Source organism: Dipodomys spectabilis, unplaced genomic scaffold (assembly GCF_019054845.1).
Source record: "Dipodomys spectabilis isolate Male_0828 unplaced genomic scaffold, ASM1905484v1 ptg000173l, whole genome shotgun sequence".
In the NCBI taxonomy this organism is placed as follows: domain Eukaryota; kingdom Metazoa; phylum Chordata; class Mammalia; order Rodentia; family Heteromyidae; genus Dipodomys; species Dipodomys spectabilis.
Genome location: NW_024870850.1, coordinates 6383696 through 6450883, shown reverse-complemented (window position 1 = coordinate 6450883; position 67188 = coordinate 6383696). Strand labels below are relative to the sequence as shown.

General features: G+C 39.0%; 2 protein-coding genes and 3 pseudogenes across 2 annotated transcripts; 2 read left to right on the top strand and 3 right to left on the bottom strand.

Moving 5' to 3' along the window:
* Nucleotides 1-23729: 23729 nt before the first annotated feature.
* On the bottom strand, nt 23730-25586 carry LOC122119972 (annotated as a pseudogene).
* Nucleotides 25587-32328: 6742 nt separating this feature from the next.
* On the bottom strand, nt 32329-33267 carry LOC122119765 (olfactory receptor 7E24-like). Its single transcript, XM_042693814.1, has one exon. The coding sequence runs from the start codon at nt 33157-33159 to the stop codon at nt 32329-32331; it is 831 nt and encodes a 276-aa protein (XP_042549748.1). The 5' UTR covers nt 33160-33267.
* An 8322-nt stretch (nt 33268-41589) lies between these two features.
* LOC122119971 (olfactory receptor 7E24-like) lies at nt 41590-43786 on the top strand. The gene is made up of 2 exons (XM_042694012.1): nt 41590-41618; nt 42826-43786. The coding sequence occupies exons 1-2, from the start codon at nt 41590-41592 to the stop codon at nt 43784-43786; spliced, it is 990 nt and encodes a 329-aa protein (XP_042549946.1).
* Nucleotides 43787-51720: 7934 nt separating this feature from the next.
* Nucleotides 51721-52629, top strand: LOC122119970 (annotated as a pseudogene).
* A 13700-nt stretch (nt 52630-66329) lies between these two features.
* LOC122119969 overlaps nt 66330-67188 on the bottom strand; it is a 922-nt pseudogene continuing 63 nt past the window's right edge.

The following is a 67188-nucleotide window of genomic DNA, read 5'->3' as shown; positions in this document are numbered from 1 at the left end:
TGATAAATTAGTTTTGCTTCTGCTGAACAGGATCATGCTCATTTACATACAAATGCTGGCCATTTACATATGCATTATAAAATACCTTATTCTCAAGCTAAACAAATTATAAAAAGGTGTCCTATCTGCAGACCAATGCATTTGAAAGTTGTAACTGCTGGAGTAAATCCTCAAGGATTACAACCTAACAAGCTCTGGCAAATGGATATAACCCATGTACAAGTCTTTGGCCGTTTTTCCTTTGTACATGTTACAATAGATACTTATTCCAAATTTGTTTGGGCTTCTGCCCTTATGGGAAAAACTGTTAACCATATAATAGAACACTTATTGGAAGCTTTTGCCATTATGAGAGTGCCTGCCAAAATAAAGACTGATAATGGACCAGCCTAAAAGTATCAAATTTAAAAGATTTTGTGAACTTTATGATGTGGTACATATTACAGGAATAGAATATAACACCCAAGGACAAGCCATTATTGAATGAGCTCATGGCACACTAAAACAACAAATTAAAAAATTAAAAAGGAGGAAAAGGTTGGATGAAGGTATGGATATTTTGTGGTTTTCCATGCAAAATCCTAAAATAATTTTACATCAAGCTCTTTTTGTTCTTAATTTTTTAAACTTACCACAAGGAGATATTTTAACTAGAGCTGAGCACTATTTTGAACAAATATCAAAAAAACCTTATTTAAATGCTCCCACATGGATTAAGATTACATTGAATGCAGAACGGCAGCTAGGAACATTATTACATAAGGGGCGAGTATAGGGTTTTGTGTCTACACAGGATGGCAAACAATACTGGCTTCCTGCCCAATGGATACAGACACGGCCCAGTGAGGACAGCCCCGTATCCTACAAGGAATCGGCCGCCAGTTGAGGAAGAAGAAATCCCCCACTGCCCACCTGGGGGCAAGTTAAAAAGTTGACTGGAGAAGAACAAAAGATGTTACAACACACTGGTAAACCTGTCACGGCTGAGAACTTGTTCCTGGCCATGTGTGCCCTGCTTAATGTAAACTCTGTCCATGCTAATGCTAATGTAAGTTATTGGGCCTTTGTTCCTAACCCTCCTTTATTGGAACCTGTTGTTTGGGGAGACATGGATATAACCATCTATACTGTTCCTGCTGTTTTATCTCCTCCTTGGAATAATTTGACATTTTACAATAAGAATGACGGTAGCTTTTTAAATTTTACTTACTATACTCATTCTACAACTACTTCATAATAACAATATTTTTTTTTAAAGGAGAAAGTGAAAGATGTAGAAGTGACCCACCTTGGTAATTCCTATTGGCAACTCTATCAGATTTTTGAACAGTCAGTTGTTGACCATGTGGCCTAGATGGAGAAAACTTGCCAACTTTCACCCTTTGTCTCAGACCTTCTGGAAAATTCCAGAACTACACAATGTCATATTCTGCCTCCATTTTCCTTTCCTCATCCAAAACCACTTGTTCTCCGACTGTACTGGTAAATTGGATCTTCAAAAAAGGATGCAGCTAAAAGACACACATTACCCTATGTTGAAGTGCTTCCCAGAGTGATCACAGTAATCCAATATAATGGACAGTCACCAATTAACTTTCATTCCTACCACACAATTCATACTCAGCACAGGAATCCAACCAACTGGAGCAAATGCAGGTTTGTAGAGAACTGAAATGTTACCAATATTCTAAAACCTAGTTACCAAGGACAGGATGCAGAAACCCAAGTTTAAGAGATTAAAACTCCAGCCACATCCACCTAAATAATGAAATATAATAAGACAGACCTTCACTGCCTCTCTAGCAAACTTATTTTATGAATGTGATCAGAGTCAGTCTGAAAATTAGGTAAACAAAAACTCAGTAGAATCATAGAATATTTATGACAGCTATGAAAAATTACCTTATGCATGACTTAGTTTATGGTATGTCTGTTTGCCTATCCTGGGGCTTGAACATAGTCCCTGGCACTCAACTTGAGGGGTTTTTTTGTTTTTACTTTCTCAAGGCTAAGAAGCTTCTACTAGAGCCACAGCTCAACTTCTGCCTTTTTTATGTTAATTGGAGATAAGTGTCTTATGTAGTTCTCTTCTTGAGTTGGCTTTGAACTGAAATCTTCAGATCTCAGCCTCCTAAGTAGCCTGGGGTGATCCACAGTGTGAGAGATTTATGTCCAGAAAATCTTAAGGTTTTCAAGCACTAGTCAACCTTGACCTGTTATTTTAATCAGTTACAAGGAGAATTCAGATTTGTACAATTGAAAACTTCTCTACAAAGTGAGGATGGGGACAGAAGACACAGCACTTCCTTCTCAAAGATGCAGTGTTATTCAGAAAATGTTGTCAAACAGCTGTTTGGTCATTTCATGGGGAGCATGATGGGCCAAGTGCAACTTGTATTTTCCAAAAACTACCTCCTAATTCCATCTGCTATGAAAGGTTCTAGAACGACACTGTACCTAGAGCACTCAAAAGATAAGTCATTACCTGTGAAGAGAGAAATGCCCTTGGTTGTTCATTCTGTTCTGGTCGCTCTTCCATGTGATGAAGAAGCATCTCGTGAAGGGCTTGGGCCACGCGTGCACTGCATTGTAGATATTATAACTCTCTTCTGACATAGCCGTGTCAAAAATGTGCCCAGCACCATTCCAGTGTGATATTATACAAACAGTGCCCCAATTTTGTACAGTCAGACTTAATCAGTATACACTGAACAGCCTGAATCCATAAGTTAGGATGGGAAATATGTTCTGAGTTCATGAATACTCAGCTGACAGAATCAAACTGGTGAACCCAGAAATGTTCCCAAGGTGGTGAGAGAAGGTGAGGGGTGCATAGAAAGTGTCTAGCAGGAAATATCTTTTACTGAGGGTCACCTCATCATAGGGAGAGTTCATAACCCAAACTTTCCCTGTAATTAAAAGTACCCTAATTTGGGCTGGAAAGGTGGCTCAGTGGTAGAGTGCCTGCCTTGCATGCATGAGGCCCTGGGTTCAATTCCTCAGCACCACATAAGCAGAAAAAGCCAGAAGTGATGCTGTGGCTCAAGGGGTAGAGCACTAGCCTTGATCTCAAGAGCTGAGGGCAGCACTCAGGCCCAGAGTACAGGCTTCATGACAAGCAAAAAACAAAACAAAACAAAAGAAAAAACAAAAGCAAAATCAAAAACAAAAACAAAAAGTCCCCTAATTTAAGAATAAAACTTAGTAGAAATTCACTGTCCCCATAAATGATAATCACATTGGTTGATGATTCTGTAATCAGGATATGTGTCAAGGCATCATTTGTGAACTTTGGTATGGAGTTGTATGTGATTGTGTTTGCAAAGGCAAGACAGACTCCATTTCTTCTCTCAATTCTGAGAAGAACTACCATAGTCACCTTCAGTGATGAACAGTGCCACCCAGGTCCAGCTGAAATGAAGCATCAAGGAGACCATGGCCAGGGCTAGAGCTGAGTCCTTGGTAGCCATCTGATAGACAGTATTGAACTGTCCATGGTCACTTAGGAGATGATCAAAACACCAAAAACTGAATTAAAAAGGGAAAAAGTAAAAGGAAGAGAATAGTCAAAGTCAGAGTTTCAGTCCTGATGTGAACGAAACAACAACTGGCAGTGTTGGGAGGGAAGTTTGCTTTTCCCATGTGTAAAGTCATTGTCTTACATTTTCTAAGATCTTTGTAGAAATGAATGGATAAGGTTCAGAACCTGTCATCCTTTTCTCTCTTAGAATCTCTCCTTTTATGTTTTCCAACAAAGATAATAGGGACACCCAAGCAATTGTGGGTGTCTTTTCCTTTGAGGTCATTCAATATGAGAGGTTCATAATATTAATGCTTCCTTTCCCCTTCTTCTGCCTGTCGAGGACAGGGACAAGGGGAACATGCCTTCCCATCTCCCCACCCCTCCTAATCTCACCTGTGGACATTTTTAGAAGTATAGCAGTGTCCCAGTTGGGGTAGATGTGCCTTGAGTTTCCTGTGAGTACTGCTACAGCTTTGCTGTCTCTCCTGTAGGTGTAATTAGGGCTATTTTTATTCTTCCCAGACAGTAAGGTGAGTGGATTCTCAAACACATCAATTCTACATAGTATGAAATATAGATCTCAAACCCCAGGGTTATGTTGGGAAGCAGATGGGTATTATTGTTGATTTACTCAACTGGGAGGGTCAGGTACAGAACCAATTGGTATTTCTTTACGTTGAGCAGGCACAGAGGTCACAGAAATTTGGGTAGGTAAGTATTACAAAGAATTCATTTCTCAAGACTTCGTTGGGTTGAATGCTTTTCTCTACACGCATTAATTGTTTAGACCCTATTTGCAAAGTGGTTGGAATTAGAATTTGTAGTCTTAGGAAGGTAATTAGAAGTAGGAGAGCTCTTGAAACAGGATTTGATCAACATACACTAGATGGCTATTCTTCTGTAGAAAGTTAGTGAGCTGGCGTTTCCTCTCTGTCATTTGTGGATATGTGAAAAACAGTGATATCTGGGTCACAGAAGCTTTCCCAGCTCACACACCAAGTCATTGAGTACCTTGAGGTAGGTCTATAGATGAAACAATTCTCAAGAAATCCTTTTAAAGTTGAACCACAGAGGGTCACAGAAGAAATTAGAAAGGAAATTCAAATGTTTATGATATGTGACAAAAATGAACACATAAAATACCAGCTCCTCTGGAACACAGCAAAGGCAGTACTCAGAGTCAAGTTTATAGCTCTTAGTTCCTACATCAACAAATTGGAGAGATCTGAAAGCAACAATTTAACAAGGCACCTGAAGCTCCTTGAAAAAGAGCAGCAAGCTAAACTCCAATCCAGTAGATGGAAGCAAGTAATTAAAATTAAATAAGAAGCAAATGCATTAGAATCCAAAAATTAAAACTATAGAAAGAATAAAAAAAGTGTTGGTTCTTCTGAAAAAATTAATAAAATTGACAGACTCTTAGCAAACCTTATTAGAAAAAGAATACCACACACCCAAATTAAAAATCTTGGAGATGAGAATGGAAACATCACCATAGAAACAACCAAGATTCAGAACATTATAAAGGAATACTTCTCAAAACTTTATGCTAATAAGTTTGAGAATCTGGAATAAATGGACAATAGTCTCAAAAATATCAACGTGCCAAAACTACCAAATTAACAGGCCCAAATCAAGCATCAAAATAAAAACAGCAATAAGAATCTTCCCACCCAAGAAAAGCCAAGTATTGGATGAATTTACAGCGGAATTCTACAAGGCCTTCAAAGCAGAACTCACACCAATACTCCTCGAAATATTCAATGAAAGTAAAAATTCAACGTTCACTCCCAAACTCTTTCTATGAATCCATCATAACTCTCATCCCAAAACCAGGCAGGGACTCATCAAAAAAGGGAACTATAGACCCTTTCTTGGATGAACATTGATGCAAAATTTCTCAACAAAATTTTGGCCAATTGACCTCAATATCTCTTCAAAAAATCATACACCACAATCAAACAGGATTCATTTCAGGGATGCAACACTGGTTCAATATGCGGGAATCAATTAATATAACACATCACATCAACAAGAGAAAGGATAGAAAAACATGATTATCTCAATCGATGCAGAAAAAGCATTTGACAAGATCCAATACTCCTTTAGGATCGAGGCTCTGGAAAAACTAGGAATCTATGCAACATTCCTCAATATATTAAATGCTGTGTATGACAAACCTACAGCCAGAAATATACTTAATGGTGAAAAGCTAAGGGAATTTCTTCTAAACTCAGGAATGAGAAAAGGATGCCCATTTTCTCTACTTCTCTTCAACTTAGTATTAGAATACCTACCTACAGCATAAAGGGGATCCAAATAGGGAAAGATGAAGTTAAACTCTCCCTCTTTGAAAATGACATAATCTTGTATTTAAAGAATCCCATGGACCCCACTCCCAAATTACTCAAGTTGATTTGAAACTTTGGTAATGTAGCAGGGTATAAAATTAACCCTCAAAAATCAAAGGTTTTTCTGTACGCCAAAAATGAGAAGAGTGCAGCTGAAATCAGGAAAGCAACTCCTTTTATAATAGCTCCACAAAAAATAAAATACCTAGGAGTTAAATAAAGAAGTGAAGGACCTGTATGATGAAAACTTTAAAAACCTGAAAAAGAAAATCAAAGCAGAACTTATGATGTGTAAAAACCTCCCATGTTCCTGGATTGGAAGGATTAACATCATGAAAATGGCAATACTACCAAAGGCTATCTACAAATTAAATGTAATACATATCACTATCCCAACCTCATTCTTTAATGGAATAGAAGAAGCAACCCAAACATTCATAAGGAACAATAAAAGACCTCAAATAGCAAAACCAATCCTTAGCAGAAACGACAGTGCTAGAGGAACATCAATACCACATTTAAAATTCTACTACAAAGCCATAGTAATCAAAGCAGCTTAGTATTGGCACAAGATCAGACCTGAGGACCAATGGAATAGAACTGAAGACCCAGGAATGAACCCAGAGACCTATAGCCACCTTGTCTTCAATAAGGGGGCTAAAAAAATATACTGGAAGAAAGACAGCCTCTTCAGTAAATGGTGGCAAAACTGGTTAATCAATGTAGAAAACTAAAGATAGATCCTTATATATCACTCTGCACCAGAATCAACTCCAAATGGATCAAAGACCTCAGAGTCAAAGCCTACACCCTGAACACAGTACAGGAAGGAATAAGAGAAACCCTACATGATCTTGGCACAGGCCGAAATTTTCTTAATAAAGACCCAGAATCACAAGAAATCAAAGAAAGTTTGGACAAATGAGATTGAATCAAACTACAGAGCTTCTACATGGCAAAAGACATAGCTAGAAAGATCAATAGAAAAAGCCCACGGATTGGGAGAAGATCTTCAATAACCATACAATAGACAAGGGTCTCATATCTAAAATATACTTAGAACTCCAAAAATTAAATCCCCCAACAACAAATCCTCAAAGAAACAACTGCCCAATTTATAAGTGTGCTAAAGACTTAAAGAGAGACTTCTCTGAAGAGGAAATAAGAATGGCCAATAGACACATGAAGAAATGCTCAATCTCTCTAGTCACAAAAGAAATGAAAATTAGAACAAATGGAGATCCCACCTCACCCCAGTTAGAATGGCTACAATCAAGAAATCTAATAACAACACATGCTGGATGGGATATAGCCGAAAGAGAACACTGCTTCATTATTGGAGGAAGTGTAAACTTGTTCAACCACTTTGGAAGGCAGTATGAAATTTCCTCAAAAAACTCCACCTAGAGCTCCCGTATGACCCAGCATTCCCATTTTTGGGCATTTATTCAAATGTTCACAAACAAGGCTACACTAAGGCTACCAGCACAACTATGTTTATTGCAGTATTGTTTACCATAGCTATGACATGTAACCAACCCAGAAACTCCCCAGTAGATGAATGGATCAAGAAAATGTGATATATACTTGTGTATGTGTGTGTGTGTGGGGGGGGGGGGGTGTTTGTGTGTGTGTGTGTGAATTCTTTTTTGTTTTTTTGGGTCCGATCGTGGGGCCTGAACTCTGGGCCTGGGCACTGTCCCTCAGCTCTTCAGCTCAAGGCTAGTGCTCTACCATTTGAGTCAGAGCACCACTTCCAACTTTTTTTCTTTTTGCTTATGGGGTGCTGGGGAATTGAACCCAGGGCCTCATGCATGCAAGGCAAGCGCTCTACCACTGAGCCACCTTCCAAGCCCTAGTGTGTGTGAATTCTATGCCTCCATCAGAAAGACTGACAGCACCCTATTTGTTAGGAAATGGAAAGGCTTGGAAAAAATTATAATAAGTGAAGTTAGCCAGGTCCAAAGAAACATAGGTCCTGAAAAACCTGATAAAGGAAATCAAAGCAGAACTTAGGAAGTGGAAAATCCTTCCATGCTTCTCGATTGGGAGGATTAACATCGTGAAAATGGCAATACTTCCAAAGGCTATCTACAAATTCAATGTGATACATATAAATATCCCAACCCCATTCTTCAATGAAATAGAAAAAGCAACCCAAAAACTTATATGGAACAATAAAAAACCCCAAACAGCAAAAATGTTCCTTAACAGAAAGAACAGTGCTGGAGGAATACCAATACCAAATTTCAAACTTTATTACAAAGCCATTGTAAAAGATCCAGCTTGGTACTGGCACAAGAAAAGATTTGAGGACCAATGGAATAGAACTGAAAACCCAGAAATGAACCCACAGACCTATAGCCACTTAGTCTTCGATAAGGGAGCTAAACAAATGTAATGGAAGAAAAACAACCTCTTCAATAAATGGTGCTGGCAAAATTGGTTTATCACATTAGAAAACTAAAGATAGATCCTTATATATCACCCTGTACCAGAATCAACTCCAAATAGATCAAAGACCTTGGAGTCAAAGCAGACACCCTGAACATACTACAGGAAGAAATAGGAGAAACCCGACTTCTCCTTGGCACAGGCCGAAATTTTCTTAATAGAGACACAGAAACACAACAAATCAAAGAAAGTTTGGGAAAATGGGAAGGGATGGGAAGGGGAAACAAAAGAAGAGGCAACAATGCATGATAAGAAATGTACTCATTACATTGCCCATGCAATTGTAACCCCTCTGTACGGTATTTTCACAACAACAACAACAACAACAAAAAAATAAAACCACCGTGTGTAGGACTTATTCAAGAGAGGAATCCATTACTCCATGAAAGCCTTGTTAGGGATATTGGGGACTGAAATGTGAAAGTGGATGAGAAAGATTGGAATCATGTGTAAGCAGAGCATTCGAAATATGTCCCACCGGGAGATGGGAGAAATATCTTCTGCTCTGTCCATTCTCCATTTGAGTTCTGTGTGTGTGTGTTGTGTGTGTGTGTGTGTGTGTGTGTGTGTGTGTGTGTGTGTGTGTGTTTGCTTGTACTCTGGCTTGAATTAAGTTTCTGAGCACTGTCCCTTAGAGTTTTTGGTCTCTTGGGACTGGCTCTGTCCATATCTCTCTATTGGTCGTCTTTAACAGTTCCTCAGAATAGAACCAAAACTAGGTCACAACTTAAAAAAAAACAAAACCAAAACCAAACTAGAGTCACACAGATCATGACCCTGCTCCTCGCACAGAGCACCGTGGTGGTTTGTGATCTTGCTCTATACATTTAAAATGAGAAAGGGCTTGGCAAAGCCGGGCACAGACAGCAAAGTAAGGATGCAAATGCTCCATGGTGTTGGCAGCTAGGAGGAGCTGTCATCAGGGTCCAGTGCTGGGATCAACCCTAATTTGGGTTCTGAGGTAGAAGTCTTTGTTGCATCAGCTGGCAAGAAAGTGAGGCCCAGACTGGGTTCAGATGGGGATACCTGGCAGAGGAGAACATGGCCACTGACACAATGATAGGGGTGATGAAGGCCTTTCTCCTTAAATGCTGTTCATGTCCTGGGCATCAAATATGTGGCTATGGTGAGAGCAACATTTCTGCAGGCAAGGGAGGAGTGGGGTTGGGGAGGATGTGGGCATGGTTACTACTGGGCTACTCTGACACTTGGAGGGGAAAGAAAAGTGTTGTCCCCAGAGCTCAACACCCAGGAACACAAAAGCAATACTGTTGGGGATAAATCACAGCCCATCTTTTCCCCAGGACTCTATTAAGAAGAATGAGACCTTGTGCAACTCCCAATGGACACAAGGGTTGTGGTCTGTTTTGTTTTAAATCCTTCCACGTGGGCTGGGAAGGTGGCTCAGTGGTAGAGTGTTTGACTTGCATGCCTGAGGCCCTGGATTCTATTCTCCAGCACCACATAAGCAAAAAAGAAAAAAAGCCGGAAGTGGTGCTATGGCTCAAATGGTAGAGCGCTAGCCTTGAGCTGAAGAGCTGAGGGACAGCACCCAGGCCCAGAGTTCAGGCCCCACGACTGGACCCAAAAAAAAAAATCCTTCCACGTGATTGGGTTTTTCTCTTCTTCCTACGTTCTCATCTGATATTCTACTTAATGTTTTTTTAATGAAAACAACCTTATTCTTCTTGTCATGTTCTTTGTCTTAACAAGAGAGCCCACAGATAAGTGGGAAGCTGGTACTTGAGCCGTTGTGTTTATATCAGAGAAAGTTGTGCAGACATCAAATTAAGAAGCAGGCCTAGGTCTAGAGTATTTGGAAAACCTCTTTTAGAACTGTGTTGAACAGTGAAGTAATTTTAATTCTGTCACATAGTTTCCTTTAAGTTGGTAGGAACGGACACAAATCAGCCACACAAAAGGATGGAAGGGAAGTAGTATCCTCCAACTCTGTAGTTGTTATAGACAGAAAAACATATTTTCAGAGGTTGCAGATACCCATGATGTAAATGAACAATTCTACATGGAAAGAATATGCAACTAGTGTGCAAACAAGACCTTAGGATACTCAACATCATAAACTTAATTGAAGGTTACATACACTGTATGACATAAGGCATCAGTTTACTAGAATAATTATAATTTGAAACACATAAAATAGTTTAGAAAATGGAATAACATGCTTTCTGACAGTCGACATCTTGGTCGACATATCAGTGTCAAATCAGACAGATTTTTGTGTCATCTGGTGCTGCCATCCTTTGTTACCAAATCAACTCAAGACAATCAATCATTTGATATTGATTCAAAGGATTAGTAAACTAAATCTCTGGAGAGACTGTTAACTTGTGAAAGCCACAAATGATTCTTTATTGATATACATGTAAAAGTACATTCCTCCTAATACCTGGGAATAATAGTGTAGACATAGTTTATAGAACAGGCAGATGCTGCTGCAATAAACATAGTCATGCTGGTAGCTTTAGTGTGGTCTAGTTTGTGAACATTTGGGTAAATGCCCAAAAGTGGGATTTCTGGGTCATAGGGGAGCTATAGCTAAGATAACCAACCCAGATGCCCCTCAGTAGATGAATGGATCAAGAAAATGTGGTATATATACACAATGGAATCCTATGCCTCCATCAGAAAGAATGACATTGCCCCATTTGTTAGGAAATGGAAAAGCTTGGAAAAAATTATATTAAGTGAAGTAAGCCAGGCCCAAAGAAACATAGGTCCCATGGTTTCCCTTATTTGCAGTATCTAGTATATGTCTGAGTCAAGCAGAAAAGATCCGATAAGGTGATGTTAGGGAAAGAACCCTAAGATATGTATTCAAATGTTTCTTTTTCTTTCATGCGATTGTTTCTAACACATTTATAAGATTATTTCTTTGTTTCTTTCTATGTCCCTCCCCCACAGTATAACCCCTGCTTTCACTGTATTTGATGTTGGTATAATTTGTGGAGGGGAAGGGGAAAAACAAATCGTTTAAATAGGGATACAAGTGGACCCATTGCAACAATGAGATTTACAAGTCGTTATGTTGAAAACGAACTTTACAACTTTGGTGCTACGAGGGGGGGAGGATTGAGTGGGGGGGGCGGGGAGAGGATGGGAAGGGATGGGAAAGGGAAACAAATGAGGAGGCTACAATGCTTGATAAGAAATGTACTCATTATCTTGCCCATGTAATTGTAACCCCTCTGTACAGTATTTTCACAATAAAAAAATAAAAAAAATTGAGTTATATTATTTACATTTATATAATGATTTACATTTTCCAAGAAGTCCATCTTTCAGGTACACCCAAAAAGATTTTCTTACCTTTTTTTAAAAAAAAGAACAGGCAGATGATTGTGTAAGAATGCTTGGCTTACCATGACTATTATCTTATTCAAAGACAAAGGTGCATTTGCATATCAGAGGCTAGAATTTTAAAGCTCATGCTGATGAAATATTTGGAAAAATCTTAAGGTCCAATTGCATTCATGAAAACAGGTATATATGTATATGTGTGTGTGTGTATATATATATATATATATATATATATATATATATATATATACACATTCTAAATTGAGTATATTAATTGGTCTAAGCATAAGCTTTCTCCTTTCCAATTATATACATTACAAAAAAAACATACATTACAAACTATAGAAACAAGCCAGGCATCCTGGATAACTACCTACTGAAGTGAAATTTACAGATATAGAAGAAAATACAGACTATTCCTCTACAGTGCAGTTATTTCTTTAGATACAATGTATCAGCTTGTGATTGTGGTCCCCAACCCTCTTGTCTTCAGCAGAGAGAATAAGAGCCAGATCTGTTGGATTATAGCTCCGCTCCATCTGACAAATCCATTATGTCCTTCTTGTATGTTGAACTATTATTAATATGCAGATCTTCTTTTCACAGAGATTTTTCAGGAAAGTATCCAGTTCATTGTCATCTATGTACTAATTGCCATCCTTAACATAGAACTCAAAAGCCTTTTGTGAACTCTTCCCACACATTTTAGCTTCCTGAAATTTAAAAAGAAAATGATCTTGCACTGGTAGTAACCTGGCCTTGTCAGTCAGCTCCAACTACCCCTCATCACTTGAAACAAACAGTTTTAGCAGGTAGTCTGATGAATCCTGTCTGAAAACATTGTTTGTCTGCTTTTATTTGTACAATTCTGACAAAGTAGCCCTTGAGAGAGTTGTTGACCAGTTCAGCAGGCATTTATGAAAGAGGAATTAATTTTTTAAAAATATATACTGCTTTAGTTTGTAAAAATAATGAGTATCTGGAGATGGTCACCCCACAAACTGAATTTTACAGTGCTTGGAACGTGAAGTTTGTTTTATCTCTATTTTACCTCAATAAAAATGGACAGTCAAAGACCTTTTTTTAGATTTGGTAGTACTGGGTTTTGAGCTCAGTGCTTTCTGATTGCTAGGCAAATGGTGGGCCACCAGTCCTTTTATTTGTAGTTATTTTATAGATGGGATCTTTGACCTTTTTATCTTCAGGTTTGGCCAGATCTTTAGAGCTCAGCCTCCTGAGCATCTAGGATTACAAGTGTGAGCCTCTAGCTATTGGCTAATAAAAGTGAGGCAGGTACTTTTGGTTGTTGTTTGCCTGCTAGTTTGGGATTTCAACTCAGGGTCTGGACACTATTCCTGAGCTCTTTGCTAAAGTGACTGCTCTACAACTTGAACTACAGCTTTACTTCTAGGGGTGTGTGTGTGTATTTAGAGATAAAAATCTGATGGGCTTTCTTTCCTGCCTTGGCTGGCTTTGAATCCCAGATACTCAAATTTCAAATTCCAGAGTAGCTAGTATTACATGTGAATTTGATAGGAAAATGAGTACTTTTACTATCTAACATGCCACAAAACTTACTGATACGCAGAATGTGGTTGAAACAAATAAGACTGCATAAGATTCATAATATATAAAAGGTGTGTTTTATCATTTAAATTATTGCGAGGTTAAGGTGTACTGATGTCACTTCTGTGATTGGCTATAGGATACAACCATATGCATTTAACTGACACATTTTTTATAAAAGTTTGCCTTTCACTGATAAGAGTTAAACTGTACATAAATTGTTTTGGTTCTCATTCAAGCTTTACTGTAGAAAAATTTATCAATGCACCTGTATTGTTCACATACTTGTCCAATAATAGCAGTCATTACATAAGCACCTATATAGAACAGTGAGCACTCTCTTCTTTGATTCATTGTAACTGAGAATAATCCTGTGGCTTCCAGCCATTTCTGTCTTGGTGCAGATGGTTTCCTGTCTTCCAGCAATGGCCCAGCAGAATTAGAGACAGTGTTGTGTCTCTGTCATGCATATGTGGGTGAGCTCATTCCACTCAGCCACAGCTAAAGTATTTACTGATGTGAAGATCTCTGGACTCAGACATGTGCTTGGGCTCAGCTAGCAATTTCTTCCTAAATAAAATTAGGCTGCTTCTTATTTTTTTGTTATGGTTCTGGGGCTTGAACTCAATGCCTGGGTGCTATCCCTGAGATTTTTTGCTGAAGGCCAGGGTTCTGCCACTTTGAACCATGGACTCTACTTCTAGTTTGGGAAGAATTGCAGATAATCTTTTAGACTTTCCTGCCCTTCATTGCCTTTGAGCCTTGATCTTTGAATCTCAGCATTTTGAATAGCTAGGATTATAGGTGTGACAACTGTACCAGAGAACTCAACAAGCTCTTGAACTGGTTTTTTTTGGGGGGGAGGGGAGGATCCGGTCGTGGGGCTTGAGCTCTGGGCCTGGGCACTGTTGCTCAGCTCTTCAGCTCAAGGCTAGCACTCTACCACTTGAGCCACATCGCCACTTCCTGCTTTTTTTCCTGCTTATGTGGTGTTGAGGAATCAAACCCATGGCCTCATGCATGCAAGGCAAGGGCTCTACCACTGAGCCACCTTCCTAGCCCATCTTGAACTGTTTTTAATCCTCTCCTCCCCCCACCCTCCTCCCCCATCCCTTCCCCACCCCTCCCCACCCCTCACTCCCCCCTGTGGAGACATGGGAATACTGAATTGCAACCAAACACAAGCTAGATTTTTCTTACCCTTAAGAATGTTTAAACTTATAATCTTGATTGCCTTGCATGCTCAGTGCTGGCACTCTATCCCTTAAGCCATGCCAGTTCTCACCCTCCTAAGTGGCTATGATTACAGGTATTAGACAAAGGCTGTTTTGTTTTTATTTATTTATTTATTTATTTATTCCTCTGCTGGTCCTTTGGCTTCAACTCAGGCTCTTGATATTGTCCCTGAGATTCTTTTACCCAAGGCTAGACCTCTAACAATTGAGCTACAGACCCATTTCTGGCCTTTTTTGAGTAATTTATTGGAGATAAGAGTCATGTGGGGCTGGGAAGGTGGTTCAGTGGTAGAGTGCTTGCCTTGCATTCATGAGGCCCTGGGTTCGATTCCTCAGCACCACAAAAGAAAAAAGAATAAAAGCCGGAATTGGCTCTCTGGCTCAAGTGGTAGAGCACTAGCCTTGAGCTGAAGAGCTGAGGGACAGCACCCAGGCCCAGAGTTCAGGCCCTACAACCGTACCTCCCCCCTCCCCCCAAAAAAAGAGTCATGTGGAATTTCCTGCCTTGTGTTGACTTTGAATCTTGATCTTCAGATCTCAGATCCTGTGTAGCTAGGATTGCAGGCATGAGCCACTGGCATCTGGCTTAAAATAACTTGTTTATAAAATGAACATAGTAAGGAGCTTCATCAGGAGGTGGCCATTTCCATAGAACCATTCAGGAAAACAGGTTCCCAGAATACATCGGCTTCCTTGCATCTAAACTGGAAAGACAGGAAAAGACAGGAACTTTTCCTCTCCTTTATCCTTGGGGAATGGCATGGTGTTTGTGTCCCCTTTAAGGCGTACCAATGTCCTAACAGGGACATTGATGTTCATGTCCAAGAGACCTCAAGAAAACAGCATAAACTAGTGAAATGCACAAACCTCAGAGTATCTAAAATCCCCTGAAAAAGGATATTCTTCTGTGACTTCCCAGTTGCCACTGGGTGCTAGGCTGTAGAATTGGCACTTACTACAACAAATACAGTAATGGGTACAGATCTGGACCTTATGGGCTGGCTGTATGTTCTTCAGGATCTTCACCAAGCTCACACAGACCTGGGTAAATCTCTCCTCATTGACTTCACGCTCGTACAAACATTGGTTGGAATAGCTCTCTAGAGGGGCTGGATACACCGCTTGCTGTAACTGGCTCAGCAGGTTCTGCAAAGTGGCTATGGAGATGCAGTTCCCATAGAAACTGAACAAACTGAGCTGGGAGCACTGGCTCAGGGTGGGCAGGATGGCAGAAAGCTGGCCATCAGTGGTCACACAGTGCTCTAAGGCCAGGATCTCCAGGGTGCTAGCCACTTTCTCCAGTAGAGTCCGGAGGGACTCAGGATGGAAGTTACCCAGGAACACATACTGGAGATGCAGGTACTTGAGCTGTTTGGTGCAGGGACCCAAAGACAGATTCCTCCAGTCTGTTTCCTTCAGTGGACATGAATTCAAAAACAGAGTTTTCAAGGGCTTCATGGTGCTGAAGAGAGAGCAGAGAGACTGAGGTAAATGGTGGTGGTGAGCAGAGTTGACGTGGGGTAGGAGATGGTCATTAAAGTTTGTTCTGATGTACTGATGGAGACCAACTACAGAATGCAGCTGACTGAGATCTCTCAGTGCCACCTGTGCCTGGCTTAGGCTGCCCTCTCTCCAGCTCCATCTCCTCACTGACTGGCCACACAAGTGGGATTCCTGCTCACAGGCCCACTCACCCCTGCATCTCACCAGCCCTGCAAAGCATCCTTTCCTGTTCCCTTTGCTTCAGAGCCTTCTTGTCCTTCCATTTTCCATCGTATCAGCTCAAACTCACTTCCTACAGAGGAACTCACAACTGCTCACTCCCACATAAGACCCAACAGTGGGCTTCTTCCCCTGAGCACATTCTCAGCAGGAGCCCTGCTTTCTGATGTGCTTGAGACAACCCGGTAGGAACTAAGCAGTACACTTGTCGGTGAGCTTCTTCCTGTGTCTCATTGCACACAGCTGAGACCTGTTCATATCTACCAAACCCAAGGCCAGCTCTGCTCTGTATGCTTACCCGAAGACCTTATGCAGCTTTCCATAGAGGAAGAAGACTTCATGCATATAAAGGTGTTGGAAATTTTTCTGCTGCAGTAGTTGCATGAAGTATATACAAGAATTCTTGAATCTGGAAGTCCAGCACGCTGTCTTCCTCTCAGAGAAGGAAAGGATGCAAAGGTTCTTCATTTGGTTCAGATAAGGAACCATATTTTCCATTGTTTCTTGATTCCAGAAATCATCCACAACCACTTAAGTCACACCCCACTTTAGGCCTTTTGATGGTTAATTGGAGACAAAAGTCTTAAGGACTTTTTTGCCTGAGCTGGCTTTCAACCTGGATAATCAGATCTCAGCCTCCTAAGTAGCCAGAATTACAGGCCTGAGCAGGTATTTACTGGGCACTCAGTTGATAGGTTTTTGTTTGTGTGTTTGTTTAACATGGAGCTTTTAACAGGAGTTAAACATGAGCTTTTATGCTCCTCTGATAAAATTATCCTAGGTGTATACTAATTAATACGAATGAGGGAAACTATGAGACCTATATGTATTTGGGTCTGGCTTACTTCACTTGATAGAATTTTTTCCAAGTCTTTCCGTTTCCGAACAAATGGGGCTGTGTCATTCTTTCTAATGAAAGCATAGGATTCCATTGAATATATATATATATATATATGTGTATATATATATATATATTCTATTGAATATATATATATATTCTATTGAATATATATATATATATATATATATACATATATATATATCACATTTTCTTGATCCATTCATCTACTAGGGGCATCTGGGTTGGTTCTAGATTAATAGAGGAATTGTGCGAGCCCTTGTTTTGATTACAAATAGTTATGTCGAAAAACAAACTTTACAACTTTGGTGGGGGGGATGGGGGCGGGGGGGGGGGAGGGGAGAGATGGGAAGGGATGGAAAGGGGAAACAAAGGAGGAGGCAACAATGTTTGATAAGAAATGTACTCTTTATCTTGCCCATGTAATTGTAACCCCTCTGTACGGTATTTTCACATGCAAAAAAAAAAGAAACCAACAAACAAAAAAAAATAAAAACAAAACTCTAAGCCAGGTGCTGGTGGTTCATACCTGCAATCCTACACTCTTTTCTGCAGTTAACTACAAAATGTTGGAAGTGGACAAGTGGTAGAATGCCAGCCTTGAGCAAAAAAAATCCAAACAAACAACTAAGGGATAGCACCTAGGCCCTGAGTTCAAGCCCCAGCACTGGGATACATGAATATTTTGTTCAGGCCACCAATATAATTATATACTTCTGTTCTGATCCTTATGCATGGTAGGCAGTTTCTCTGACACCAGTTTACACTTTTACCATTGACATTCTGTATTTCTTTTTCTTTTTGGTGCTTGTCCCAGAGCTTGAATTAAGAGTTTGGGGCTGTCCATGAGCTTTTGTGGTCAATGCTAATACTCTATCACCAGAGCTACCACTTCACTTCAGTTTTTTAAAAATACATATTTTTTATTGTAAAGATACTGTACAGAGGGGTTACAGTTACATAACCAGGCTAATGAGTCCATTTCCTATCTAGCATTGTTATACCCTCCTTTGTATTTCTCCCTACCATCCCGTTCATTCCTCCCTCAACTTGCCCCACCCCCGCAAAGTTGTAAAGTTCGTTTTCAACAGTGCCTGTACATCTCATTGTTACAGTGGGTCAACCTGTATCCTTATTTCAGCATTTTGTTATTTCCCTTCCCCTCCTCAAATTATATATATATATATATATATATATATGTATATACACATACATACAAGATGCAGGACACTGGAATCAAATACAGTGACAAGAGGGGTTATACCATGGGGGAAGAACATACAAAAGAAACAAAAACAATCACATAGTACATTATAAGTACATTAAAAATAACAACAAGAAAAATAAAATCTCTTGTGTCCCTATCTTGGGGTTCATTTCATCAGGTTATATGTTCATATGTACATAGCTTTTGACCTATTCTGCTTGTCCTAGACTTGTACAAGTTATTGCAGATAAGGGAAAACATGGGATCTATGTTTCTTTGGGCCTGGATAACTTCACTTAACATAATGTTTTCCAAGTCTTTCCATTTCTTAAATGGGGCAGTGTCATTCTTTCTGATGGAGGCATAGAATTCCACTATGTATGTATGTATATATATATATATATATATATATATATGTGTGTGTGTGTGTGTGTGTATGTACATATACATGTATATATGTATATATATGCACATATATGTATATATGTACATATATCATATGATATGTATATCATATCTGTAAATATCATATATATGATATGCATATCATATATATCATGTACATATATATATATGTACATATATATAATATATGTTATTATAATGTGCCAAGGAGATCTAGGGTTTCTCCTATTCCTTCCTATAATGTTTTCAGGGTGCCTGCTTTGAGAATGGCTACAATCAAGAAATAATGTTATATATATATGATATATGTATATATAATATATGTACATATATACATATATATATATATATATATATATATATATAACAATTTCTTGATCCATTCATCTACTGAGGGGCATCTGGGTTGGTTCCATATCTTAGCTATGGTGAATAATGCAGTGATAAACATAATTGTGCTGGTAGCTTTAGTATGGCCTTGTGTGTGATCATTTGGGTAAATGCCTAAAAGTAGGATTGCTGGGTCATAGTGGAGCTCATCTCTTGAGGAACTTCCATAGTGCTTTCCAAAGTGGTTGAACAAGTTTACATTCCCACCAACAATGCAGTTGGGTTCCCTTTTGGGACATCCCCTCCAACATCTGTTGTTATCAGATTTCTTGATTATAGCCGTTCTCAAAGCAGGCACCCTGAAAACATTATAGGAAGGAATAGGAGAAACCCTAGATCTCCTTGGCACAGGCCAAAATTTTCTTAATAAAGACCCAGAAACACAACAAATTAAAGAAAAGTTGGACAAATGTGACTGCATGAAACTGCAGAGCTTCTGCATGGCAAAGGACATAGGAAGCCAGATCAATAGAAAGTCTACGGATTGGGAGAAGATCTTCACTAGCCAAACAATGGACAAAGGTATCATATCTAAAATATTCTTAGAACTCAAAAAATTAAATCCTCCAACAACAAATCCTCAAAGTAACAACTGCCAGATAAATAAGTGGGCTAAAGACTTAAAGAGAGACTTCTCTGAAGAGGAAATAAGAATGGCCAATAGACACATGAAGAAATGTTCAACCTATCTAGCCATAAAAGAAATGCAAATCAAAACAACATTGAGATTCCACTTCACTTCAGTTTTTTGGGGGAGTTTTGTGGAGATAAATGTCTCACAGCCTTTCTTGCTCAGGTTGACTTTGAACTGTGATCCTCAGATCTCAACCTACTGAATAGCTTGGATTACAGCCCAGAGCCACCAGTGCCTGGCTAGCTGACATTCTTAATCTTAATCTGCCATTTATAATGATTGTTTGATTCAGTGTGCACAATATCTAACCTAAATCTTAACAGCCACAGAAAACTTACCATTTACATTAAATTGTTACTAATTTTGGTACAAACTTTCAAAAGTTTTCTCCTGGGAAGATAGCCAGCATTAGAGCACATGTTAAGTAAAGTGATGTCTTGAGTTCCACTCCTAATTTACATTTCAAAGAAAAAATAGTGAAAGCTCTTTAATCACAGATTCTTTTACTAAAATCCAAGAGAGCAACTATGTTTATTGCAGCATTATTTATCGTAACTAAGATATGGAACCAACCCAGATGCCCCTCAGTAGATGAATGGATCAAGAAAATGTGGTATGTATACACAACGGAATTCTATGCCTCAGTCAGAAAGAATGACATTGCACCATTTGTTAGGAAATGGAAAGACTTGAAAAAAATTATATTAAGTGAAGTAAGCCAGGCCCAAAGAAACTTAGGCCCCATGGTTTCCCTTCTTTGCAATAATAGTGTATGTCTGAGACAAGCCAAAAAAGTCAGATAAGTTCATGTTTGGTGAAATGAACCCCAAGATATGTACTCAAATGTTTTTTTCTTTCATGTGATTGTTTCTAACATATATATAAGATGATTTCTTTGTTGCTTTGTATGTCCCTCCCCCACAGTATAACCCCTGCTTTCACTGTATTTGATGTTGTTATAATTTGTGGACGGGAAGGGAAAAAAACAAATTGTTTAAACAGGGATACAGGTGGACCCATTGCAACAATGAGATGTACAAGTCATTATGTCGAAAAATGAACTTTACAACTTTGGTGGGAGGGGGTGGGAGGGTGGGGTGGGGGGGATGGGAAGGGATAGAAAGGGAAAAGCAACAATGCTTGATAAGAAATGTATTCATTATCTTGCCCGTGTAATTGTAACTCCTCCGTACCGTATTTTCACAATTAAAAAAAAAATCCAAGAGAGCAACACTTTACTTCTCCTACACAGGACCTCAGCTCCCAAGGACAATGTAGGCCCTACACAGTCCTGAAAAACTTCTGGAGGAGAAAATCTCAGCCCACACATTCCCCTTGCTTTTTGTGCCTCATAAAAACTTGGTGCAAGGCATGATGGAAGGTGTGAGAAGAGTGGCAGTGTATGAGTCACTGCTAACTCTCCATAGCCCAGAAATACTTAATGCTGTTCTAGACTAAGCTCTTGTGAGCATTCTGTGAGGTAAACCAAACCTATGTCCAGGATTCAACATATGGGTTCTCTTGGTTGTATCTGTTTCTCTTTTAGTATTAATAAATTAATATTAAGCTAGGGACCAATGGCTCACCTGTATGATTCAATGGCTCACCTGTATGATTCTTCCTACTCAGGAGGCTGAGGTCTGAGGATAATGGTTGGAAGCTAGCTCTGTAAGGGAAGTCTATGAGATCTTTAATCTCTAATTAGCCAGCAAAATTCAGAAGTAGAGGCATGGTAGAGCTCCAATCTTGAGCAAGGCCCTGAGTTTAAGCCCTAGTACCTGTACCATACCAATCAATTATTAAGGTTTAACTTTGTAAGTTCCTGAAAAACAGATATTGCATTTTCTCTCTGTTTCTCTCTGCTCCTCTCTGATATAACTGGAGTTTGTCATCAGGCCCTCACAATTACAACCAATCCTTGGTTGAGTTTTTAGGTAGAGTACTGCCCTTTTTGACATGTTGATACCTGATCAGGTTGGTTCTTCTAAAAAATTAATAAAATTGACAAATGAAATAAAATCCCTAATTTGTCTGTCTGGTTGAGGTGAAGAATGATGTACCATTGTTTTCTGCTTTCCTGTGAACACAAACCAAGTTAAACCTAGTTACAGAATCACCATACATGTTTATCAATGGATGAATAGACAAATACAACATTGCTTTTAAAGGGACAGTGGTGGTGTATCCAGCCAAAATGAAGAATGAAAAGTCATTTTCAGGAAAATGAGTGGAAATGAATATTCTCACATTGAAACAAACCCAATTTTACAAGATGAATATCACATATTTTCTCTACTATATGGACTCCATGGATGCAAAAGTTTATAAAAATGGATGGAGGAGCCGAGCACTGGTGCCTCACACCTGTAATCTCAGCTACCTGAGTCTGAGATATAAAGATCAAGGTTCAAAGCCAGCCTGTACAGTAAACTCCATGAGATTCTTGTGTCTAATTAACCACCAAAAAACCAAAAGTGGAGCTGTGGTTCAAATGGTAGAGCACCAACTCTGAACAGTGAAGGGGCAATGCCCAAGTCCTATGTTCAAGCCCAAAGACTGACACCAAAAAAGAAAAAAAGATTGGAGAAGGATTTGGGCAATGCAAGGTTACTATGGAGTTGGAGTAAGAGAGACATCAGTGCTGAGTGTTGCATACCCACTTTTTTTTTTATTTTGTTCCTAATCTGTTTTCAGAGGCAGCTGCCCCTGAATTCCCTCTACCAAAAGGAAGCACTCAGTGAAAAAAGAAGAATATTGCTTTCTGGAAAGAGAATGCAATGAAACCTTTCCTGGTGTTGTCAAGTTTGCAGCACATTGTTTAGATTCCATTGAGGAGATGCACTGTGCCACAGATCAGACAGCCCACTCCACACATCTCTACACTTTTGTCTACCTAATGGTCTGTAGTTATTTCATAAGACCATTTTATTTTATTTAAATAGTAGATATTGTATTGATTTTTATCTAAGTTTAATAATTATTTATTCATGGTATGTTCTATGTAGACTGGAAGAATCAGATTGAAGGGTGGGAGGGAGTCAGATGCCTGTGACTCCAGCATGCATTCCTAGCGATTCAGAGAGCTGATTGTGGTTTGAAGCCAGCCCAGGAAGGAAAGTACGTGAGACTCTTACCTCCAATAAACTACTCAAAAAAAGCCAGAAGGGAGGTTGGAGTTCTCTAGTCTTGAGTAAAAGCTCAGGGACAGTATCCAAAGGCAGAGCTCAAGCCTCAGGGGTGACAAAAAAAATTAAAAGGAGGGGAGAAAAAAAGGTGATCATTTCTTTTCTTTTTTTGGTCGGCCGTGGGGCTTGAACTCTGGGCCTGGGCACTGTTCCTCAGCTCTTCAGTTCAAGGCGAGCGCTCTACCACTTGAGCTACAGTGCCACTTCCGGTTTTCTGGTGGTTTATTGGAGATAGGAGTCTCAAGGTCTCCCTTGCCCGGGCTGGCTTTGAACCGAGATCCTCAGATCTCAGCCTCCTGAGTAGCTAGGATTACAGGCGTGAGCCACCAGCGCTCGGCTAGTGATCGTTTCTTAATATGAGGCCATGGAGTCTAAATGCATAGACAGCCAAATTATAATTACCAAATGCATAATTATTCAAATTAGCCCATGAAAAACAAAGGAATAGCAAAAATCATCCTCATTATAATTTAAACTCTTCTATTCCAGATGAAGCTTAAGGATAAAATATATTTTGTCCGATTCCTCCTTTTCCTTCAAGTCTGATAAGCCTTTCCTTTCCATTCATTGTGGCAAAAGAAAAAAATAGACATAGAAAAATATTTATTATATCAACCATTTATTTACACAGTTTGGTGGCATTATTTATATTGATACTTCCCCCCCACCACTTTGGTCATGGTTATTTCCATTCACAAATTGTCCATCACTCTCAACCTCAAACTTTATACTTGTTTGGAAACTTCCAAATTCTCCTTCTGCCAACCTTGCCAGCCAAGATTCTTCTATATGTGACAACAAGGAAGGAGTCAAAGCTGAGAAACTCAAAAGTAAGGAGTGCAAAGAGGGCATCGTTAAAAAAATATAGGTGTCCATTCTTTCAACTTCCCCAACTGATTTCCTTTGTGAATGCTACAGGAACAAAAACTGACCCTGTCCATGTGTGGAGTCTCTTCAGAGCACTACTGATGCCTCTGTTCCTCAGGCCATAGATGAAGGGGTTCAGCAGGAGGGTGACCACTGTGTATATCACTGTGGCCACCACATTGTTTCTGGGAGACTTTGATAAAGCTGAACCAAAGTAATCCTCCAGTCTGGTTCCATAAAATAAGCAAACTACAGGCAAGGGGGAACTACAGGTGGAGAAGGCTTTGTACTTCCCACCTGAGGATGGGATTTTCAAAATAGAGAACAGAATTTTACAGTATGAGAAGAGAATGCCTGAGGCAGGGAAAACTCCAAATATGATGCCAATCACATACATGAGTATCTCGTTGCTAAACCTGTCAGTACAGGCAAGGTGAAGTAGCTGAGATGGGTGACAGAAGAAGTTAGCAATGTCCAAAGCCTTGAAGCATGTGAGTTGTAAGATAATCAAGTTGTACAGCAGGGATTCCAAAAGGCTGAGTGCAAAGACACCAAAAGTAAGAAGACACAGAGATGAGGGTTCATGATGACTGAATAATGCAGAGGGTGACAGATGGCCACAAAGCGGTCATAGGCCATCACAGTCAGAATCATATTATGCATGCATGCAAAAATCATGAAGAAAGACATCTGTGTGAGGCAGCCCACACAAGAGATGGCTCTGTTGTGACTTTGGAGGTTCACCAGCATTTTTGGGACAGTGGTAGAGGTACAGTCGATGTCAGCCAAGGACGGATTGGAGAGGAAGAATTACATGGGGGGTGTGGAGGTGGGGGTAAGAGTTGATGGCCAGGATGATGAGCAGATTTCCGAGCACAGTGACAGGTACATGGTACATGGACAGGAACGGCCCCAAGATGATGTGCTATAGTTCAGGGTCCTCCGAGAGGCCCCGGAGTTGGAATTCTGAGGCAAAGGTCATATTTTTTTGTGTCAATGTGGCATAGAACACTTGCAACAAGATTAATAAAAGAGGAAGAAAATACACTGACATAAAAAAAGAAATAAAATACACCTGGATCTCCATGCTTTGAGTGGTAAAGTAGTGGCATGCAAATAATTTACCTTTAGGATTCCTATATTTTCTTAATTGTGATAAAACCAATCTCCATCAAACTCATCACTGATTTTCCTGTTTTCTTCCTTCTACTTACACATTAGATATATGAAGGCAATTAAGTATAAAATAAATCAATTCACTTTAAGGACGGAATACAATATCCTTTCAACTTTAGGATGGATAGTTGAATGAGAGCTGTATCATCTAATACTGAATTTAAATTGATGGTTTATAATTAAAACAGTGTCCTGTGCCCCTTACCTCCCATTTGTGTGTGTGTGTGTGTGTGTGTGTGTGCGCGCACGAGCGCGCGTGATAGTCCTGGGGCTTGAACTCATGGTCTGTGTGCTGTCCCTAAGCTTTTGTGCCGGAAGCTAGTATTTACCACTTGATTCACACATCTACTTCTGGATTTTTCATGGTTAATTGGAGATAAGTTTCCTTCCCTGAGCTGGCTTCAAACCCTAATCCCCACATCTTGGCTTCCTGAGTTTCTGGGATTATAGGGATGAGCCATTTTTTGTTTTGTTTTTGTTTTTGTTGTATCCTTCTTGAGTTTTTGGTTCCCTTCCTAGATACTAACTCAAATACAGGATTGCAACTTCGAGGCCAGCAAAGTGAAGTTAGCTATCCCCTATCTCACAAGAAAACTTACTTTCAAATAAATTAAACGATCAGACTCTGTAGCTAAGGCATTATACCTTTCGCTTGTTTCCTGGTCAACAGTTTAAGCAGAGGTTCACAGGTCATAATCTTTCCAGTTTTTTGATTCAGTGTACACTAATCATTTATATGATGGCTCTTTTTGAGGCTAATAAAGACAGGGGAAGGACGTTGGAGGTTGAAATGACATCTTGCAGGGATTAAAAGAAAGAGCTCTGTTTTTAGTTTGCATGAGCACACTTTCTATGGTCTGTGTCTGTCATTTTTGCCCAGACTTCATATAGAGCATGCCACAAACATCCCCAACACTTTTATGATGATATATTATACACCCCAAAATGAATAGGTTTTCTCTCTCTCTGGAATAACAGAAACATACAATTTCTGTTCAGTTTGACAAGCAATCTGCTTGGATTCTTTTTGATAGGATATCCTGTTCCATAATCAGAAAGGTCAATACAAAACATAACTCCATTGTTTTCTACCTACCTACTTAGGTAGGTAGCTACCTAATAGTAGCTGTTGGCTTATGCCCATAATCCTAGCCACTCAGGAAGCTGTGCACTGAGGATCACAATTGAAAGCCAGCCTGAACAGGAAAGTTTGTGCAACTTTTATCTCCAATAAACCACCAAAAAAAACAGAAATGGAGTTGAGGCTCAAGTGGTAGAGTGCTAGCCTTGAACAAAAAGGCTCAGGAGCAGCACCTTGGCCCTGAGTACGAACCTCAGGACTTGCACAAAATATATATATATATGCATATATGTATATGTGTATGCTCTTTTAGTGTCTGGTAAGAATATAGACATTTTTAACTAGAGAAAGATGAAGCATACAAAAGGAAAACAGTTGCCTTAAAGATATTTCTTGGTGCCTTGAACTTAGATATCTCCGAAAAATAATTTCGAGGTGATATGGTTACTGTTTTCAACTTCTCTTCCTCCATACTACCTTCATAATGACTGGTGGGGGGGGGGGGGACAGGGGCTGCTTAGGAAACAGAAGGAACCATTTTCTTTGCAAAGATGAGTTATCAGCAAAATAGAAACAGACTTGGAGAATCAACCTTCTTTTAAGTGTAAATACGGTTTAATTATAGACCCAGTACTTGAAGGAAAACATCAAGGTTTATATTGTTCTCAGCTTGGAGGAGGAAAGACAAGAGCATTGTGACATGGCCACAAGGACCAGAAATTTTTCCAAAGAGTTAATCTTATGCCAGGTATTACTTCATGATTCTCCTCTAATACCTATATACAAAAAGAAATTCATTTACTGGGCATGAAGTGATATACCCATAGTTTATCATCCAAGCACTGTGGAGGCAGATGCAATATGCAGGAGGAATACAAGTCTAAGGCCAGCCTGGGCTACATAGCAAGTTCATCTCAGACACACACACACACACACACACACACACACACACACACACACACACACACTAGTATTGGGGTTGGAAATATAACTCACCAAAAGAGTGTGCTTATCATGGACAAGGCCCAATAACAACAACAACAAAATTTACACAATATAAAAATACTCTATGGAAATGCCAAAGGGTTTGCCATTAAGTCAATATTGTGATGAGAACATCTGAGGTTGTTCACCTTTGGAGGCTCAAATTGAAGAAGCCACTGCCTCTAAAGTTGTTCTTCCAAACTACTTCTTCAACTTGGCCTATGCAATGGTAGTAAAGACATTTTAAAAATAAGATTTCTAAACATGAGCTAGGCACCAGTGGTTCATGCCTATAACTTTAGCTATTTAGAAGTCTGAGATCTTAGGACTGAATTGTGAAGCCAGCCTGGCACGAAAGTCCATGACACTCTTATTTCTAATGAACCAGCACAAAACCAGTAATGGAGGTACAACTCAAGTGGTAGAGAACCAGCCTGAATGAGAAAGCTAAGGGACAGCACCCAGGTTCCAGAATTCAAGCCCCAGCCCACACAAAAGAAATATGCATATATGCATGTCTGTATACATATATATTTATATATGTATATACACAAGTATATAGACATGCATATATTATGTATACATGATAGTCTTCCTAAATGAGATTGTTTACATTACTATTCTCCCACATGAATTATGATAAAGAAATTTTCAGAATTTTCTTTCACTTTTTTCTTCCTAACTCCCCCATGTCTCAGAACTTACAGAGTTGTCCTGCTTCTTTGCAAGGTCTGGGTCCCCACATTCAGATCTGAACATCCTCCCATGCCTGCCACCTAGTATAGATACAGACAGGTTCACTAAGAAGCTTTTGCATACTGAGATCCAGCCAAAGAGAAGAATAGGTGATTCCAGTGGACTGGGACCATACAAATAACAGACTGGACAGACAGGCTAATTAGCAACTATACACAAATCAGACCGTGCAATCTCAGTCTCAGAGGATTTCCCAGTATTAGTGATTGAGGAAGAAGAACAGAAGATGAATGTCCACAGTCCAGCAAATCATTCTCTACTTGGCTCCAAATCTCTGCACACACACACACACACACACACACACACACACACACACGTGAAAGGCAAAAGATAAAATAATGAAGCTATCAGCTAAGTGTCAGTAGCTCATACCTATAATCCTAGCTACTACTTCAGGAGGCTGAAATCTGAAAATTGAGGTTTGAAGTCAACCTAGACAGCAAAGTCAATGAGACTCTTATCTCCAATTAACCTCCAAAAAGTCAGGAGTGGAGCCATCCTTGAGCAAAAACTAAAGGATAGTGCCTAGGCCCTGAATTCAAGTCCCAAGCCTGGCTTGTGCATGCACACACACATGCATACACATACAGACACACACACACACACACACAATCTGTAATTTTGTACACTGTGGAGCATTTTGAAGCTAAGCTGTGAAACCTGGCAAAGTTTTGAGAGGTGGGAATGTTACTTCAACAGTACTCAGAATGCTGAGAACTGACCATGGAAAAGTTAAAACAGACAGCTCTGGAAAGGGTTAAGAGGCTGGAATGCCATCCCCTTCCTTAGTGCTAGAAGAGCTGAGAGCTAAACCTTGAAAGTAGATATAGTGGAATATATGTTTGGATTTTTGCTTAGGTTGCAGTCTTTTTTATTTTAAATTTCATCGTAAAGGTGATATACAGAGAGGTTACAGTTACCTAACTCAGGTAATGAGTACATTTCTTTTTAAACACTGTCACTCAGTCTGTCCCTCATTCTCTCCCAGATTTTCCTCTCCTGACTTCCCTCCCCACTAAGTTGTATAGTTCAGTTCCAACATAGTGTCTAGTAAGTATCACTGCTGAATTGGTTCACCTGTTGTCCCACTGTTTCTGGGATTCCCCTTTCCCTCCCTAAATCAGCTAAACTTATACACAAAGCAAAGGGTACAGGAATCTAAAAAAATAACATTAATAAATAACATTTTAAAAAATAAACCAAAGGAAAAAAACACAAACAATACAGTAAATGACCTTTGTTTACATTTTTCGGAGTTCATTTTGATAGGCATCATTTTATATAATCATGTGCACATAGCTATTGAGCTCTTGCAATCCTCTTCTAAGAATATCCTCCTACTACACTGTTGGTGGGAATGTAAACTGGTTCAACCATTCAGGAAAGCAATATGGAGGTTCTTCACAAGAGTAAGCATAGATCTTCCTCAATGAACCAGCAATCCCACTCCTGGGCATCTATCCAAATGATGATAAACCAGGCTACACTAAAACCACCAGTACAGCCATGTTCATTGCAGCATTGTTTACCATGGTTAAGATATGGAATCAACGCAGATGTCCCTCAGTGTAAAAATGGATCAGGAGGGCTGGGAAGATGGCTCAGTGGTTGAGCGCTTGCCTTGCATGCCTGAGGCCCTGGGTTCGGTTCCTCAGCACCACATAAGCAAAAAGAAAAAAGCCGGAAGTGGCGCTGTGGCTCAAGTGGTAGAGCGCTAGCCTTGAGCTGAAGAGCTGAGGGACAGTGCCCAAGCCCAGAGTTCAGGCCCCACTACCGGACCCCAAAAAAAAAAAAAAATGGATCAGGAAAATGTGGTACATATACACAGTGGAATTGTATGCTCTCATCAGAAAAAAATGACAATGCCCCATTTATAAGATAATGGAAAAACTTGGAAAAATTATGCTAAGCAAAGTAAGCCAGACCCAAAGAAACATGGGCTGCATGTTTTTCCTCATTTGTAATAATTAGAGTGTGTTGATAAATCTACAAGTAAACCCAATGGATAGTAAATGACAAATAATTACACGTGGATAGGATTAATTAAACAGCACTCTTTTTTTTAGCTCTTTTGTCTTTATTTTTATTTTTTAAATATGTTTTTAATGAGAAAATGTACAGTGGAGTTACAGTTACATGAGTAAGGTAATGAGTACATTTCCTATCCAGCAGTGTTACCTTCTCCTTTGTTTTTCCCTACCATTCCTTCTCTCCCCACCTTCCCACTCCTTCCTCCCCCCCACCAAAGTTGTAAAGTTTGTTTTCAACATAGTGTCTTGTACATCTCATTGTTACAACGGGTCCTTATTTCAACATTTTGTTATTTCCTTTCCCCTCCCCAAATTAGAAAATTGTATATACAAGATGAATCAAAAACAGTGAAAACAGGGGTTATAACATGGGAAAAGAGCATACAAAAGAAACAAAAGAAATCACACAGTACATTATAAATAAGTGAAAAACAATAGCAACAAAGATAAAAACCACTTGTGTCCCTATCTTAGAGTTCATTTTGCTTAAAATTAAACAGCATTCTAAACATTCACAAAGTGAGAACATAGTTCATAATCTTCTCTTTTGAAATAATAAGGGAGACAGTTATTTTCACAATCTCTGTTTTGTCTCTGATTGTAAAAACAGTATAGATGCTGCATTTTCTGCGTGTACCTATGGTAAACTTCCCTATACTAAATCTAATAAATAAGCTTGCTTACAGAAGTCTGGGGTGCAAGAGCTGCTGAGCCTTAGGCCCCCTTGCACCTGCTGCCTCTCTATTTTTTCTCTATGGTTTTTAAAATTTCTTTAGCTCCAGTATTTCATCATGTTAACAACAGTATACTAGTGGTTTTCAGGCTCACTAACCAATAAACTTATCAGAGAATTTTATAAAATCCAAGAATGCCAAACTCATGCCTAAACCAATTTGAACAAATTAAATGTACTACTAATTGTTTTTTTTTTGGGGGGGGGGAGTCAGCATGGGGCTTGAACTCTGGGCCTGGGTGCTGACCCTGCAAAGTTCAGCTCAAGGCGAGTGCTCCACCGCTTGAGCTGGAGTGCCACTTCTGGTTTTCTAGTGGTTTATTGGAGATAAGAGTCTCTGGACTTTCCTGCCTGGGCTGGTTTTGAACCACAATCCTTAGATCTCAGCCTCCTGAGTAGCTAGGATGATAGACATGAGCCTGTACCCAGCTTGTACTAATAATTTTTCTTGTTTTCTAGCCCTAACAGACATTGAAGCAGAGGTTACAAGTGTTTAATGCACATATATCAAATAAATATTTAAACTCCTCTCAGATTTCTAAGTAGGAAGGAAATTACCATCGATAATTAGAGTTATAGAACTAAATAGAGAGATGTTAGAAGAGATTGCAGATAGGTAAGTAGATAGATGAGATAGATGATTGATAGGTGATAGTCATAAATGTAGATAGATTGATTTCTATAATATTAAACCCATTATCCTTGCCTTTCTACACATCATCCATCTTTTGGTCCACCATCACATTTTTATAACCATATAGTATTATTATTTTTACTATTTGTTCAACTTCTTGATCTGAAATTTTATAGCCATTTGAAAAACTTCAAATTCTCCCTTCACTAAACATATAACATGTCTTTCTACTATAAAAATAATGTACCATGTGATTTTTAAAATTTCTTTTTATATTCCTCCCCCACTGTATAACTCCTGTTTTCACTGTGTTTGATTCTGGTGCCCTGCATCTTTTTTTTTTGTCAGTCGTGGGGCCTGAACTCTGGGACTGGGAGCTGTCCCTCAGCTCTTCAGCTCAAGGCTAGGGCTCTACCACTTGAGCCGCAATACCACTTCTGGCCGTTTCTGCATGTGGTGCTGAGGAATCGAACCCAGAGCCTCATGCATGCAAGGCAAGCACTTTACCATTGAGCCACCTTCCCAGCCCAGATTCTGGTGCCCTACATCTTGTACATACACTTCTCTAATTTGGAGAGGGGAAGGGAAAAAACAAAATGCTTAAATAGGGATATGGTTGACCCATTGTAACAATGAGATGTACAAGACACTATGTTGAAAACAAACTTTACAATTTAGGTGAGGAGTGGCAGTGTAATTGTGGAGACGGGAGGGAAGGGATGGTAGGGGAAAAAAATCGAAGGAGGAGGCAACAATGCTCCATAGGAAATGTACTCATTACCTTGCTCATGTAATTCTAACCCCTCTGTACATATTTTTCCAATAAAAATGTACAAAAAAATGATGAGAGACTGAAGGTCATACCTTTCTTAAAAAAATAACCTGAGCAAAGTTCTAGCAGCTCATACCTGTAATGGTACTCAGGGGTCTGAGATCTGAAAGTCATGGTTCAAAGGCACTGGGCAGGAATGTCTGTGAGACACTTATCTCCAATGAACCAACAAAAAAGCTGGTGGTTAAGCCGTTGCTCAAGTGGTAGAGTGCTAGCCATGAGCAAAATAAAAGCCCACCACAGTTCCCAGACCCTAAGTTCAAGACCCAGGGGTTCTCCTTCATCCCCCCTCAGATTCAACAAAGATACAGTTGCTTGCAGATCTAGGTGTCCAGTTTTTCTCGCTTTTCTAAATGGTGTCCAAATGTACACCTTAAGTTGTGAGTTCAGATTTTCCTACTGTGCAGCCTCTTCAGTGTCCTACTGATATCTCTGTTCCTCAGGGTGTAAATGAACGGATTCAACATAGGGGTGACCACCGTGTACATTAATGAGGACACTGCACTGTTTCTGGGAGAATGAGAAATAGCTGAGCCAAAGTACTCTCCAAGAGCTGTTCCATAAAACAAGCAAACGACTGACAGGTGAGAGCCACATGTGGAGAAGGCTTTGCACCTCCCACTGGATGATGAGATTCTCAAAATAGAGGAAATGATTTTATAATAGGAGAAAATGATCCCGGAAAGAGGAAAGACTCCAAGTGTGATGCCAATTACATAAATGACTATATCATTGCTAAATCTGCTAGTACAGGCAAGGCTAAGAATTTGAGAAGGGTGACAGAAGAAATTAGCAATTTCCACATCCTGGAAGCAGGTAAGTTGTAAGACAATCAGATTGTGCAGCTGGGATTCAAAAAGACTGAGTGAAAAAGACACCAGAACTAAGGAGCCACAGAGACGAAAGTTCATGATGACTTGGTAACGTAGAGGATGACAAATGGCCACAAACCTGTCAAAGGCCATGGCAGTCAGGATCATATTATCCACACAGACAAAAAGGATGAAAAGAGACATCTGTGTGAGGCAGCCCATATAGGAGATGGCTCTGCTGTGAATCTGAATGTCCACCAGCATCTTAGGGACAGTGGTGGAGATGAAGCAGATGTCATCTAAGGAGAGGATGGAGAGGAAGAAGTACATGGGGGTGTGGAGGTGGGGGTCAGAGGTGACAGCCAGGATGATGAGCAGATTTCCGAGCACAGTGATCAGGTACATGGACAGGAACAGCCCAAAGAGGATGGGCTGTAGTTCAGGGTCCTCTGATAATCCCAGGAGATGGAATTCTGTGACAGTTGTTAGATTCTGTGCTTCTGTGTTGCTTGGGCAACTGTTGCAAAAAGAACATTCTTGAGAAAAATTAAATAAATGACAAAGGCTATGTGTATATTGAGTTCCAGTATTTGAAAGCTATATTTGCTACCTGATACCAAAGCGTCTGAAATCATTCTCCATAGTAACATTTCCTGAATCTCTGTAACTCTGTCTTTCAGTTGTTCTTCAACTTCTATTTGATCCTACTTTAGAGATTAGCACAAGAAAGAAAAAGATACAGGTTAACAAGTCCATGATAACACTGAAATGCAATCTACTTGTTAAAAATAGAAAATAAAAAAAATGGTTTCTGGTGGCTTACACCTGTAATCCTAGCTACTAAGAAGACTGAGATATGAGGATCAGAGTTTGAAGCCAGCCCAACCCGTACAGGAAAGTCTGTAAGACTCATCTCCGATTAACAACACTGATATAGAGTTTTGGCTCAAGGTTGTAGAGCATCAGTCTCCAGCAAACAGAGCTGTAGACATAAATGAATACTCACATGAAAACCCTGATATAAAATCTAACCACAGACAGTGCTTGGGCCCTTGATTCAAGTCCCCATAACACACACACACATGAGAATAAGTCACATCCATTCCATTTGTAGAAAAATATCATTGTAATGGAAGGAAATTTAGAATCAATCAACTATATCTTCCTTTCTTTTAAAATTTGTGCAAATGTCTTTGAGTGGGGGGGAAGGTTTTAAATACTACATAAGGAACAACAGCATTATTGGAACATAAAAATTTGTAGTTGCTAATCAGAAAATTTGGTGGTATGGCAATTATCTTCCAAAAGTTTTTCATTATTCTTGTACTTTCTGATTTCCTTCCTTTAAGGAGTTAATTGTTGCCTTACAGTTTTTTCAATAGCTGAAAGTTAATTAATAACTCTTATCTGTGGCTTATTTTTGTGGGGGAGGTCCAGTCTTGGGGCCTGAACTCTGGGCCTAGGTGCTGTCTGTCAGCTCTTCAGCTCAAGGCTAGCACTCTACCACTTGAGCCACAGCACCACTCCCGGCTTTTTTCTTTTTGCATATGTGGTGCTGAGGAATTGAACCCAGGGCCTCAGACAAGCAAGACAAGCACTCTACTACTGAGCCACCTTCCCAGCCCTTATCTGTGGCTTTGTTGAACTGCACAGTTTATAAAGATGACACTAATAAAAAAAAGAATCATGGTGTAGTCATATTCACATCATATAGAACTTTCAGAGGTTGTTATAACTACATATGAAATATGATTTTTTACATCTATTACAAGAGAAAAATATTGTAATATTTCTGTGGTTAGATTTTTGTATCAGTGTTTCCATGTGAGTATTCATTGATATCTATGGAAAGACTTTTCCCTAAAATGTCACTCCTAAATTACCTAAATTTTGTTAGGGGAGTATACAACAAAATATTTATTGCTCATAAAATGTAATAGCTTAGTTTCTGTTATCTTCTCATTTTATCTTATCTGCCTTTGGGAGTATAAAGGGAGGCACAGAAATGAAGGGACCAAGAGTGAACAAATGCAGCAATGGTGCTCACTAGACACAATATTTTAAATGAACTATCCAACTCGTGAGTGGGGATGGTAGGGCGAAGGAAGAGGTAACATGTTCCAGACAGAAATGTACTCATTAAGGAACTCATGTAACTGTAACCCTTCTGTACCTCACTTTTACAAAAACAACAAAAAAATTTTTAAAAGAAAAAAATTAATATTCGCATTATTTCTACATTTTAGAAACTATCCAGGCAAGCTTGTATTTGTTTTTCCAGAGACTACATGGTAAATACATAAAGACCTATTCTAGAAAATCCTTTTAGTTGTGTCTCAAGTAAACAACTCTCTTTGGGAGTTAGGAGGATGGAGAGAATTAAAAATTCCTCCTCTACAATTACCTAATCTTGCTGCAATGTAATCATTTCACATGACAAAAACCTAGTATTTTTGCTCAGAGGAAAGAAAATATATTAGCTTGTATCAGAATATGGTCTAAGGACAAATGTCTACTTCAAACTTTGTAGATGACACGTGACATTAGCTGAGAGAGGGTTGGCATCTAACTTGTTAAGATCATTATTGCAACACTTTAAAATTCTGTGCCTGTTTGCATTGAATACAAGAAATAATTCCTATATATTATGTTGGAGAGGGAGTCCTATGATTTCTAGCAATTTATTTTCATTTTTACTATTAATTGATGCATATGTTTCCCCTTAAGAAGTGCATTCTTATCAGACACATCATTAGTTTGTGAAATATACTACCGTGACTCTGAGTTCAAGTCTTTGGACTAGCATAATTGCCCTTGTATTCTTGTTAGATAATAAACATGTAAGTATTTTTTCAATCTAGGAATATGAAACAGAGGTAATGCAAAGAGATGTAGAATGTGGAATTATGGAATCATGGGATGATGCTAAAATTAAAATGGTAAAATATATTATATAAAATGATATAATGTTTCAGTGGTTGTAATTTCTGCCATTCTCATCCTCTCTTCAACTTCATAATCCTTTGAAGTGCTTGGGATATAGATTAAATACAAAGAGCTCGGAAATTTAGGGGATCTAGAACCAATACAGGCGAGTGTGCAGATGCTGGGGCTTGAACTCAGCATCTGGGCACTTCCCAAATCTTTTTTACACAAGGCAGTGCCCTGCCCCTTTAGCCAGTGCTCCATTTCTGGCTTTTTGCTGGCTAATTGGAGATAAGAATCTCAGGGATTTTCCTGCCCAGGCTGACTTGAACCTTGGTCCTCAGAATTCAGTCTCCTAAACAGCCAAGATTCCAGACATGAGTCACTGGTGCTCAGTAGAAAGAAAATTTTGAATCAGATTTCAAGTACCACAAAGAAACCTAAGAGCATAAACTCACAAATCCTCAAAAGTGCCTGTTTTTTTTTTTTTTTTTTTTTTACTGGTATCCTCTCAACCAGCTGCCTACTGTCATGCATGTTCTAATTTCTAGAGTCCTCCACACATCCATGCCTCTGCACTTACAAGGCGAAGTTCTTTCTCTTTTTAGCCAAGACTGAGTAGTGCAGCTCCAAGGCCCCTCCCAAGCCTGGTGCCCAGGCTTCAGCCTGTGTCCTCAGGATGGGAAGACAGTGACATCAGATCCTGCTGATGCTGGTAAACGAATAGGCAGACACAGAACCAACTGTTCTGGAGACACTAAACTGGAGGACTGAGAAGACAGAGTCATTACTGACTTTTATGGCCTTGGAGTCACAATGCCCAGAGCTCATCATTAGCCAACCCACAGATATTATCAGGCCAACTCTCAAAGGACTGTCAGACATGGATAATGAACAAACTGATTTGCTGAATTGTAACTGCTTTGTACAACTACTTAAAGATAATAGAAGCCAGGCACTGGTGGCTCATGCCTGTAATCCTAGCTATTCAGGAGGTTGAGATCTGAGGATCGTGTTTCAAAGCCAGCCGGGGCAGGAAAGTCCACGAAACTCTTATCTCCAATAAACTACCAGAAAACCGGAAGTGGTGCTGTGGCTCAAGTGGTAGAGCACTCACCTTGAGCTGAAGAGCTGAGGGACAATGCCCAGGCCCAGAGTTCAAGCCGCATGGTCCACAAAAAAAAAGATAATAGAAATATAATTTTTCTTTAAAAGTTCAGGGGTTGGAGACATGACTCAAGTAGTAGATGTCAGATAATGAGCTAAAGTTTGAGATACCAAGTTCAAGTCCTGGTCTCAGACACACACACACACACACACACACACACACACACACACACACACACACACACACACACACACACACACACACACACACACACACACACACACACACACAGAGTTAGTTCATAGATATATTTATTTTCCTTTTTACTTTGTTTATTGCAAAGATGATGTCCAGAGGGCTTACAGTTACCTAAATCAGGTATTAAGCATATTTCTTTTTTAACAGTGTCACCCCTCCTTTTTTTTCTCAGTCTGCTGAATTGGTTCACCCTTTGTTCATGGATACATTTCTGTCCTATAAAATGTTTTATGGGGAATCTACAGAAATATTTTATCAAACAGACTCACTATCTAGAGAACTGCTGCCTATTCTATTATTATTTTGTATTTTTATAAGATTGGGTTTTCATTATTTATTGAAATTGGAATAGACAAAATGTGCTCAGAATTGTTACAACATCAGCAAACACAAAATGTAAATATTAAATTAAAAAATTAATTGGAAAAGAAGTGGAGAAAGAGAGAATGTGCACAATAGGCTTTAGATGCTGCATCAATTCAGGTTAAGATTTGTGTTTTATGTACTCCTCTGATTACAACTGATCTCTCTCTCTCTTTCTCTCTTTCTTGGTTTCTGCTTCTTTCTTTTTTCTTTTTTTTATCAGTTGTGGGGCTTGAACTCAGGGACTGCATGCCTTTTTGTGCTCGAGGGTAGTGCTCTACTACTTGAGCCACAGTGCCACTTCTTGTTTTTTAGTGGTTATTTTGAAAGAAGTATCTCATGAGGACTTTTCTGCCTGGTCTGTGTTATTTCTTACTGGTCCACTCAGTCTTTTACTTCCACTTTTCTCAAAGTAAAATATATACCACAAAACAAGAGAATGTTATACACTATGAAGTGACATTCATTACATTTGTATTATGAAAGTAAAAAAAAAAAGACTTCTCCAGAAACATCTTTTTTTGCCAAACAGAATCTTTATTTTTCACTCAAACACATTTGATTTTTATGATATTGATCCAGACGGATTGCATTCATCACTGACATGTTGAATTGAAACCCCTTTGTACAACTACTTAAATAAAAATTAATAGATAAATTTCCTTTCTTCTTCCTTCCATGAAACCATGACAACCAACTTTCCACTATGTATAGTGGTGACAAATTAAATACATGAGAATACAAAAGACAACCATGACTGCATTCACACATGTACATATGTGAAAATGGATCCAGGTAAACTGAGGGAATTATGGGGTTGGAGGGACAAGGAAGAATAGTGTAATGAGTGACACTGATCAAGATGTGTAGATCCCATAAATGATATGATAAATTGAATCCTTCTGTGCAACTATTTAAAGAGAATACAATTTTTGAAAAGGGGAAAGAAAGAAATTACCAAAGAAAGTGATTCAAGTGGTGAGCTTTACCTGACCCCGTGTCTGAACTTTTTTTAGCTCAAGGCTGGCACTCCATCACATGAGCCATAGCTGCACTTCTAGCTTTTTGGACACTTAATTGGAGATAAGAATCTTACTGACTTTCTCAAGCACATAAGGGATTCCATTTTTAGAACTTTATGTGTATATTTTTGTTCTGTGTTAGAAGCCAACTTCTTCCTTTCCTCTTGTGGGAAGCATAAAGCTTCTCAGACTCTAACTCCCTCCATTGCCATATGCTTAGTGGATGCGTTCAGTATTAGAGGGACCTTGGATCTGTTTCAGCATGTTCTATTAGTGTGCACATAAGCCTCGCACAGCCATGCTTATTCCTGTACTGCTCACCACATCTGAGTAATGGGAACAGTGTAGATGCTCTTCAATGGACAATGGACAAAGAAATGTGGTTTGCATATGCAATGGAATAATACTAATCCATGAAGAAGAATGGACCTGCAAAAAGTTATGTGAAGTGAACTAAGTCAGCCCAGAGAGAAGAAGGTTGTATGCTTTCTCTCATAGGTGGAAGTGAGTTCCACTTTATAAATATACATGTAAAGATATTCAGGGTCATAGGCACATATGCACAAATGTATTGACTCAAAGATAGAATACATAGGAGAGGATTCTAATGGTGTAGTTCCCTCAAACAATGAACTTACTGTCTATGAAAATGAATATCAGGAAGCTGGAACTTGAAGTGTTGGGGATGGGAATGAAACCAAGAAGAGGAGGGGAAATGGATGAACAAAACAAGGGTGGTAGAGAATGTAATCAAAATATTTAATGAATATAGATGAAAATGAAACTAGGAAAATTAAAGGGATGGGTAGGATTGGGAGAGATGAGGGAAAATGATGAAAGAGGCGACATTAATCAACATTTTTGTACCCCTAAAGTGAATTATTGTACCCATTTGTACCTCGACATAAAGGCAATATGATTATTCAAAAAAGAGTGTGGCAAAAATAAATTCTCAAAGAAGCTACTACTCAAGTAATAAGTGGGCTAAAAACGTAAAGACTTCACAGAGGAATTAAGACTGGCCAATAGACATATGAAATAATGTTCAACATCTCTGGCCTGAAAAGAAATGCAAATCTAAACAACATTGAGATTCCACTTCATCTCAATTAGATGACCATTATCAAGAAAACTAAAAATTATAGATTCTGGCAGGGATGTGGCCAAAGGGAAAATTTCCTACACTGTTGGTGGGAATGTAAACTTGCTCAAATATTCTGGAAAACTATGGAGATTCCTCAAAAGGCTAAACAGAGAGTTTCCCTGTGATCCAGCCATCCCACTCCTAGGCATTTATCCAACTGACCACAAACAATACCCCACTAAATCCACCAGTCCAACCATGTTCATTGCAGCATCATTTACCTATCCAAGATATGAAATCATCCCAGATACCACAGAGTAGACGAATGGCTCAAGAAAATGTGGTACATATATACAATGCAATTCTATGCTTCCAACAGAAAGAATGATATTGTATAATTCATAAAGAAATATAAAGACTTGGAAAAATTATATTAAGCAAAGTAAGCCAGACACCAAGATAAACAGGTTTTGTAGTTTCCCTCATTTGTTGTAACTAGAATGTATCTATAAATCTACAAAAGACAAAAGACAAAAAATAGACTTAGACATGATAAATTATACATAACTCTAAACATTCATACAGTGAGACCAAAGAATAGTCTTAATGGAGGATCACAACAGCTCTACAGCTATATGCATATGATCATATAAAACAATATAAAACATATAAAACAAATGAACTACAAAAATGTAAACAAGATATTTTTTGTTATTTTGGTTTTTCTCTCCTGTGTTGCTGTTTTGTTTTTTGTCTTATATGTAAGTTTACCTGTTTGGGGAAGGTAAGGGTGGGCATAGAAATGGAAGGACAAAGGGTGAACAAATGGAGCAGTGATACTCACTAGACACTAAGTTGAAAATGAACAATACAACTTGTTGGGGGGATGGAGGGAAAAACTGGGACAAACAAGGGAAGGGGTGACACTGTTCAAAAGGATACATATTCATTACCTGACATGTAACTGTAGCCCCTCTGTATATCACCTTTACAATAAAAATAAAACTATGCATTTTAAGAAATAGTATACTTTTTAGAAATATTCTCCTTCTTACATGTAATACATATACTTGAAATAGAAAACATTATGTTTATATTATATTTAAGAGTGATTTATTCATTGTTTACTTACTATATTGGTTTGATTCACATATTTTCTTAATGTGGATTATATGTAAATCCAAATAAAACTAATCTACATTTATTCTTTAAAATAAGTGTGGGGTGGTCTCTGTGCTGATATCTAAGGTCAATTTTATGCTGAGGTCCTTGATTTAAACCTTAAAATTAATCCTCAAAAAATATTCCACAGAGAATTCACAGAAGAATCATCTAAACCCAGAACATACAATATTTATTTGGAATGTAATTTTGAATGCCAATGAACTTAATATCCAGATTAAAAGACATTCTCAACTCTTTGCCCTTATTGTTTTGTAATTTCAGGGCTTGTAATGTCAAGATTTTTCTTTGAAATCATGGAATGGTGTTTGGTGGTGTGAAGGAAGTGTTAGAATAAATGTTTATATAAATAATAAAATAAAGTTTGAATAAATTACACTTTCAAGTTGAAATCATGATGTTTCTGAAGATGTATTATGTGGATAATTAGAGAACAATTTGAATTTATTAAAAGTTACTCCAGTTTGTAAATACTACATAAGGTCTTTGTAAAGTAGATGGCTTCTGACCATACAATAAGTGTAAATGGTGGAAGTTCAAGTGTATGAATCTTCTGGATAAACAAAGAATCTTAAACCTATCATGGGTTTTCTTTTGGGTCCTCTCAGCTCTCAGTTTGAAATGTCCACAGAGACTTGGTCCAATAATATGCACAATTTGGCTAATTGTGAGCTGTGGGCATTAATCCTCCAAAGTCATATAGAAGTCAAGGATGAGCCTGTTCTTCCTGCCCTACACTCTACTATCTCTAGGACCCTGGTCCTATGTCTCTCTCCTCATCGTTGGCATCTACTAGCTCTGCTCCTATGGTGTCTTCACTTCCATCTTGAGGATAAAGGCTGAGCTTCTCCTGAGTTCCAGGTCTGGGGTCCTTGGATCTGTCCAACTGGGTCATGTCTGAAGAGAGAAGCAGCTCAAGCGAGTGAGTACTGAGGGTAGATGGTGAAGGACCTTGAAAATGTCTTCTCTGGATCATGAGGACAGGTTAACTGAGAGGCGGTGGCGGCTGCTGCTGCTGCTGCTGCTGATAATGTCAGTTAAAGGGCCGCCACACAACAATGAGCCACTGTTGACAGATTGCTCTGTATCCATCTTTGAGCTCAATTTTATAGGTCATTCTTTCTCATTTCATATACCTCACCTTCCTCCATGTATTTGTGTGTGTGTGTGTGTCTGTATACTTGCATGCACGCGTGTGCTGGTGTCAGGGCTTGAACTCAGGGACTTGGAGCTGTTCTTGAAGTATTTATAGCTCCACTTCCTGTTTTTGTTTTTGTTTTTGGTAGTTCATTGAAGGTAAGAGTCTCATGGACATTCCTGCTCAGGCTCATGCCACTGGTGTCTGCAATGTATACTTTTAAAAAGTAGGTTGATTTTGTTTTCTGCTATTCATTTGATCAAACTGCAGCTTAGCTGATCAAGGAGCATCCTCTCCTACTTATACCACACTTTACTCAATTTGTGTATAGATGAACATGACCCTGTATATGTATTCATGTATGTTGATAAATGATCTAACTTCCATGTATGAAAGAACACGAGTGCCCTTTGTCTCTGAGCCTTATTTATTTCACTCAACACCACATTTCAATTTCTCTGCAAAATACATATTACCAGAATAGGCAAGTCCAGAGGGACCAGAGGTAGATTTGTGTCTGCCTTAGGTTGGAGTAAAATAAGGAGTGACTGCTCATGGGTCCGGGTTTCTTTTCAGTGTGGTAAAAATCAACTATGCTAATAGTTGCCTTACTGTGAATGTATTAAATATGACAGAACTGTACACATTAAAATGATTCCTCAATGAAGATGTTCTAAAAGCAAGACAAGAGTGGGTTGAATTTTCATGTGATCATGCTCTAAATGACCTTTATATTTTTGGCTTTCTAACAATGCTGTTCACCATTGAGACAGATATGTAGACAAAGAGTTGGGGAATAAGGCATCTCTGAGTGAGAAGATATTAGAAGTGGGGGATTGCCCCACTTTGAGAAATATTTGAGAAATATTTCTAAGTACACTGGACCTTAAGTACCAACATTCAAACATATAAATACTTGAATTCCAAATATACAGTTAAGCATTCCTGGACATGCATTTTATTTTTCTAATGAGATTTCTTCTTTTAGCAGTTGCCCAAGTGATACTGAAGCACAAAATCTAACCACAGTCTCAGAGTTCCATCTCCTGGGCCTCTCAGATGACCCTAAATTACAGCCAGTCCTCTTTGGGCTGTTTCTGTCCATGTACTTGATCGCCATGCTCGGAAATCTGCTCATCATCCTGGTGGTCAGCTCTGATCGACACCTCCACACCCCCATGTACTTCTTCCTCTCCATCCTCTCCTTGGCTGACATTGGCTTCACTTCTACCACTGTTCCCATCATGCTGGTGGACATCCAGACTCAAAGCACAGCCATCTCCTATGCAGGCTGCCTCACACAGATGTCTCTTTTCCTCTTTTTTGGTTGTATGGATGACATGCTTCTGACCATGATGGCCTACGACCGCTTTGTGGCCATCTGTCACCCCCTACACTACCCAGTCCGCATGAACCCTCGCTTCTGTCGGATCTTAGTATTGGTGTCTGTTTTCTTCAGTCTTTTGGACTCCCAGTTGCACAATTCAATCATCTTACAATTTGCCTGTTTTAAAAGTGTGGAAATTCCAAATTACTTCTGTGATGCTTCTCAAATATTTAAGCTCTCCTGTTCTGATACCTTTAGAAATAACTTACTCATATATTTAATTAGTGTCATATTGGGATTTGTTCCTGTTTCAGGGATCCTTCTCTCTTACTACAAAATCATCTCTTCCATCCTGAAGATCCCATCGCAAAGTGGGAGGCACAAAGCCTTCTCCACGTGCGGCGCTCACCTGTCGGTGGTTTGCTTTTTTTATGGAACATTGCTTGGTGCTTACTGTGGTTCCACTGTATTTCATTGTTCCAGGAAACTTGTGGTGGCCTCGGTGATGTACACGGTGGTCAGCCCCATGCTGAACCCCTTCATATATAGCCTGAGGAACAGGGACATCGCCAGAAGCCTGAAGAGGCTGCACAGTAGGATCATCAAAACTCAGGGCTTGGAGTAGCTACTGAAGAACTGTAGGTATGACATTTAACGAAATGGAAGAACTAGGGATATCCTTGCTTCCTCTTCCATGTGGAAATTTTGAAGACTAATTAGTTAATCAATTTTCTATTGAATTTCCTATTTACATTGTGGTTGAGAGGTTTAGGATGTTGGAGACTGAGTATTTACAGACAGATGCAAAGTTTCAATTCTCGAGAATAAAAGGTTTTTTTTTTTGGGGTCCGGTCATGGGGCCTGAACTCTGGGCCTGGGCGCTGTCCCTCAGCTCTTCAGCTCAAGGCTAGCGCTCTACCACTTGAGCCACAGCGCCACTTCTGGCTTTTTTCTTTTTGCTTATGTGGTGTTGAGGAATCGAACCCAGGGCCTCTGGCATGCAAGGCATGTGCTTTACCACTGAGTCACCTTCCCAGCCCCGAGAATAAAAGGTTTTGCTACAGATGGGTGCCCAAAAATCTCAATGCAATTAACAAAACAGAATGTGTTTTTTGAAAGGGTTACAATGGTACTTTAGACTGCAGAAATTTCCCCACAAGGAACAATGATAGAAAAGGGAAGGCTTGAATGGAATGAATTTGACCTTTGAGTTTCTTCTTGAGTATATGGAGAGTCCAAACAAAATCTGGGTATCTTCTATGTTTTATTCTTCTTCTTGAAACACATATGGATATTCCGAGAGATTAGGGTATAAAACCTATTGGGGTAGTTATGAGGTCTCTGCATCATAGTAGCTAGTAGGCCTTGTCCTGCTCCTTAATTTTTAATGACTCCATTTCTTTTTTTTATTGTGAAAATACTATACAAATAGGTTACAAATACATGAGCAAGATAATGAGTACATTTCTTATCAAGCATTGTAGCCTCCTCCTTTGTTTCCCCTTCCCATCCTCCCCCACCATCCCCACACCCAATCCTCCTCCCTGCCGGCCCCCCCCCCCCACCAAAGTTGTAAAGTTTGTTTTTTACATAATGACTTGTACATCTCATTGTTGCAATGGGTCCACCTGTATCCCTATTTAAATGATTTGTTTTTCCTCTTCCCCTCCACAAATTATACCGATATCAAATACAGTGAAAGCAAGGGTTATACTGTGGGGGAGAGACATACAAAGAAACACAGAAGTAATCTTATAAATGTGTTAGAAACAACCGCATGAAAGAAAAAAAAAACATTTGAATATATATCTTAGGGTTCATTTCCCTAACATCACCTTCTCTGACCTTTTATGCTTGACTCAGACATATACTAGATATTGCAAATAAGGGAAACCATGGGACCTATGTTTCTTTGGGCCTGGCTTACTTCACTTAATATAATTTTTTCCAAGCCTTTCCATTTCATAACAAATGGGGCAATGTCATTCTTTCTGATGGAGGCATAGAATTCCATTGTGTATATATACCACATTTTCTTGATCCATTCATCTACTGAGGGGCAGCTGGGTTGGTTCCATATCTTAGCTATAGTAAATAATGCTGCAATAAACATAGTTGTGCTGGTAGCTTTAGTGTGGTCTTGTTTGTAAACATTTGGCTAAATGCCCAAAAGTGGGATTGCTGGGTCACAGGGGAGCTCTATTAGAGTAATGACGCCATTTCTGCTGGGGCCACAGACAAGTATTTCATGCCTGTAGGAAGGGATGGGTGGATGGAGGAAGGTCCATTCAAGGTCATTTCTTATCATGAAGAAAAACTCAAGACTTAAGTAAACAGTTGGGAGGATAATAATATGAAAAGCTTCAATTTTGAGAACTGGAAAAAAATATATATATACCCACACACACACATATATATGTACATACACACACACATATGTCTGTTATAGTGCTTGAACTCAGGGCCTGAGCCTGTCCCTGAGCTCTTCTACTCAAAGCTAGTACTCTAGCACTTGAGCCACAGCTCTACTTCTGACTTTTTCCTGGTTAGTTGGAGATCAGAGTCTCACAGACTTTCCTGTCTGGGCTGGCTTGAACCATGAATTTCAGATCTCAGTCACCTCAGTAGCTAGGAGTGTAGGTGTGAGCCTATGAGCATAATGACTTGAAATATTTTAATGGGTCATCCTAGGATTCTTGGAATTAATATTCAACATGTTGCTGGCCTCCCCCCAATAGTTCTACCTCTTGTAGTCCACTCAACCTTAGCAGCAGAAAATAGGTGTCTTCTGATAGACAATTTCCTGAATGCCACAGAGAGATTGGGATTGTGATGGTACAGATATTGGTGAGGAAGACAACCCATCCAGAGCCATTAGCTGGAGATTTCTACTGGACAAGATCCCAAGTGTTCTGCACTGTTTTCCCCAAGTATAAGCTCCTACACTGCTGTTATCATAAAAAAGAAAAATGACCACATGCTTGTATAATGAATATGTTTGGGGTAAGAAGTACAGAGGGGGACTGGGAAGGTGGCTCAGTGGTAGAGCACTTGCCTTGCATGCCTGAGGCCCTGGGTTCGATTCCTCAACACCACATAAACAAAAACAAAAACAAGCTGTAAGTGGTGCTGTGGCTCAAGTGGTAGAGTGCTAGCCTTGAGCTGAAGAGCTGAGGGACAGCGCCCAGGCCCAGAGTTCAGGCCCCATGACCGGACCCTCCCCCCCCCCCCAAAAAAAAAAAAGAAGTACAGAGGCAATTGAGTTGGACTGGCTGATTTCTGGTGGAGAACCTCTTTTTAAAAAATTTGTTTTGTTTTTGGTGCCGGTTCTAGGTTCTTTCCCTGAACTTTTTTTCTGCTTTCAAGGCTAGCACTCTACCACTTTAACCACAGCTCTACTTTGTGTTTTTTGGTGGTTCATTGGAGATGAGTCCCATGAACTTTCATGACTGGGCTGGTTTTGAACCAGGAGCCTCAGATCTCAGCCTCCTGAGTAGCTAGGATTACAGGCATGAGTCTCCGATTCCTGGCCGAGATGCAGAGCCTCTTAAAAGGGTTATCTCTGCATTGTGTCTTTCCTATATATGTATACAATATACTTCCCCTAAATCCAGTCTCCTCTTCTTTTTCCACTAACTTCCCCTTCTTAAAAAATAATTTCAACAATTTCATTCTTTCTCCTCCCTCCCTTCTTCCCTCCCTTCTTTCCTTCCTTCCTTCCTTCCTTCCTTCCTTCCTTCCTTCCTTCCTTCCTTCCTTCCTTCCTTCCTTCCTTCCTTCCTTCCTTCCTCCCACCTCCTCCTCCTTCCTTCCTTGCTTTCTTCCTTTTCCTTCTTTCCTTCCTTCCTTCCTTCCTTCCTTCCTTCCTTCCTTCCTTCCTTCCTTCCTTCCTTCCTTCCTTCCTTCCTTCCTTCCTTCCTTCCTTCTCCTGATCTATTTCTTTGGTGCTGGTCCTGGGGCTTGAACTCAAGGGCTGAGTACTGTCCCTGACCATTTTTTACTCAAGGCTAGTGCTCTATCTCTTGGGCCACAGCTCCACTTCCAGCTTTTTGGTAGTTAATTACAGGTAAAACTCTCATGGACTTTCCTGCCTGGGCTGGCTTTGAATGATGATCCTCAGATCTCAATCTCCCAAGTAGCTAGGATTACAGGCATGAGCCACTGCGACTGGCTTCATTGTCTCTTTTCATACATATATATCAAGTAATTCAAGAGTGTTCACCCTTATTCATCCTCTCCCTTCACCTTCTCTCTATCCACTGGATCTCACTCCTATAGGAACCCGTTTTACTTTTCTGCCATTCTCAATGCCACCATAATCTGTTTTGATTTCTTGACGTGTGTGTGTGTGTGTGTGTGTGTGTGTGTGTGTGTGCGCACGCGCGTGTGTGTGTTCGTGGCTCTTATTTATACAAGGTGCATTCTCTATGATATTTCCCACATGCTTATGCATTTTAATTGGCTTGACCTCTCCCATTGTTCTCTCTTCCCAGGTACCCTCTATCCACTGCAACATTATTTTTTTTATTGAAAAGGTGATGAGCAAGGTGGTTACAGTTACATAAGTAAGGCAATGGGTACATTTGTTTTTAATCATTGTTACCCAATCCCTCATTATCTCCTGCTTACTCCTCCTTAATCTTTTCCTCCCAAGTTGTAATGTTCATATCCAATATAGTATCAAGTGAGTATCAATGTTGCTTTGGTTCATCCATTGTCCTGCTGTTCCTGTGATTCCATTTCCCTTCCATATATTGCCTAATCTTTTTAAAATATATTTTTATTGTAAATATACTGTTACATTACATGAGAAAGGTAATGAGTACATTTCCTATTGAGCATTGTTATCCCTCCCTTATGTTTCCCCTACATCCCTTCCCTCCGACCTCCCTGACTCCTCCTTTCCCCCCTAAATTGTAAAGTTTGTTTTCAAAATAGTGTCTTGTACATTTCATTGCTGCAATAGGTCAACCTGTATCCTTATTTCAGCATTTTGTTATTTCCCTTCCCCGGCCCAAATTAGAAATATGTATATATATATACAAAATTCAGGGCACAGAATCAAACACAAGGTACAAAAAAATAAGAGAAATGTATTTGTATCACATTTTCTTGATCCATTCATCTACTGAGGGGCATCTGTGTTGGTTCCATATCTTAGCTATGGTGAATAGTGCTGCAATGAACATAGTTGGGCTGTAGCTTTAGTATGGCCTTTTTTGTGGTCATTTGGATAAATTCCAAGAAGTGAGATTGCTGGGTCATAGGGAAGATCTATGTTTAGTCTTTTGAGGAACCTCCACACTGCTTTGCAACATTCTTTAATCTAGCCTTTGTGGACAAACCTCCAAAATAACACAAGGGATTCCATCATCAGAAACTCATTTGCATTTTCTCATTCTCTGGGATATTTCTCACTTATTATAAAATTATTTTTTCCTTCATTCTGAGACTGCTTATTCTCAGGAGGGAAGTGTAAATTCTCTCCACCTGGATATCACACTAATCAACCATTTATTTAGTTTGTGGAGAAGGGGTGAGAAGGCATTTTGGCTCCACTTTACCACGCTTGGTCAGGAAAAGCACAATGGTTTTAGGAAGATCAATTGTGGTGACTCCCATGCTTAATCCATCTCTTTATATAAATTTGTCCAAAACTATCAATGTGTTGGAGACATTTGGACCACCCTAGGGGGCTCCAAATAAGACTCAGGTCCTGTACTCGGGACCTGAGGGATTTATTTAAAATGTAGTCCTGGCCCAGCATTAGTGGCTCACCCATATAATCCTAGTCACCCAGGAGGCTGAGATCTGAGGATCTCAGATTGAAGCCAGCCCAGGCAGGAAAGTCTGTGAGACTCTTATCACCAATTAACCAGCAAAAAGCCTAACCTTGTGTGAAAAAAATTAGGGAAGTGCCCAGATGCTGAGTTCAAGCCCCAGCATCTGCACACTCAACTGTATTGGTTCTAGGTCCCCTAAATTTCTGAGCTCTTTCTATTTAATCTATATTCCAAACACTCCAAAGGATTATGAAGTTTAGGAGAGGGTGAGAATGGCAGAAATTACAATCTGTGAAATGCTACTATGTCATTATTTATAATATGATATATTGTACCATGATAGTGTTAGCATCATGCCATGATTCTATAATCCAGCTCTGAGCTCTGCATTCTATGTCTTTCTGCATTTCCTCTGTGTCTGATTCCCAGAGTTAAAGAATACCCACATGAATATTATCTAAGAAAACTGAAAGGGCAATTTTTTTGTTCTAATCCTAAGACTTTGGACACAAGATCTAGATAGGATATTTCAAAAAAGCAGTGATGTATTTGATAATAATTCACCTTTTAATGGGAAAACATATGCACCAATTAGTAGTAAAATTGAAAATCAATTGCTGGAAATCATAGCATTCACTCTTCAAAATGATATGTAGGAATTCTCACTTATGTTCAATACAAGTAGGCACAGAATTTTAAAGTGTTGCAATAATAAATGTAACAAGTTAGATGAAAACCCTCTCTCAACTAATGTTATGTGTTATCTACAAGGTTTGAAGTAGACATTTATCCTTAGACAGCTTGCTAATATAACCTAGTAAGTTTTTCTTTGTAAATTTTTTCTGTGAGCAAAAATACAAGGTTTATAGCATGTTAAATGATTACATTGAAGCAAGATTAGATAATTGTAGAAGCGGAATTTTTTAATTCTCTTCCACCTCTTAACTCCCAAAAAAGAATTGTTACTTAAGAGACACAACCGAAAGGATTTTCTAGAATAGAGTTTTATGTATTTACCATCTGTTCTCTCAAAAAACAAATACAAGCTGGCTTAGATATTTCTCAAAATGTAGAAGTAATGTACATATTAATTTTTCTTTAGATTTTTGTATTGCCTTTATGAAGGTGATAGAGAGAGAGGCTACTGTTACATGAGTCAAGTAATATGTACATTTCTTTTTGGAATGTGTTGCCCCTTCCCTCACTCACAAGTTGTATAGTTCATTTAAAACATAGGGTCTAGTCAGTACCATTGGTGCATTTGTTCACTCTGTCCCTTCATTTCTGTCCCTTTACACTCCCAAAGACAAATAAATGAGCAAATAAGATAAATGAAAAGACAACAAAAATGAAGCTACTGCATTTTATGAGCAATACCTATTTTGCTGTATACTGCCCTGACAGAATTTAGGTAATTTGAGAGTAACATTTTAGGAAAACGTCTTTCTGTAGACATAAATGAATACTGACATAGAAATACTGATAAGAATATTTAAACACAGAAATATTACAATACTCTCTTTAGTGATGTAAAGAAAAATGGAATCATGTAGAGAAAAGAATCATATTTTGTATGCAGTTTTTAAAGACATCTGTAAATCATATCTGATATAAATATGATCAGACCTTAAATAATTCTTTTATATTTTTGTTAGTATCATTTATATAAAACAGTGTGATTAATTAAACAAAGCCATATATAGGAGCTGTTTACTAACTAAATTTAAGCTATACAAATAAACTGTGAGGCAACAATTCACTACTTAAAGGACAGAAATAAGAAAGCACAGAATATGGAAAACTGCTAGAAGATAATTGACATAGCATAATATTTTCTGATTAATCATAAACTTTACTGTTCAGGTAATGCTATTGTACCTTATGGAGTGCTTATAAAAGCCCCAACTGATGAATATTTGCATTCATTTTAAAAGAAAATAAAGAACATTTGATTGATCCTGAATTTCCTTCCATTAGAATAATTTTATTTTTGCTCTAAAGGATTGGGTATGACTGTTTTGCTCCTGTGTGTACATATACCAGTCCTGGGCTTTGTACTACAGGCTTGAGCACTGTCCTTGAGTTTTTCCTCCTCAAGTTTGGTGCCCACCTACTTGAGCCAAAGCTCCACTCCTGTGTTTTGTGATTAATTGTAGTTAAGAGTCTATGGACTTTCTTGTCCTGGATGTTTTCAAACCATGATCCTCAGAGCTCAGGTTCCTAAGAAGCTAGGATTACAGGTGTGAGCCACCAATACCCAACTTCTTATACTCTTTTCTGAAGAGAGTAGAATGCATTTCAGCATGATCATGGACTTGTAAACATTTACATTTTTCACATTTTAATAAGTTTTTTATTGTGAAAATACTGTACAGAGGAGTTACAATCACATGAGCAAGGTAATGAGTACATTTCTTCTCAAGCATTGTTGCCTCCTCCTTTTTCTCCTACCATCCCTTCCCTCCTATCTCCACAACTACAACCCCCCCACCCTAAATTGTAAAGTTTGTTTTGCGACCTAGCATCTTGAACATCTCATTGTTGCAATGGGTTAACCTGTATCCCTATTTAAACAATTTGTTTTTTCCCTTCCCCTCTCCAAATTATACCAGCATCAAATACAGTGAAAATAGGGGTTATACCATGGGGAAGGGACATACAAAGCAACAAAAAAATCTTTGCCTCCTAATTTTGTGTATTTCTAAAGTAGAAGCAAATAGAGTTGGAGAGCTGGACAATCAAGACAGCCACTTCTAGAGATTTAGGAAATGAAACCATGGAGAATGATTTCAGGAGGCTTGGTAACAGGTGCTAATTATAGCTTCCAATACTTGAACTCAATATACACATAGCCTTTGTTGTTTGTTTAATTTTTCTCAAATATTTTCTTATTTCAATAGGTGTCCAAGCAACATAGAGACACACAATCTTACCCCAGTCTCAGAACTCCATCTCTTGAGTCTCTCTGAGAATCAGGAACTGCAGCCCATCCTCTTTGGTCTGTTTCTGTTCCTGTATCTGGTCACTGTGCCTGGAAATCTGCTCATCATTCTGGCTGTCAGCTCTGACCCACACCTCCACACCCCCATATACTTCTTCCTCTCCATCCTCTCCTTGGCTGACATTGGCTTCATCTCCACCATTGTCCCCAAGATGCTGGTGGACATCCAGACTCACAGCAGAGCCATCTCCTACGTGGGCTGTCTGATTCAGATGTCTGTTTATATTCTGTTTGGAAGTATGGATGATATGCTTTGACTGTGATGGCTTATGATAGGTTGTGGCCATCTGTCAACCCCTACAATACCATCATTATGAACCCTCACCTGTGAGGCTTCTTAGTGTTGGTGTCTTTTGTGGCTACTATTTTGGACTCCCTGGTGCACACTTTATTTGTCTTACAATTCCCAGTTTCAAAGATGTGGATGTTTCCAATTTCTTCTGTGACCCTTCTCATATTCTTAATCTTGTCTGTTATGACAAATTCCACAGCAACACTCTGAAGTATTTTTCTGGTGTTCTATTTGGTTTTGTTCCAATCTCAGGCATCATGTTTTCTTACTATAGAATTATTTCCTCCATTCTGAGAATCTCCTCTTCAGAGGGAAGGTGCAAAGCCTTCTCCACCTGTGGCTCTCACTTGTCCATTGTGTGCTTGTTTTATGGAACGAGTATAGCCAGTTAACTTGGATAAGCTGTGTCAGAAGCTCCTGGAAAGGTGCTGGTGGCCTCTGTGATGTACACAGTGATCACCCTTATGCTGAATCCCTTTATTTATAGCCTGAGGAATAAGGACATTCAAAGGGCCCTGAGGAGGCTCCACAGCTGGGCAATGTAGTCTCAGAACTGTAGACTTAATGCTTAAATGGATCATGGAGAAAATAAAACACACAAAAATAAAGAACTTGGACTATAAAATTGCATCATCATTAAATAACAGAAATCATTTAAAACACAGATTAAACACACACACAAGTACACAATGTATCATAATAAAATAGATCATCCATGTGGTGAAGGGTTCCATGCCTAGTTTCACTGCAATGGGAAGAAGTTTTAGTTTGGAAAGATAGCATGCTATAGAGTGATCTTGTCAAGTATACTGAATGTCACTGAGCTCTGCAGTCAAAAGTTGTGTGACATGTAAATACTTTTTTTTTGTTTTTTTTTGGTTGGTCGTGGGACCTGAACTCTGGGCCTGGGTGCTTTCTTTGAGCCACAGTGCTACTTCCAGCTTTTTCTGCTTATGTGGTGCTGAGGAATCGAACGCAGGGCCTTATGCATGCAAGGCAAGCACTCTATCACTGAGCCACCATCCCAGCCCATGTAAATGCTTTTACATGAAGGTTTTTCCTATGAAGAAGATAAATTTTCCAAATCAAAGTATTCTTAGGGAAAGTAAAATGAAAGAAATTAGTAGGATATGTGTTAATCCTTCTCAGTAGAAAATGTGCATCTTTCTTTTACAAAACATTCTTTTTCATCCCCCATTAGTATTAGAGAGTTACTTGTATTTGTGTTTACTTAGACAAAGCTGATAATTGTGAGGTATATTGATATAAGACTTTGTGATGAAAGCAATTAGCAATCTGTATGTCCCTCTCATACTTCACCTTGATAGTTCCATGGTACTACAGGTCTCCTCCTTTCATTCACATTTGCATTTAAAACAATAATAATAAAGACAGACCTTTTGTATCCACATTTGGGGTTCATTTCACTTGGCATCATCTTATATGGTCAGTTGTACATGATTTTTGAGCTTTTCAGCTCATCTGACAAGATTATCCTATATGTATACTAATTATTACAAATAAGAGAAACCATGGGACCTAAATTTCTTTGAGACTGGGTAATTTTACTTAATGAGATTTTTCCAAGTATTTCCATTTCCTAATAAATGGGGCAGTGTTGTTCTTTCTGATGGAAATATATATATATATATATATATATATATGTATATATATATATATATATATATATATATATATATATGATTATGTGTAAACGGAATCCGCTTATTTATGTGGGGTAGAACAGGGACATTCAAATTCCCTGAGGAGGAGGCAGCTCTAACAAAGCTGAAAACAAATAGAAAACTCATAGTCTCTAGGCTTTACAAATAAATAAATCCCTCCATCTTGGTCACATTTAGTTTTACAATATCATGGCTCTGGACCTTCAAGACTTTTCTGAGTAGAATTGTATTTTCCAGGGTTGGGAAAATAGTTCATAAGGAATGTATGAAATAATGATAAATTCTTCAGTTTTTAGAAATAAAAGAGGTTTACTTTTGGGATGTTATTTTATGGAAATGCATGTTGCTGTTCATTTTACAACAGTATGGATGTAATATATGTTCTCAAGTTTGAACTTAATATAGTTAAAGTGTTAATTTTTGGGTGATGTTTGCTGGCCCAATAAAATGGAAAGAAGCAGATGGAGCTTTGAAAAATAAGTGGTAAGGAAGAAGCAAATGACTCTGATGAGTTTCATCTGTAAAAATGAAAGGTGTAATATATATTGGATTTTGTTTAGATTAAATCTTTATTGTCTTTAAGGAGTTGTACAAAGTGATGGCCAGTCAACATGCAGTTTACAAGGACAATGCATCGCTATTGATGTCACTCCTTTCATCATTCTCCTCCATTCCTTCTCCTCAATTTTCATACTTTCATAGGTTGTGAACTGAATATATATATATATATGAATATATATATGTATATATATATATATATGTATGTATATTTTTGGGGGGTGGGAGGGGTCCGGTCATGGGGCCTGAACTCGGCCTGGGCCCTGTCCCTCAGCTCTTCAGCTCAAGGCTAGCACTCTACCACTTGAGCCACAGTGCCAATTCCAGCTTTTTTCATTTTTCTTATGTGGTGTTGAGGAATCGAACCCAGGGCCTCAGGCATGCAAGACAAGCACTCTACCACTGAGCCACCATCCCAGCCCAAACTGGATATTTTGACTGCATTCTCTTTGCTTCTTTTCATTGGACTATCCTCTTCCACTTAAACTGTTACCCTTAAACCAGTCCCCTCACAACTCTCTTCACAACTTCCTGGTAATCATTTTATTGAACTGTGAATTCATTTTTCTTTTCTTTTCTTTTCATTTCTTTCTTTCGTTTTTTTTTCAGTCATGGGGCTTGAACTCTGGGCCTCAGCTTTTCAACTCAAGGCTAATGCTCTTCCACTAGAACCACAGCACCACTTCTGGTTTTCTGGTCATTTATTGGAGATAAGAGTCTCACAGACTTTCTTGCCCAGGCTGGCTTTGAACCTTAATTCTCAGACCTCAGCCTTCTGAGTAGCTAGGATGACAGGCGTGAGCCACTGGTGCTCTGCCAAATAAGGAATGACCTTATTTGAATTCTTCCCTGCATATAGCATGATTCAGTTTATACATTTGTGTACCCTTGCAAACAACTCCCATATGCATTTAATTTTGTATTTATAAATCAGATCTAGCTTCCATGTATAAGAAAAAACATTCATCCTTTGTCTCTTTGGGCCTGATTTTACTTCACCTAATGTTATTTCCAAGTCCATCCATTTGTTTGTAATGTGTAGATACACCTTGTGTACATACACCACTTTTTTTGGATCCATTAGTTCACTAAGATGCAACATTGACTTCCAGTTTCTCCTGGAAGTCCTCAGAGACTTCCAATCACACCGACCAATTAAGTTAATTACCAGCACTGTGCATTGTGTCTCCACATCCATATAACATTCAAAACTCATGTCCTTTCACACCTGTGGTGTGACAGCCTTGGTGTCGTTAGGTCTCCCTGCATCATTTTTTTTATGGATAAGGAAGCTCCTGTGTGACACAGGGCAGATTCCTGGGTTTCACTAGACTTCAGGCATGGGGAATGCTTTGGATTTGAACCCTTTTGTAATGATCCAGAGGACAAGCAGTGTAAGGCAGTAAGTGTGCAGGGGCCCCCAGATATGGGAAGAAATCTTAGAACCAATGGCTCCCCTTATGATGAGGGACAGGGCAGCCAGATGGGAGGAAGGCAACATGTAAGAAAAACAATCAGCTAGCAAGAATGTAAAGTTTGAATACCAGACATGGCATGTGAAGTTTACCACCTACATAATTTCTGGTATCTATAAACATCTCTCCACAATAGGAGAAGTTTGGTCCGTCTCTGTGTGTGTGTGTGTGTGTGTGTGTGTGTGTGTGTGTGTGTGTGTGTGTGTGTGTGTGTGTGTGTGTGTGTGTGTGTGTGTGTGTGTGTGTGTGTGTGTTCTCTGTGTGTATAGGTTCTGGGACCTTAACTGAGGGCCTGAGCATGTCTCTGAGCTATTTTTTTTTTTTTTGCTCAACACTGCTGCTCTACAACTTGAGTCTGCTCCACATTTTTGGTGGTTGATTCCAGATAAGATTCTCACAGACTTTCCAGCCTAGGGTGGCTTTGAACTGTGAGCCTCATGTGTCAGACTCCTTGAGTGATTAGAATGATAGGTGTGAGCTATTGGCACACAGAAAACCCTGTTGCTTCAAATTTTCCTAAGCTCTCTGGAAGGGCTATAGGGAAAGTGGATAAAGAAGGTGTTTTTACATCCTTCCTAAATTCTAGACAATAAATATTTCTGTCTGTGTAGCTTGTTTCATTTTCTGTGCTTATAGTTTCCAGTAGTCCATGTTGCCAACACCACTGTGGTTATCTTACTGGAAATGAAAGGGTACATTTGTTATTATGTCATTTGCATTAGGGGGCTAGGTAAAAATGTGTGGGCTATGTTCAAAATGATGCTTGTATGACAAGTACACTAGTGCCTCATGTCTGAAATAATAGCTACTCACTAGGCTGGACTTGTGGTTTAAAGCCAACCCAATGCAGAAAATTCCTTGATACTCTGCCTCCAATTATCCAGAAACAAGTTGATCTAGAGATGTGACTTGAATGGTAGAGTGCCAGCCAAAAACAAGAAAGCTGAAAATGCAAATTCCTGAGTTCAATCCCTAGTACTGACAAATAGGGATGAAGATGATTATGACAACAACAACAATAAAATTGTTGTCTGAGATGTGTGCCAGTGACTTACACCTGTAATTCCAGCTACTCAAAGCCTAAGCTTGTTGGAAAAGTTAGAAAAGTCCATGAGATTGTGTGTCCATCTAAGTAGCAAAAAGCTGATTTGGAGATGTGACTCAAGACACCTGTAGTCATAAACAAGAAAGCTGAGTAACAATTTAAGGCCCTGAATTCAAATCCTGGTTTTGGCAAACAACAACAATAAAAACAATGATATAATAAAATGGTTGTTTAATTAGTGAAACAGAGCATTCTATCAAGAAACTCTTGGCAGGTTTTTCTCCTTGCCAACTTACAAGCCATTTCATCTCATATCACTGTGAAGACACACCATTTTGCTTGTCCTAAATTTTAGAGATGGATTCTGGTAGAGGACAGGGTAATGGTAGCTGCCTTCATTATATGTTGGATAACTGTAGATTACAGAAAAAATGATGGAGGGTGGTGGAGCATGATAATTAAGCAAATATGTCTCTTTCACTGCAAAACATAGGAAGTTCACCCCCCTTTACAACCTTTCTCCATGCTTGTGTTAGGGCTTATAACACCTCAATTATTACTATGCATTTATTTGTCTCTCCTGGTCTTCTTGTACTCTTTGAATGAGGGTCTCTCACATAGAAGAGTATATAGAGGTTAGATAAGTTGATGTTAGGCAAAATGAACCCTAAGATAAGGACTCAAACTTTTTTCTTTCTTGTTATTGTTTCTAACATATTTATAAGATGATTTCTTTGTTGCTTTGTATGTCCCTCCCCCATAGTATAACCCCTGTTTTCGTTGTATGTGATGTTGGTATAATTTGTGAAGGGGAAGGGAAAAAATTGTTTAAATAGGGATACAGGTGAACCCATTGCAACAATGAGATGTACAAGACGTTATGTCGAAAAACAAACTTTACAACTTTGGCACGGGGCAGGGGTGGGGGTGGGGAGATGGGAAGGGATGGTAAGGGAAACAAAGGAGGACTCAATGCTTGATAAGAAATGTACTCATTACTTTGCTCACGTAATTGTTACCCCTCTGTATGGTATTTTCAAAGTAAAAAGAAAGAAATAAGGAGAAAGAAAAAGAAGAGTATATAGAAAGGAGTTGAACAATACAGAGGGCATGAATGAAAGAATTCCAAGAAAAACAGATTTCCCAACACTAAGAAATATTGCTGCATGCATGAATTTTTATGTTAATAATGCTTGTCTAAAAATAAACAACAAATGTGGTATCATTGGTCTATAATCTTAATGATTGGGGAACTGAGGTAGAAGACTGTAGATCTGAGGATTGCTTGGGATGTATAGTGCTCAAGATTAAAAGTGCTACCAAGTGAGACCCTAACTTCCAAAGAAAACATAGAGGCAGAAAAATTAGAGAGAGAGTGCTGAGTGAATTTGCAATCCAGGCAATCAGAGGGCTGAGATAAGAAGACCACATTTGTTTTATTTTTTTATTCTCTTCCTGCTATCAAAGATGTCCTAGAATTGCAGAAACACAGAATTTAACCCCAGTCCTAGAATTCCATCTCATTGGACTCTTAGAGGATCCAAAACTACAGAAAATTTTCTTAGGGTAGTTCTTTTCCGTCTACCTTGTCACCATGCTCAGAAATCTGCACATCATCCTGGCCATCAGCTCTCCCACCTCCATACCCCCATGTGCTTTTTCCTCTCTGTTCTGTCATTGGATGACCTCTGTGTCACCTCTACCACCGTCCCTTAGATGCTGGTGGACATCCAGCATCACAGCAGAGTCATCTCCTACGTGGGCTTCCTCACACAGATGTCTCTTCTCATTCTTTTTGCATGGATGGATGATTTGATTCTAACTGCAATGGCCTATGACATTTTTGTGACCATCTGTCACTGCCCCCCCTCCTGAATTACATTCTCATCATGAGCTCCCGTATCGTCTCTGTGCCTCCTTGTGCTATCATTTGTGGCCAGCTTCTTGGAAGGACAGCTGCACTTTTGTTTGCATTGCAAATAACCGATTTCAAGAAGATGGACATCTTTAATTTCTTCTGCGACCTTTCCCAAGTGCTTAATTTTTCCTGTTCTGGAAGCTTCATACATGACCTCTTTAAAGAGGTGTATGGCTTGTTTCCCATCTCAGGCATCTTTCTCTCTTACTCTAAAATTGTTTGCTCAATCTTGAGAATTCCATCCTTATGATGGAAGTACAAAGCCTTCTCTACCTGTGGCTCTCACCTGTCCATTGCGTGCCCATGCTTAGTTTCTCTCTAATGGAAAGTTTTAGTTGGGAAAAATGGAATATTTTGGTGATTGATCTTGTTGAGTATGAGTTCTACAGTTGAAACTTGTATGAAATGTAAATATTTGTACATAAAATTTTATCTTAAGATAAATGGGAATCTTAAAAATGGAGTTATTTATAGGAAAAATAAAATGAAAGGAATGAATATGATTATTCCTTCTCAGTAGAAAATGTTGAGCACCTTTCTCTTACAAAACTTTATTCTTATTCCCCCATTATTATTAAAGAGTTACTAGTGTTTGTGTTTACCTGGACCAAGCTACATAACCATTAAATGTGTTGGAGTGAGCCTGTGCAATGTCTTGTTAGTAATCTGTATGTCCCTCTCATACTCCACCTTGATAGTTATATGACACTATGTGTCCCCTCCTTTTATTCACATTAATCTTGAGAGGCTCCTGTCTAATGCTCCTGTCTAGAGCCATCCTAAAGACAGAATCTGAGTCTTCAGTGGTCCCCAGGCAGTAATGAGATTAAGATTTGCTGCTTCTGGTCATGAACTTCCAGTTCATGCTTGAAGTTCCAGTTTGTCCAGTCACTTGTGTGGGAGGTGAATGATCTAGGCAAGGCCATCAGAAGTATTGTTTTCCTATTAGTGCAAACATTCAATATTTTTAGCTGAATGGGAGAGGACTCTTGTTTCTGGGAGCAGAACTTGGGTCAAAGAGTACAAAATTCTGGAAAGGCCTCCTGGCACCTGAACACATCCTAGGGGTTGAACTTCATAGTCTCCTTAGCTAAAACTTTGCATATCTGCTCTTCTCCAATCCAAGTTTGTTTCCATGATGAGGAAACTGCATCTGTTTGTCTCCTCTATCTTTTCTTTATGAAGTTGTTTTTTTTCTTTTCTTTTCATCCTTGGATTTGAACTCAGGGCCTGACCACTGTCTCTGACCCTTTTTACTCAAAGGTAGTACTATACCAACTTAAGCCCCAGCTCCATTTCCAGCTTTTTGGTGGTTAATTGGGGGTAAGAGCCTCACAGACTTTTATCTCTGGGCTGGCTGTGAACCATAATCCATGATCCTCAAATCTCAGCTTCCTCAGTAACTATGATTACAAGTTTGAGTCATTGGTGTCAGGGTTGTCAAACTGATTCCCATTTCTCTGATCCTTTACTGGGATTCTCAAACAACAGCAGCAACAACAACAAAACATTCTCTTTCATTCTGAGAATCCTCCATTGATAGGCAATCCAAACTGTTGTCTACTTGTGGGTCTTGCCTATAAGTTATTTCCTTGTTTGATGGCATATATATTGGGGGATAAAATGGTTCATATGTATCACGTTCTCCAGAAATAAAGCAGTGGTCTTAGTGGCTTGTGATTATAAACTGAATCCACTTATCTATGTGAACTGTAACAGAGACATTTAAATTCCTTGAGGAGAACGCAACTCTTTGTCTTGACCTCCATTTAGAATGTAGTAGTGAAAAGTATTTGAAAACTCTTAGTCTCTGAACTAAAGGAATAAACAAATTCTTCCATCTTGGCCATGTTTAGTTTTGTGATTTCATGGCTCTTATCCTTGAAGACTTTCCTGAGTACAATTGTGTTTTCAGAATTGGGAAAATAGTTCACAGGGACTTAAAACAATGATAAATTCTTCAGTTTGTGGAGATAAAAGGATTTTTTTAAGAATAGATATATGTTGCTGTTCCTTTTACAATAGTTTGAATATAAGCTGTGTTTCCAAGTTTGAACTTAATATGGTTAAAATGCTCAGTTTTTGTTTTGTGTGATTTGCCCCCCTAAAAAAATGGAAGGAAACAGATGGGGCTTTGAAAACTAAATAGCCAAGAAAGAAGCAAATGATTCTGTAAAAGGAAGGGTCTAAGACATATTGGATTTTTATATTAAATTTTTATCTTTAAGGAGCTGTACAAAGGGAAGGCCATTTGACAAATCTTGATCCATGTTGCCCCTTTCATCATTCTCCCTCACCTTTTACAACCCAACCCCTCCCCTCAATTTTCCTAGTTTCCTAGTGCCATAGGAAGTGCATAGAATATTATGAATTAATTGTCCCCTCTTCCTCTATTCATTTATATTCCTCCCTCTCCTTGACCCCTTCCCACACATATTAGGTAAAATTCTGGTATTCATTTTGTTGGAATGTGAGTTAGTTTTTCTAAGGAATGACACTGCTTGAATTCTCCTCTATACATATCATGCACTTCAGTTAATATATTTGTGTGTCTTTGTATATGACTCCACATATGCTTAAGTATATATTTATAAATCAGATCTAGCTTCCACATATTGGCCTGACTCTACTTCCCCTTACTCATTTCCCTCAAGTCTATCCATTTCTTTGCAAATGATGTAAGCTCAATCTTCCTGTTGGAAGAGAATGACTCCCTTGTGTAGATAATCCACATTATTTAGACCCATTCATTCACTAAGACACAGAGTTGATTTCCAGTTTTTCCTTTCCTTCCCCTGTTAACACCAGGAAGCCTTCAGAGACTTGGACCAGTAGCAGTGCTAATTAGCCCAATTACCAGCTGTATGCACTGTGTCTCCCTGTTCATATAACCTTCAAAGCTGATGTCCCTTCACCTCTGCAGTATAATAGCCTTGGTGTAGTTGGGTCCCCCTGCATCATTTCTTCCATGGATAAAAAAGCTCCCATGTGACACCACAGCATCCTGGATTTCATGGGACCCCAGGCATGGGGAGTGTTTTTTGCTTGTACCCCTTGGTGCAATGATTCAAAGAACTGGCAGCATAAGGCAGTAAGTGCACAGGGGCCCCCAGATGTGGGAAGTGTTCTTAGAAGCAATTAATCCCATTATGAAGAGAGATAGGGCAGCCAGATGGGAGGAGAGAAACATGAACAACAAAAAAAACTATCAGCCAGAAAGTATGAGGATTCTATTGTTGGTGTATTGAAAACACCAGATATAAATGGAATCAGGTCAGATGCCCCTCAATGGATGAAAGGATCAGGGAAATGTGTTATATATATATATATATATATCATAGTATATAATTATAATAGTATATATACATAGTATATAATTCCATAGCATGTGTATATATGTATACATTTACTCATCCTTTAGAAAGAATGCTATTTGTAAAGAAATGGAAAGCCTTAGAAAAAATGGATCCTTGTTTTCCCAGTATGTGGATGCTTGATTTAGCTTATAAATTACTTAGTAAATACGTCGGGTGGTATGTGGGTGTATACAAATGTATTCACTGAAATCCAGTAGATTCAAGGGAGATCTCAAATAGTGTCATTTCTTAGAAAGGCAAAAATCAAAGTTCAGCAAAATAAATACCGGGTACTGGGTATTGGAAAGAGTTGGGTGTAGTCAAGGGGAAAGAAGTAGACTAAAGAGGAGAAGAAGGAAGAATGCAGCTAAGAATCCAATGTATATCCTACAAAATTAAGAAGAGTAAGAAAAGAAGTGGGAAGGGGAAGGATGAGTGATAATGTTGGAAGGGTTGATCCAAGATATATTGTATTCATAAACTGCTTAATTAAGTGTAAACTCCTGTGTACAACTACTTAAAGATAATAATAAAAAGGCAACAAAACCCCCCACCAGACATGGTATTCAAAGTTTCTAACTACATAATTTCTATTCTTCATGATCATATCCCCCACAATATGAGAAGATTGGTTTGTGTGTGTATGTGTGTATGTGTGTGTGAGCCACTAGTACTTGGGTTGTAATGCAAGTTTGAAAAAGCAATAGAATTTGCATGTAAACCCACAAATCCTGCCTGTGTGTTCACATTATTTTTGGGGTTTCAGGTCTAGAGTTTCTGATGAAATTTCATGGTACAGACCCTGGGGATGGATGAAGGGCAGTTTTCTAACTAGGAATGAAATTCCATTTTGAAAGCCTGAGGGATCTCTTGAAACAAAATATAAATAATAGTTCATAGTGATATGAATGTTATTAATTCCATCGAATTCTAAATTCACCCGGAGTTTAAATGGTACTTTTTATTTGTGGTTTTCTTTTTTTTGTTCCGGTCATGGGGCTTGAACTCTGGGCCTGGGCACTGTCCCTCAGCTATTCAGCTCTAGGCTAGCGCTCTTCCACTTGAGCCACAGTGCCACTTCCGGCTTTTTTCTTTTTGCTTATGTGGTGCTGAGGAATCGAACCCAGGGCCTCATGCATGCAAGGCAAGCGCTCTACCACTGAGCCACCTTCCCAGACCAAAATGGTACTTTTTAATTACATGTCTTTTACCCCAATCAAAATAATGAACATTAAAAGTAGATGAAGACCAACATGCTAGCTCATGTCTGTAATCCTACCAACTCAGGAGGCTGACACCTGAGGATGTGGATTCAAATTGATCCTGAGTAAGAAAATCCATGAGACTTACCTCCAATTATTCAGCAAAAGCCAAAAAGTTGATCTATGGTCCAATTGATAGAACACCAGCATCAAGCAAAAAAACTCAGGATCAGCACCCAGGCCCTGAGTTTAAGCCTCAGGACTGGCACAAAAATAAAAGAAGAAGGAATACATAAAAGAAAACTCCAGTGGCAGCTAACAAAATTTCCTTTTTATGAACTGAATTTGTGTTTACATAATGCAATCTTGGGATTTTTCACATTTGAAGTTCCCTGAACATTCTTCCCTATGGTTTTAGATTATAAACATGTAATTATGTAAATTGTGTAATTAAAACATATAATTATATGTTAATGTGTGAGTCATATGTATTCTTTTCCTTTAATAAAAACTTATCTGAATTTCTCAATCTTTTTCTGACTCATGCTCTCCTTGGGAAAGCATTAAAAGCTCATGCCACCCTGGAAAAAAAAAAGAAAAAAAGAAGTAATCTTAAAGGGGGAGGTACCTTAATGGTGCTAGCTAAACACTGGTCTGTGATGACACACAGGTTTTATGTAATAATTTTGGTCTTGCAGCATTGTCTATTTCCGTGTAGGAAATACAGGTATGCATAGAATAATGCATGGAAGTAATGATAAAATACATCTGAGAGGACTAAGTTTGCTACAACTGTAAAATATTTCTATGAACTATGAATATGGAAGTGTTGAATTCAGAGTATATAAAGAGGATTAGATGTGGGCTGGGAAGGTGGCTTAGTGGCAGAGTGCTTGTTTTGCATGCATGAGGCCTTGGGTTCGATTCCTCAACACCACATAAGCAGAAAAGCCAGAAGTGGTGCTGTGGCTCAAGTGGTAGAGCACTATCCTTGAGCGGAAGAGCTGAGGGACACTGCCCAGGCCCAGAGTTTGGGCACCATGACCAACAAAAAAAAAAAAACCACACACACAACAACAACAACAACAACAACAAAAACAAGCATTAGATGAATATTTGGTTGCTTTTTCTAAACTTTTCTGTTCCCAAAGATGTCCAGATAATATAAAACTACAAAAGGTAACATGTTTATCAGAATTCCAGGTACTGGGACTCTCAGAGAATCCAGAATTCCTCTCATTTTCAGCCTCTTCCTATCCCTGTACTTCAGCATCTTGGGCAATCTGCTCATTATCCTGGCCATCAGCTCCAACCCCAACCTCCACATGACCATATACTTCTTCCTCTCCGTGCTCTCCTTGGATGACATCTGCTTCATCTCCACCATCATCCCCCAAGATACTGGTGGACATGCAGTGTCACAGTAGAGCCATCTCCTATGAGGACTGCTTAATACATATGTTGCTGTATATTACTTTTTGGATGCATGGATACTGAGCTTCTGACTGGGATGGATAGATAATGCTGTCCTTCCCATAGTTATTCTTATTCTCATTTTCACCCATATAAGCCTACAGAACTAAGGGAACATTTTACAGAACCCCGGTTTTGTAGAGCATGGGTGACGTATATATGGAAAGTGCACCCATTGTCAAAAGAAAGATTTGAACAAGACTTTTGGCACCTCAAGCACAAGGAAGAAGCCAAATCCACAATCCTCTGTATTGAAAAGTTCTGTATTTCTATCCCAGCAGTCAATTCTGAAGGTCTGATATGTGTTCCTGACAAAGAAAATAATGCATGTGATAGATATTCTATTGATCATTCTTGGAAACTGACTGATCATTATGCTTGTTTATGTCTACTGGCTCAGGAGCAGTGGATGGTAGATTCTGTGCCTAGCCTGCTGAGGGCCCAATGAAAGCACAGGGTCACCTACAGAACTTCTCAAATTGTCATGTTCCACCAGAGATACCTCATATATACACAGCTGTGAGATAGGGAGACCAAATATGGAGTCAGCTGGACTGTGGAGGTCTGGAAGGACATTATGAAAAGGTATACAACCTTAAAGGGTCAATTGATAGAGCTCATAATGAGCCTGCGTGTTCAAATTATGCTAAACTTTAAGAACAGTTGCTCATGAAGAAAGAGTAAGAAGAAAAAAAGAATATCCATAATCATTTCCTTTCTTCTCTATTTCCAAGATTCCACTAGGCACTTTATCAGCTTATTTTATTTTTCTTTATAGAACAATCATTTTCCCCCATTGATTATTGTGATAATGTAAGTCTATAAAAACATTCTATCAATTTTAAGGCATTTCAGCACTATTAACTAGATGCTCATTTTTTCTGTACCCATCAGGATCATTCTTTCCAAAAACTCGTTCCCATTTCCAAGGTTAAGATGTCTTATATCATAACCATTATTGATAAGCTTTTACTTTTAAACTTATTTTTATAATCTTTCAGTAGTTGCACAAAGAAGTTTCAATTCACTGTGTCAGTTCATGAGCACAATGGATCTTGGTTAGTGTTACCTTTCCAAATGGAAATTTCTTTTTGATTAAGCCTTTTATTTTTATTTTTACTATATTTTAATTAGCATTACACAGCTCTACAAAGGAGTGGCTATTCAACATAAACTGAATCTTTATATATTTTAAACCGCTTCCATTCTTCCCTACCCATAAGACTCTAAACCAACATTCTTTTTAATAATATGACAAATTGTTAAAGTTATGCAACTATATAAATAATATATCTAGGGGGCAGAACTTACAGATTTAGGCACCTGTCTTGGAAACCTTTTACATACCTCCAAACAAATTGATTATTTCAATAACTGACATTAATTTTTTCCATGGAAGAGTTTCCTCATGGTGTTTTTAATGTCCCTGTTCCTCAGGGTCATTAGTTGAAAGGTTCAATATGGGGGTGACCGTAGCACACATCATTGAGGGCACTGTACCCACTCCAGAAGAATGAGACACAGATGAGTGCAGGAAGTTCCCAATGTCTGTCCCATAAAATAAGCAAACAACTGACAGGAGAGAGCCATAGGTGGAGAAGATTTTGCACCTATCACCTGATGTGATTCTCAGAATAGAAGAAATAACTTTCCAATAAGTAAGTGAACAGTTTTACTAAGATGGGAACAAAACCAAAGATGGCACCAACAAAATATGTGATTATGGTTTTGGCAAAGGCTTCAGAACAGTCAAGGTTAATAATCTGAGTAGGTTTGCAGAAGAAAGTTGAAATTTTGGTATCCTTGAAGTAAATAAAATGTAAGACAATCAAATTATGTAACTGGGAATCCAAAAGACTAATGAAGAAAGAAGCAAAAACTAGGACAACACAGAGATGGAGGTTCATGATGACTGTGTAAGGCAAAGGGTGACAGATGGCCACATACCAGTCATAGGCCATCACAGTCAGAAGCATGTAGTCCATACATACAAAACTAATAGCCAGAGACATCTGTGTGAGGCAGCCCACATAGGAGATAGCTCTGCAGTGAGTCTGGATGTCCACCAGAATCTTGGGAACTTTGGTGATGAAACAGATGTCATTCAATGAAAGGACGGAGAGGAAGAAGTACAAGGGGGCATGGAGGTGGGGGGTCAGAGATGATGGCCAGGATGATGAACAGATTTCCGAGCATGGTGATTAGGTACAGGGACAGGAACAAAGAGGATGGGTTGCAG

Bases quoted from the DNA above. Each gene is read 5' to 3' on its own strand.
- LOC122119765 (XM_042693814.1), bottom strand. From the start codon at position 33,159: ATGTACCTGATCACTGTGCTCGGAAATCTGCTCATCATCCTGGCTGTC.
- LOC122119971 (XM_042694012.1), top strand. From the start codon at position 41,590: ATGTCTGAAGAGAGAAGCAGCTCAAGCGA. The intron at 41,619-42,825 runs GTGAGTACTGAG...TTCTTTTAGCAG, and splicing joins GAGAGAAGCAGCTCAAGCGA to TTGCCCAAGTGATACTGAAG.